General features: G+C 37.7%; 1 protein-coding gene across 1 annotated transcript; it reads right to left on the bottom strand.

Annotated features, from left to right (window-relative positions):
* Window positions 1-32096: 32096 nt before the first annotated feature.
* Window positions 32097-55111, bottom strand: LOC138417487 (flavin-containing monooxygenase 5-like). Its single transcript, XM_069547767.1, has 6 exons — window positions 54387-55111; window positions 48284-48426; window positions 47135-47334; window positions 36089-36438; window positions 34303-34375; window positions 32097-33290 (listed from the first exon to the last, which is right to left on the bottom strand). The coding sequence occupies exons 1-6, from the start codon at window positions 54571-54573 to the stop codon at window positions 32939-32941; spliced, it is 1305 nt and encodes a 434-aa protein (XP_069403868.1). The 5' UTR covers window positions 54574-55111; the 3' UTR covers window positions 32097-32938.
* Window positions 55112-72089: the final 16978 nt, after the last annotated feature.

Below are 72089 nucleotides of genomic sequence, written 5' to 3'. Positions count from 1 at the left end.
TCTCATCACATGGACAGCATTTGTGTTACCTACTTCAGTGATCACTTCTAAGCTGTTTCTTATCTTGTACATAAGACCAGACTGATTTCTTGGAGATCACAGACAATTCAGACTCTGGGGAAAATGAGGTAATTGTCTCTTATGAAGGTTCTTATATCACTTTTTGTTAGAAAATCATAGGCTTTCTTGTCTGTACTTGTCATCAATTAGCTCTCATCACATATTTTACCATCTTCTGTTATATCTTTGAGTGGCGAACATCTATTTTTTTCTTTAAAGCTTTCTAGAAATGGGGATTTTGTCATTTCCCAAATTAGCCCATTAATTTTCAGAAAGAAGTGATTATTAGAACAATATTTACTTTTAACTGAACTCTATTTTTCTATAATGTGCATTTATTAATTATAACTTTGCTTTTTAATGAGATATAGAACCAGTACATTTTTATATTATTATTCTCAAATGTTTGAAAAAAAATCAGTTTTTTCTTAGAAAAATATTTTCTTTTTTTTAATATCTCTCCGTATCTCATGATTATAAACCTCATTACCATTCAAATTATTTTCTTCTTGATCTTTTCCAGTTTGTTAAGACTCTTAATTTGCTCTCAGTGCATGATATTCCATATAACAGATGAAAGTATAGTGCAGAGCAATGGGTGAATTCCTACATTTACAAAAGAAATTTTGTTAAAGTTTGGGGTTCTCTTGAGTGGTCATGTATGGATGTGAGAGTTGGACTATGAAGAAGGGTGAGCACTGAAGAATTGATGCTTTTGAACTGTGGTGTTGGAGAAGACTCTTGAGAGTCCCTTGGACTGCAAGGAGATCCAACCAGTCCATTCTGAAGGAGATCAGCCCTGGGATTTCTTTGGAAGGAAAGATGCTAAAGCTGAAACTCCAGTACTTTGGCCATCTCATGTGAAGAGTTGACTCATTGGAAAAGACTCTGATGCTGGGAGGGATTGGGGGCAGGAGGAGAAGGGGACAACAGAGGATGAGATGGCTGGATGGCATCACTGATTCGATGGACATGAGTCTGAGTGAACTCCAGGAGTTGGTGATGGACAGGGAGGCCTGACATGCTGCGATTAATGGGGTCGCAAAGAGTCGGACACAACTGAGTGACTGAACTGAACTGAACTGAGACTTATTAATACACAGTACCTTGAGTTGGTCTGGATTTGTTTCAGATTTTTAAGACTAATTTAGTAATCTTCAAAGTGATCATATATGACATGATAACTAAAGACATTTTCTTAAGCTATGTTGTTGTGTGCTTAGTCGGTCAGTCATGTCTGACTCTTTGGAACCTCATGGACTGTAGCCCACCAGGCTCCTCTGTCCATGGGGATTCTCCAGGCAAGAATACTGTAGAGGATTGCCATGCCCTTCTTCAGGGGATCTTCCCAACCCAGGGATGAACCCAGGTCTTCTGCATTGTGGGCAGATTCTTTACCATTTGAGCCAGCACGGAAGCTCAAAAGTATTGGAATGGGTAGCCTATCCCTTCTCCAGGGGATCTTCCTAACCCAGGAATCCAACCAGGATCTCCTGCATTGCAGGAGGATTCTTCACCAGCTGAGCTACCGTTATAACTTTCAGGAAAGCAATTTGGGTAATTGATGTTCAGTTCAGTCGCTCAGTCATGTCTGACTCTTTGTGATCCCATGCATGCCAGACCTTCCTGTCCATCACCAGCGCCTGGAGCTTGCTCAAACTCATGTCCATCAAGGCGGTTATGCAATGCAACCATCTCATCCTCTGTCCTTCCCTTCTCCTTCTGCCTTCAATCTTTCCCAGCATCAGGGTCTTTTCTAATGAGTCAGTTCTTTACATCAGGTGGCCAAAGTATTGGAGCTTCAGCTTCAGCATTTGCCCTTCCAATGAATATTTGGGACTGATGAAACTGATATAATAAAACATGAAATAGAATAGACTTCTTTCTTACATTAATTATCCATGCTTTGCATTTCAGTATGTAGTATCAGTGCCTCACACCCTATTTTGTGTTAAGTATTTGTGCAAATAGGTTCTTAAAAGCAAGAGGTCCAGCAGGAGTTTAGTTCACAGTGAGCTTTTCTGAGTCTCAAAAGAAAAACACTTCTACAATGGCCAGTTTTATCTGCTGACATACAGCTAACCAAATCAATAAAGACTAGCTTATACTTTTGCCTTTCCTAAAAGAACACTCCTATGGATCAAAAATATTAATGCCTTTAGTTTCAAGCAAATGTTTAGTTAAAAATGCAAAACACATTTAATAATAAAAATCTAATTTATGTTATAAAGATTATATGCAAAGGGGAGGGCATGGAAGTTAGTGGTTCTAGACTGCCAAGATTTAAATTCTATTGGGTGTGATAAAATAGTTCTTGATGGAAAAGCATCCATTTGGAACAGTACTGAGGTACAGAGAAAAGACACAATCCCCTGGTATTGTGTTGAGGCAAGATGTAGACTCCATTGGGTGGAATAAAATTTAGAGAAACTTCTATCTCTACAAAGAACTGAGCAGAAAGTCAAGGCATCCTCAGTAGTTCAGTAGTCAGTTTTGATGCCTTCACTGACTGGGTTATGGAGGTGTTTCATTAGCCTTGGGGTAGAAGCATGAATGGGCTTCCCCGATGGTACAGTGGTAAAGAACCTACCTGCCAATGCAGGAGATGCACGAGTTGTGGGTTCCCTGGGTTGGGAAGAACCCGTGGAGTAGGAAATGTCAACCCACTCCAGTATTCTTGCCTGTAAAATTTCATGGACAGAAGAGCCTGGCAGGCTACAGTCCATGGGGTCGCAAAGACAGGGCAAGACTGAGCATGGGCACACACTACTCACTACTCCTCCCCCTCACTAGAATCATGAATAAGATAGCACTCTTTGTTTTCAATGATGTTGCTCTAGTGGCAAATATAAAAGTATAAGAAGGTGCCCTTCAGAGAGGGAAGGATGATGGAGAATGGTAGCTTTGGGGGAAAAAAGTGATGCACTCAGTTTTAAGACATGGTGAGTTTGGAATTTGTATCCAGTGAGCAGTGAGATATATTGATATAAATTTATACTATGAAATGATTGGAGATAGCAGATACTTCAGGAAAGCAGAATGCAAGGATATGAACGCATTCATGACATGCCTTTTCTTAGGCAGGTTATGGGACTGGGATACATGCAAATGATGAGTTTAACTCAGTCCAAGAAGTACAAACAACACTGTCCAGACAATGCTCATTAAAGGCAGTGGGCCTTAATGCACTTCATCCCATCAAGTTTGACTGAGGATCTTGGAAGGGCTACACCTTGAGATGAAAGCCTTTAATGACTACCATTGAGAGGAAAGAGAGACAAGAGACAAGAAAAGTCCATGGTTAAGTAATTAGGGTAGTTTGAGATGGAGAATTGTCTCCAGCATTTGGTAGAGTGTGGTTTTACATATATTCTCAATTAGAAAATCATAAGCCAGTTTAGTGTTCTTCAAAGAGGGGTCAGTAAATGAAACCAACCAACAACTGGGGCCTACGAACAAAATATTAGACTACTGCTGTATTTTTTGTTCTAAATATAAGAGCTATATTAAGCCTTACTGAATTCAATATATATGCTGATATTGACATACAACTTTGTCAAAAGGTAGAGGCACATTCCATCTGTGGTGACCCTGAGGGATAAGGAGGAGCTGGCCATGTTGCACTTACCTTGTGGGCTGTGGCAGTTTACCTGGACTCGGATATGTGGGTTTATAGATTATATCATTCCAGTTCAACCAAACTAACCTCCACAAAAGAATATGTGGCTTAAAAAAGATTGCTGCCAACAAATTTGATAAAGATAATAATAATGATATTATTAATGTAATACTAATTTTAATAATCAATTAACAGGAAAATCTGAGCTGACACTTCTCTTATTCCAAGTATGAGCTCTTCATCTGCCCCATTAGAGCTAAAACTTGATCATGATCCTGTCAGATTTATCAACTTCTTTTGTTTGGTTAGTGTAGAAAGGCACACAAATACCATATGCCAGAATCCCCTATGTTTAATAGGTTTCTCCTAAAATCTATCAGTGACTCACATTTTTCATTTCCAATATGATTTGATTTGTGAAGCATGATTTATAACAGAGATTGTCAAACTATAGCTCTTGGTCCAAATCTAACCCATAGTTGGGAAAAAAGAATAATTTATGAGATGTTAAAATTATATGAAATTTAAAGTTCAACACCTATAGATAAAGTTATATTATAACACAGCCATGCTTATTATTATCATTACAATTATTACTTAAAATATAGTCTGTGGTTGATTTCGAACTATAACAGCAGACTTCACATGTAACAGAGACCACATGGCTTTCAAAGCCTAAAATATTTATAGTCTCAGTTCAGTTCAGTTCAGTTGCTCAGTCGTGTCCGACTCCTTGCGACCCCATGAATCACAGCACGCCAGGCTTCCCTATCCATCACCAACTTCCAGAGTTCACTCAGACTCATGTCCATTGAGTCGGTGATGCCATCCATCCTCTGTCATCCCCTTCTCCTCCTTCCCCCAATCCCTCCCAGCATCAGAGTCTTTTCCAATGAGTCAACTCTTTGCATCAGGTGGCCGAAGTACTGGAGTTTCAGCTTTAGCATCATTCCTTCCAAAGAACACCCAGGGCTGATTTCCTTTAAAATGGACTGGTTGGATCTCCTTGCAGTCCAAGGGACTCTCAAGAGTCTTCTCCAACACCACAGTTCAAAAGCATCAATTCTTCAGCACTCAGCCTTCTTCACAGTCCAACTCTCACATCCATACATGACCACAGGAAAAACCATAGCCTTGACTAGACGGGCCTTTGTTGGCAAAGTAATATCTCTGCTTTTGAATATGCTGTCTAGGTTGGTCATAACTTTTCTTTCAAGGAATAAGCGTCTTTTAATTTCATGGCTGCAATCACCATCTGCAGTGATTTTGGAGCCCCAAAAAAATAAAGTCTGACACTGTTTCCACTGTTTCCCCATCTATTTCCCATGAAGTGATGGGACCATCTTCATTTTCGGAATGTTGAGCTTTAAGCCAACTTTCTCACTCTCCTCTTTCACTTTCATCAAGAGGCTTTTTAGTTCCTCTTCACTTTCTGCCATAAGGGTGGTGTCATCTGCATATCTGAGGTTATTGATATTTCTCCCAGCAATCTTGATTCCAGCTTGTGCTTCTTCCAGCCCAGCGTTTCTCATGATGTACTCTGCAAAGAAGTTAAATAAGCAGGGTGACAATATACAGCCTTGACGTACTCCTTTTCCTATTTGGAACCAGTCTGTTGTTCCATGTCCAGTTCTAACTGTTGCTTCCTGACCTGCATACAGGTTTCTCAAGAGGCAGGTCAGGTGGTCTGGTATCCCCATCTCTTTCAGAATTTTCCACACAGTTTATTGTGATCCACACAGTCAAAGGCTTTGGCATAGTCAATAAAGCAGAAATAGATGTTTTTCTGGAACTCTCTTGCTTTTTCCATGATCCAGCGGATGTTGGCAATTTGATCTCAAGTTCCTCTGCCTTTTCTAAAACCAGCTTGAACATCAGGAAGTTCATGGTTCATGTATTGCTGAGGCCTGGCTCGGAGAATTTTGAGCATTACTTTACTAGCATATGAGATGAGTGCAATTGTGCAGTAGTTTGAGCATTCTTTTGCATTGCCTTTCTTTGGGATTGAAATGAAAACTGACCTTTTCCAGTCCTATGGCCACTGCTGAGTCTTCCAAATTTCCTGGTATATTGAGTGCAGTACTTTCACAGCATCATCTTTCAGGATTTGAAAGAGCTCAACTGGAATTCCATCACCTCCACTGGCTTTGTTCGTAGTGATGCTTTTTAAGGTCCACTTGACTTCACATTCCAGGATGTCTGGCTAGCTCTTTGCAAAAATTTTTTGACAACTTACATGGTATGCAAAGTTAAAATCTTAATATAAAAATTTAGAACTGTCATTGCAGGATTATTACATGAAGCTATCTCATGAATAAGTGGCAGACATTGTTTTAGTTGCCTGGAATACATCAGTGAAGAAAATGAAGGTGGCTGCTCTCATACAACTTACATTCTGGTGGGCAGAGACTGTCAAAAATCAATTATCATGATAAGTAAATTATAGAGCATGTTGGAAGATGATATGTGCTATGGAAAAAGAAAAGGTAGAGCAGATGAAGGATACACCTGGTGGAACAAGGGATAGATATTCTTTATTCTTTGTTTCCCTAACATCAGTAATTTGTTATAATTTTTCCTTCCAAACTTCTTTTGTAAATATAGAGCCAATCATCTACTTGAAGTATTTTCTAAATTAGGATGCTCAATAGATACACAATTAATGAATGAACTATAAGGGTTGTGTTTTCCTCTGTTGCTGGTAGCAAAAGAAGAAATACAGATAAAATGTTCTAATCCCTGGAACACTTACTTCCAGAAACAGAAAATCAATTGTAGAGATGCTTGAGGAGACTCCTTGGCAGATAATGCACATAATCCTGAATGCTGGATCTTGGGCATAGGTCAGTAGTTTTCCCATAAGATTAAATGGATGTAAGTTGTTTTTCACAATATCTTGTTGTAGAATCATATCAATAATAGCAGGTGACTTAAGAGTTAACTGGATCTCACCATTTGCTTTAAATATATATATGACTTTTTGGACATACTTCTTTAGTAGGAGTCATTCAGATCTCATTGGTAATCATAGAAACAGGTAAAGATGACACCACAATAGTCATCTGTGTTCAATTCAGGGCTAAGTTGAAAAGGTTTGCTCCACTCAGCTTTGTCTTCTCTTCAGAAGACCTCTCTTCCCTATCTGCTTGGTACCATCAAAGGTACAATAAGAAATGAAGAAAATAAAAGCAAGCAAGAAGACAAAAGCAGAGTGTATAATCACAGTGTTTGCAGAATTTGCATTGTGGAGGAAATACTCATAAAATTCGAAGCTCCCAGCATTTCTGAGTCTATCAATTTTTCTTTAAATATTTATTTCCTTCATTAAGAAGTAGAAATAAGTGTTGTTTGTCTTGTCAAGGGAAAAATATACTGGGGCTATCCACTACAAAGATCTTTCATTAACATGGTCTTTGAAAACAACTAATGATAGTAGCAGTAATAATTGTAACTTCAGGTTTTTTAGTTTTAACTATTTTTAAAAAAAGTGTGTTATAATTGACACATTACATTAGTTTCATGTGTAAAACATAATTATTCAGTATTTGTATGTATTGTAAATGATCACCCCAGTAAGTTAACATTTGCCATTATACATATATTATAAAAGTACATTTTTGTGATGACAACTTTTAAGATCTACTTTTTTAACATTCAAATATGAAGCACAGTATTATTAACTATAATCACTATAAAGTGAAATGAAAGTCACTCAGTAGTGTCCTACTCCTTGTGACCCCATGGACTATGCAGTACATGGAATTCTCCAGGTCAGAATACTGGAGTGGGTAGCCTTTCCCTTTCCAGGGGATCTTTCCAACCCAAGGATCAAACCCAGATCTCCCACATTGCAGGAGGATTCTTTACCAGCTGAGCCGCAAGGGAAGCCCAAGAATACTAGAGTGAGTAGCCTATCCTTTCTCCAGTGAATCTTCCTGACCCAGGAATCGAACCGGGGTCTCCTGCATTGCAGGCAGATTCTTTACCAGCTGAGCTATGAGGGAAGCCCCATAATCACTATGCTATACACTGCTGCTGCTGCTGCTAAGTCGCTTCAGTCGTGTCCGACTCTGTGTGACCTCATAGACGGCAGCCCACCAGGCTCCCCCGTCCCTGGGTTTCTCCAGGCAAGAACACTGGAGTGGGTTGCCATCTCCCTCTCCAATGCATGAGAGTGAAAAGTGAAAGTGAAGTCACTGAGTCGTGTCCAACTCTCAGCGACCACATGGACTGCAGCCTACCAGGCTCCTCCATCCATGGGAGTTTCCAGGCAAGAGTACTGGAGTGGGGTGCCATTGCCTTCTCCTGCTATACACTATATATACAGAATTTATAAAACAAAGTTTTATAAATGATAGCTGATTTTATAACTGGTAGCTTATACATTTTCATTCCCTTCACCCATATCAGTAACCTCCCATCCCCTACCTCTGATCACCACCAATCTGTTCTCTGTATTAACCTTAAAAAATTGTTATAGATTTCACATGTAAGTGAGATCACACAGTATTTGCCTTTCTTTGTCTATTTCACATAGTATAATATCCTCAAGACCCATTGTACTTAACTCAATAATGTTTTATTTGTCCTTTTAAAAGGACCTCTAAAGATTGAATAATGCATTAGTTAAAAGAGAAGGAAATAGCAACCCACTCCAGTATTCTTGCCTGGGAAATCCCATGGACAGAGGAGTCCGGAGGGCTACTGTCCATAGAGTCATAAAGAGTTGGACAGTACTGAAACAGCTTAGCATGCTAGATTGCATGCACTGTAATCACTTGCAATGTGATATGAGGGTCTTTCCAAGGACACTTAGTCAATTTTTCTCCCTGTTGACTTTCCTTCTGACTGTTCCATTATTTGAACATATTATACAATGCCTAAATTTACAGAGGTGCCAAGTTATTATATTATATTAATTAAATTAAATATTTATTTAATTAAGTTTTAATTAAATAAATTAATTACATTTAACTAATATTTAAATAGTGAAATATCATTATATTAATTAAATATTTTAAGGTAATGGTAATATGAAGAGGAAAAATTTTTTAGAATTCAGTACATGATGCAATTTTATAATTCAAACAGGTGTGGCTAATATTAAAATAAGCACATTGTATGCAGCAGGATCACAAATTTGGTATATTTAAATATTCTAAATATTTCTTCTCTTTTGCTACAAGGCTCAGTATTTTGTTCTTAAAAGATATTTGTTTAGACTAAAAGCTTGGTTTGTCTCTGTGTGTGTTGAATAGGGATGTCAAAGTAAGTCAGAAACAGTCCCTAGGTAACAGAAAACTGAAACAAAAAAGCCATTGGGAAATCAGAACTAATCTACCAAGTTGAGAGACTAGGGGATGGAACTGAGGTGCAGCAGGCAAAGTCATTGAGATATAAAGGTAAGTCAGGAGCTTAACACTGAGGAGGAGAAGAAATATAGGATCACAAGAGGAACAAAAGAGGACAGCAAGCAAATCCTGGATTAGAGAGCCCTGGACTTAAAACTGCTGACTCCAACTGGTGGTATCATCTCCCAGCCATAAAACTTTCAGAGTCTTGACAGGATCAGATTTTTATTACACTTTTTGAAACAAAATTGGACATTGTGGAGTCCCCCTCCACAGTATGTCCTCAGACATGGAAACTTTTGTCTATGGAAGAATTTTAGCCAATGGATAAATTTAATCAGAGAAGTGAGAAAATTCAGAAACAAAAGGAAACAACTGAAGGAGACCAAATAATAGTAATTTAGTCATTAAGCACAGTCAAGTATATTTAGTCACTTTTCAAATGCTATAGATAATATCCTGAGGCATATTCTATGAGTTCTCTGATAAATTTTGAAATCCCTACCAGGTAGAAGAAATTAACTACATGGTTACCAGACTGGAGCTGTGATAAGTTGCCACAATTCTAAGAACTGGCATCAAGGAAATGGGGACAAACTGACCCTGGAACTGAGTTTACTGTACTTAAAACAATCAGGATAACACTATCAGATCACTGATGACCAAGTTTGAAATGACTGCTAGCTGACTGATATTTCTGCATGTTGCCCCCTCCCTCCATCTATAAAAGCTCTTGCCCACTGATTGTCAGTGGGGGTCAGTCAGCCTTTGGACAGGAATCTGCCCTCTAGCCCAGTTGCTGGCATCCAAAATAAAGTAAACTTCCCTTTTCATCAACCTGGCCTCTTTATATTGGCTTTTGAGTTGCAAGTTTTGATCCTCACTTTTGGTTACTTTTTTTTTTTTTTTTTTAGTTTATGTTGGTTACATTTTTTTTTTTTTTGTGCCCCAACTTGGTGCAGCTCCTGCACTTTCATGACACCTCGCTCCCCTGGGTTTTCATGAGCCACAGCCATGACAATACACTGTGATGGTTGTGATGAGCCGGCTGCTTATGGCTAGCTGGCCCGAAGAAGGGCATTTGGGGGGATGTTTCTAGAAAATGCTGAAACCATTTGTTTAGGGGATCCTCCTTGTTTATCCCCTCCTTGACATGAGTGGCAAACTTATGCTTTTCTTTGATGGGGTAAAAACATGCACTTCGACGAACTGGTGAGGTCCAAGAACAAGACCACTGGAGTGCTCCTGGGAAAACTATTCTTTTGGGCACAACATGCTATTTGGGCATTTTGCTGGTTGATTTTGAAGTGTGTCTGAAGTTGAGAACCATTTTATAAGCACTGATTGTTCTTTGAGCATTTTGTCAACTGGTTCTGATTTTTGTCTATGCTTGAGGCCATTTGTCAGCAATGACTGTCACTTGGGCATTGTGCCAACGTGGTTGCCAACACGTGTCTACCATTGAGGGCTATTGATGTTGGAGAAATACTTGCTTGGAACTCCATACTTGTCATCCTCTCAGCTGATTTCGGACAGCTCTGTCTTTTGGTGTGTGAATGTGTGCAATTGTTTCTTGTTGCCTTTTGTAAATTGGGAAGTTCAGGTTCAATTCATTAAGAAAAAAATTTAGCCATGATAGTATGACTAACGGAAAGAAAGAAAGATGGTTTTTTAACTAATGTATGGCAAGAATATTCTTTAGACTACAGAAAAAAAAAAAAGGTTAACTGTTTTTGAAATTCCCTCAACTGGTTCTTTTTGCATATGCAGTGAAGAAAAGCATCCTTGATACAATACTTTTTTCCAAATTGTGATTCTGAGTGAACAAATTTTGCCTATGAGAAAGCTTGAAATTGACTGTTATCATGTCCTTGAAATACAAACACAGCCCCCTTGGTCTAGGACTTCAGACTTGGGTTAATTAGTAAAACTCCAAGCCAAAGAGGGGAGAAAGGAGGGAGGAGAAAGAAGCCTTTTAAAATCAGCTATGTAAATTTGACTATTCTGACTGTTATTCATAAACTAATAAGCTTAATTGCAATGCCTAATATATTAAATGTAAAAAGATGAAACAATGAGATCTCTGTCTGGATGTATTGTATGTCTCAATATGTGTCTTTGGATAATATTGCTGAGGCTAACTTATAAAGGAGTTCTATTTAATTGGCTTTAAAAAAGTAAGCACTTACAAGACAAACAAGTGTAAATTTATCTACTTTTGTCTTACACGACCAAGATGGAAACTAAGATGTCTGAGTTTATTAAACACACATCTTGTACCACATATTGTACTATGGAGAAATATGTTCTTAAATTTGCCAATCAGAAAATACTGATATAGCAAGTAGCTCAATTGTTTCTTGGTTTTGTTAAGGCTTCAAGGGTTAAAAACTGTAACATATAAAAATTATTAAACATTTCAATATGTAAAGTGAGCAGGGTACGTGTTATCAGCCAGAGAAGTTACAAGGAAATGAGATATTTTTGTTGAGGAAAAATGATGATAATAATTTTGTCCTACAGTTGGTTGATTCTAGATGGGAAAATAAGGGACATATTAATATGAAATCGGAAAATGATAAAAAACTTTGTGAAAAAGGAATTTCAAGAAATAATTTTGTACATTGTCAAGATTAAGGTTAGATTAAATTTAATTAGGTAAATGAATTTCATTATTAACAGTATATTATGCAAGACTGATTATTTTTCTCTCTGTTAAGATAAGAAATGTCTCCTGGAATATTGATGTGATTTTGATAAGCCTTTCTCTTCTAAGTTTATGACTAACCTCTTTATTCAAAACTTTATTTACTCTCCCTCCCCAAAACTGAGAATTATCAAAGAAAAGGAGACTTGAAGTTGCTCAGTTGTGTCCGATTCTTTGCAACCCCATGGACTGTAGTCTACAAGGCTCCTTCATCCATGGGATTCTCCAGGCAAGAATACTGGAGTGGGTTGCCATTTCCTTTTCCAGGGGATCTTCCCAACCCAGGGATCGAACATGGGTCTCCCGCATTGCAGGCAGACGCTTTAACCTCTGAGCCACCAGGGAAGCCCGAGTTTGATAACAGCGAATCCTAATGGAAAGTTACTGTTTTGCTCCTAACCAAACTTGTGACCCCAGTGTTCAGGATGGAAACAATTGTTTAATGAAATTGTCAGAGTATAAATACTCATGATGTGTAACACTGCTGCTTTGAATTTATTACTTAAAGTGAAAGTTGCTCAGTTGTGTCCGACACTATACAGTCCATGGAATTCTCCAGGCCAGAATATTGGAGTGGGTAGCATTTCCTTTCTCCAGGAGATCTTCCCAACCCAGATATCCCACATTGCAGGTGGATTCTTTACCATTTGAGACACAAGAGAAGCCCTTACTACTTAAAGCACATGTGCAATTTTTGTGTGACAATTGAATATAAATGGCAAAATGTATGGTCTCTAAAGCATTTCTTCTATTAACATACCTGTGAGCCTGTTCATAATGTCTGATTAGTTTTCCTTCAACATGGAGAACTAGATAAAAAAGAGGTCTAACACCAAGGGCCATGAATGGACCCAGAGCAGGCAAGTGAGTCATTCTGGCAATGCTGAAAAAATATGTTGATTATCAATGCTTTCTGTGGAAAGGTTTGAAATTAAAAGGGGGAAATGATGAAGAAAATTTTCATATATTGTAGTGTGGGGAAATCATTCTGGCTTATAGATGATTTAAATTGAACTTTAGGTAATCAAAACACCCCAATTGTGGCCTATTAAACTTATATTGTGCATCTGCTTTAACCATTAAAAAAAAAGCACATTCAGGGTAGAATAAAGAGATATATTTTGACTATTATCCTCATGATAATATGTCTATTAATTTTGTTTGTCTAGTCCAGGTACTATGACAAAGTAATCAAAAACAGAGGTAATGCTGAAAAATAATACAAAATGTTGATGATAAATTTGGAATTCAAGATTATTTCCAACTCTGTGTCTATTTCACAAATTAGGTAGGACTATGACCCCCTTCATAGGAAGTAGCCAAGAGTGACCATTTCCCCATTCCTTCAAAGAGTTGGCAAAATTGGAACAGAAATGGAACTAAAACCAAGCTTCTCTTCTAAGTTTATGACTAACCTCTCTATTTGAAACTTTATGTACTCTCCCTCCTCATGACTGAGAATTATCAAAGAAAAGGAGGCTTGAAATGAAGCAGGATGTTATGGTCCCTACCTCTTTCCCCTATGTTCTCAGTTGGTCTTTTATCTATGAAAAAATTTTAGCCAATGGATGAATTTAATCAAAGAAATGAGAAAATGCAGAAACAAGGGAAAACAGTCAAAGGAGACCAAATAATATAGTTTCATGATTAAGCATAATCAAGGACCTTTAATTCCTTGTCAAAGACTATAGATAATATCCTGAACCATATCCTGTGAGCTGTCTTATAGATACTGAAACCCTACCAAGTGAAAGAAGTTGCCTATATTATGACCTGAATATAGCTGTGAAATAAAAAGCCACAATTCTAAGAACTGGCCTCAAGGAAATGGGAATAAACTGATCCTGAAACTGAAGGTTAACTATACTTAAGACAATCAAGATAATGCTAATCAGACCACTGATGATCAATTTAAAAATGACTGTCAGCGCCAACTGTGCTGTTTCTGCACACAGTCCCATCCCTCTATCTATAAAAACCCTTGCCCACTGTTTGTCAGTTAGATGGAATCCATCTTTGGACAGGAATCGCCCCTCCCCTCTCTTCTCCCTGCTACTAGGATCCAAAATGAAGCAAACTTTCCTTTCCATCATCCTGGCTTCTTTATTGGCTTCTGATGGTGAGCAGCTAGATCCCAGTTTTGGTTATATTTTCTCTCTAAACTCGCAGGAGCAAGTTCATCTTGATTCTTGAGTAATCACTTCTATCTGCTTCCAGATCATAAATACATTATGATCTATCTGGGAGAGAGTTGAGGAGATTATTTAATTGTGAAGGTCACTTTCAGGCCGCACACAATTAAAATACTTTGTAAAAGTTTTATGAAAGGGAATGGCAATCTTGGAAAATCTCACATCTGATTCCAGTAATGTGAAATGGACAACATACAACTCAGGGCAGTGATTGAAATTTACTGGACCTATTACCATAGGGAATGTTGGCCAAGTTTTGGTGGCTAAATTAAATGATACTTCCATGATGTTGTGTGTTTGGTCTTTTTTTTTTTTTTTTAAATAGAGTACTACAAAAAGGTTGAAGTGGAAAGAAGATGGAGACACAGTAATGAGAAGGAGAAAAAACACGTTAGTCACTTTGCTGAGTTCTTTCCCCATATGCATGTACAGAGTGTAGAAATGCCAACCATCAGTAACTCAAAGGAGCAATGCATGCAATAAAGATGGCCTTAGAAGAATTTTTCAGGGGCCTATGGTGATGGAATTCCTGAAGAAAGTATAATAGATGAGTCTCAGGACAGCATACCTGTTCCACATCAGTGACCATGAGGCTAAGTTTGTGTACTACACTTGCCAAGACTTTATGCTTTCTCTTCATGAAACATCTAGATGTATATTTCTTTCTCTGTTTGAGTTAGTTCAGTTTAACTCTATGATCCTGTGTTTGTGCACTACTGGAAATCATTAGTTTGTTAGACTTATCCACCTCTGTATTTTCAGTGCCTGGCACATAGGAGATGTGATGATTAACTTTATGCATCCATTTGGTCAAGCTGTGCTGTCCATGGCCTACATGTTACTATGAAGGTATTTTAACTGGGATTAGTACTTAAATCAGCAGACTTTGAATCAAGCAGATTACTCTTCATTGTGTGGATGGGCTCATCCAATCAGCAAAAAGCCTTGTGAAAAAAGACTAAGATTCCCTGAAAAGGAAAGAATTCTGCCTCCAAATTCAAGACTGCAACATTAGATCTTACCCAGTTTCCAGTCTTCTGGCTTGTCCTGCACATTTCAGGCTTGTTAGCCTACATAATCACAGAGACAATTCCTTATAATAAATTTCTCTCTGTTTCTTTCCCTTCGTGCTTCTCTCTGTCTCTTTTTCTCTATCTCACTGTCTCTGTGTATAGCTCTCTCTCTCTCTCTTTCACAATGAAAGATGAACCCCCAGGTCAATAGGTGTCCAATATGCTACTGGAGAAGAGCAGAGAAATAGCTTGAGAAGGAATGAAGAGGCTGAGCCAAAGCAAAAACAACACCCACTTGCGGATGTGTCTGGTGGTGAAAATAGAGCACAATGCTGTAAACAATATTGCATAGGAACCTGGAATGGGAGGTCCATGAAGTGGCCAAACAGGAGATGGCAAGAGTGAATATTGACATTTTAGGAATCAATGAACTAAAATGGACAGGAATGGCACATTTAATTCAGATGACAATTATATCTACTATTGTGGGAAAGAATCTCTTAGAAGAAATGGAGTAGCCCTCATAGTCAACTGAAGAGTCCAAAATGCAGTACTTGGGTACAATCGCAAAAACAACATAATAGTTTCTGTTCGTTTCCAAGGCAAACCATTCAATACCACAGTAATCCAAGTCTATGCCCCAACCACTAATGCTGAAGAAGCTGACGTTGAACAGTTCTGTGAACACCTAAAAGACCTTCTAGAACTAATGCACAAAGAGGTGTCCTTTTCATCATAGGGGACTGGAATGCAAAAGTAGGAAGTCAAGAGATACGTGGAATAAAAGGCAAGTTTGACCTTGGAATACAAAATGAGACAAGGCAAAGACTAACAGAGTTTTGCCATGAGAATACGCTGGTCCTCCAACAACACAAGAGAATGGTCAATACAGAAATCAGATTGATTATATTCTTTGCAGCTGAAGATAGAGAAGCTCTATACAGTTAGCAAAAATTGTGGCTTAGATCATGAACTCCTTATGCAAAATTCAGACTTAAATTGAAGAAACTAGGGGGAACCACTAGACCACTAAGGTATGACCTAAGTCAAATCACTTATGATTATATAGTGGAAGTGGCAATAGATTCAAGGGATTAGACCTGATAGAGTAACTGAAGAAATATGGGCAGAAGTTCACAACACTGTACAGGAGGCAGTGCTCAAACCATTTCCAAGAAGAAGAAAGGCAAAATGGTTGTCTGAGCAGGCCTTACAAATAGCTGAAAAAAGAAAAGAAGTAAAAGGCAAAGGAGAACAGGAAAGACATACTCACCTGAATGCAAAGTTCCAGAGAAGAGGAAAGAGAGATAAGAAGCCTCCCTAAGTGAACAAGGCTAAGAATTAGAGAGAAAATATAGAGTGAGAAAGACTAAAGATCTCTTCAAGAAAATTAGAGATACCAAGGGAATTTTTCATGCAAAAATGGGTACAATAAAAGACAGAAACAGTATGGATCTAACAGAGGCAGATGATTTTAAGAAGAGGTGGCAAAAATACACAAGAAAAACTATATATATACATATATATGTGTATGTATCTATATCTATATCTATATCTATATCTATATCTATATCTATATCTTAGTGACCTGGATAGCCACAATGTGTGATCACTCACTTAGAGCCAGGCCTTCTGGAGTGTGAAGTCAAGTGGGCCTTAGGAAGCATCACTAAGAACAAAACTAGGGACGGTTATGGAATTTCAGTTGAGCTATTTAAAATTCACCCGGGTTCGATCCCTGGGTCGGGAAGATCCCCTGGAGAAGGAAATGGCAGTCCACTCCAGGACTATTGCCTGGAAAATCCCATGGACAGAGGAGCCTGGTAGGCTATGGTCCATGGGGTCGCAAAGAGTCGGACACGACTGAGCAACTTCACTTCACTTCACTTCAAAAGATGATGCAATTAAAGTACTGCACTCAATATGTCAGCAAATTTGGAACACCCAGCAGTGGCCACAGGACTGGGAAAGGTCAGTTTTCATTCCAGTCCCAAAGAAGGGTAATTCCAAAGAATGTTCAAACTACTGGGCAGTTGTACTTATTTCACATGTCAGCAAGGTCATGCTCAGAATCCTTCAAGCTAAGCTTCAACAGTACATGAACTAAGAACTTCCAGATATACAAGTTAGATTTAGAAAAGGCAGAGGAACCAGAGATCAAATTGCCAACATCCATTGGACCATGGAAAAGCTGGAGAATTCCAGAAAAACATCAACTTCTGCTTCACTGACTATGCTAAAACCTTTGTCTCTGTGGTTCACAGCAAACTGTGGAAAATTCTTAAAGATACGGGAATGTCAGACCACCTTACTTGCCTCCTGGAAAACCTGTATGTAGGTCAAGAAGCAGCAATTAGAACTGGGCATGGAACAATGGACTGATTCCAACTTGGGAAAGGAGTACGTTAAGGCTGTATATTGTCACCCTGCTTATTTAACTTTTATGCAAAGTACAGCATGCAAAATGCTGGGCTGGATAAAGCACAAGCTGGAATCAACATTTCAGGGAGAAATATCAATAACCCCAAACAAGCAGATGATACTACCCTAATGGGAGAAAGTGAAGAGGAATTAACAAGCCTCTTGATAAATGTGATAAAGGTGAAAGAGGAGAGTGAAAAAACTGGCTGAAAATTCAACATTCAAAAATTGAAGATCACGGCATCTCATCCCATCAATCACGGAAAATAGATGGGGAAACAATGAAAACAGTGACAGACTTTATATTCTTGGGCTCCAAAATCACTGCAGATGCTGACTGTATCCCTGAAATTAAAAGATGCTTACTCTTTGGAAGAAAATCTATGACAAACCTAGACAGAGTTTTAAAAAGCAGAGACATTACATTTCTGACAAAGGTCCATATAGTCAATGACTATGGTTTCTCCAGTAGTCATTTACAGATGCCAGAGTTGGACAATAAGAAAGGCTGTTCAGTTCAGTTCAGTTGCTCAGTCGTGTCCGACTCTTTGCGACCCCATGAATCGCAGCATGCCAGGCCTGTCCATCACCATCTCCTGGAGTTCACTCAGTCCATCGAGTCTGTGACGCCATCCAGCCATCTCATCCTCTGTCGTCCCCTTCTCCTCCTGCCCCCAATCCCTCCCAGCATCAGAGTCTTCCAATGAGTCAACTCTTCACATGAGGTGGCCAAAGTACTGGAGTTTCAGCTTTAGCATCATTCCTTCCAAAGAAATCCCAGGGTTGATCTCCTTCAGAATGGACTGGTTGGATCTCCTTGCAGTCCAATGGACTCTCAAGACTCTTCCCCAACACAGTTCAAAAGCATCAATTCTTTGGCGCTCAGCCTTCTTCACAGTCCAACTCTCACATCCATACATGACCACAGGAAAAACCATAGCCTTGAGTAGACAGACCTTAGTCGGCAAAGTAATGTCTCTGCTTTTGAATATACTATCTAGGTTGGTGAGTGCCAAAGAATTGATGCCTTCTTACTCTAGTGCTGGAGAAGACTCTTGAGAGTCTCTTGAACAGTAAGGAGATCAAACCAGACGATCCTAAAGGAAATCAATCCTGAATATTCATTGGAAGGACTGATGCTGAAGCTAAAGCTTCAATATTTTGGCCACTGATGCAAAGAGCCGACTCATTGAAAAAGACCCTGATGCTGGGAAAGATTGAAGATAAGAGAGGAAGGGGAAAACAGAGGCTGAGATGGTTGGATGGCATCCGCAACTCAATGGACATAAGTTTGAGCATACTCCAGGAGATAGTGAAGAACAGGGAAGGCTAAGGTTCTGCAGTCCATGGGGTTGCAAAAAGTCATACACATCTAAGTGACTGAAGGACAACAACAATAGATATCTACGAATAAGATACATTTATATTCTATTGTTTCCATTTTTGGGAAAACCCTGCTAACATAGATTGGGCTTTCAATAAATATTTTTGAGATGAATGAATAGGAGTGAGAGAGGGGATGTGGGACAGCCCTACTTTTTTCAAGGAGCATATTTTCTGAAGTGTTGGGGCTGGATATTCCACAATAAGACATTATTTCATAATATTAATTACCTGAAGAACTCACAGATGTATACACTGTTCTTTCACAGATATTCGAAAAGTCATCAGTGGATTAAATCCTATGTAATAGACATGTGGGCTCTTTGTTTTGATAACTCAAAAATATTAAAGGAATTGATTTCTTCTAGGGCAGGATTGTCTTGCGTCTTGGCAAGTAAGCCCACTACAGCTCCAGCAGACAATCCTTTTAAGTGGAGCAGAGCCCCCCAAGACATTGAGTATGTGTTGTAAATAGGCGATTCCAGTTTAAAACTTTGTATCCAATATAAGAATAAACTAAAATAGAGAAACACCGCATGTACTTTGTTAAAAAAATATTATCCAAAGCATCTTGGTTTAATGAGTTGTTAAAATTCTATGTATGTTGTAAATGCATGCTATGCAAATTTCCTATAATTTTTCACATGTTTAACCAAAAGTCATTTCTGCATTGTCAAACACAGTGCCCAAAGTCTTGTATTGCTGGGCTCATTAAACCATTCTCAAAAAAGAAGTAAATTAGAGATGAAGAACTGGTTTAGAAAAAAAGACTGCTTTTTAATCTTTGTTGAAAAATAGAATTGTGTGATTTAGGAAATTAAATAAGCCTCTATCTAAAGAAGATTATAGGGTAGTTTAACATGAAATGGAAGTGTTTGTTGTTCTATTTCAAGTGTGTATGTGTTGAATTGTGTGCTGGTCTACTTTGAGTTCTTTTCTTACTCTAACACTCAGGGATTTCCTATACTTTTAATGAAGGTTGATATTTTATACTTTATTAATATTGCAACCATTATTTTATTTCTGTTTGTTTTGCATAGCTTAATCTATCCTTTATTGTCTTAGCTATGAGTCAGTAAACTATTTTCGTAAAGAATCAAACAAATATTTTAGGTTTTGTTGGCCTTATGGTCTCTATGATAACTACTCAGCAAACAACTGCTAGAGATAATGTATAAACAGCTGGGCATGGCTGTGTTTCAGTAAAAGCTTACTTACAAAAATAAGCAGTGAGCTGGGCTGGATTTGGTCTGTGGGCCATTGTTTTCTGCCCTTTCTTCTAAACTTTGATGTCACTTGAATCCTCTAAAGTTAGACTGTATCTTATTCAATGAATCTGAGAGTTTAACTCACTTAAATTTACATATTTTCAAAAGTGATACCCTTGGACTTTATCTCTATCGTTTTGTTTTATACCCCTTTTAAGGTATCCATATATTTTCCTTCCCCCCTTTTAAGGTATCCATATATTTTCCTTAGCTTTATGGACAGTTTTCTTTGCTTGTCTCTTCTCTGGCATTTAGAAAGTTGTGTATATTATTGTTTTTGTTGTTTGATTTTATTGCTTAAAGTTTTCATATGTATTCTCTAACATGTTTCTGTGTCCTAGTCATCAGAGCTGTTCAGAAATGTTCTAGTTCTTGGCTTTCCTGGGAAAAAGTTTTATTTAATTGTGATAGGATTGTATTTCTCTTATTTAAAGTTAGATGTGGCCACATGAAGTACATTGGACAATATGTGAATGGTGGTGATGCATCACTCTCAGAATGTGCTGAAGAGTGAGTGAACAACTTACCATGTTTCCTTTTTCATGTCTCAACAATTTTGAATGTGTGAATAGAGATGCATCTTCTATCTAGGTCCTTGATTGACTATAATATGTGGAGCCCTCCTGCCGACCTGCCACAAGTAGAAAGAAATACTTGTGATTCTGAACAATGAGGCTTAGGGCCACAGCAAAATTGACATTATCCTGAGTGATGGAAAACCTAATACCTTGAAGTGGCATGTTGCTGGTGTTCAGTTGCTAAATTGTGTTTGACTCATTGCAACCCAACAGACCATAGCCCATCAGGGTCCTCTGTCCATAGGTTTTTCCATGCAAGAATACTGGAGTGAGTTGCCATTTCCTTCTACAGAGGATCTTCCCAGACCAAAAATCAAACCCGTGTCTCCTGCACTGGTAGGCAAAGTCTTTGCCACTGAGCCACCAGGGAAATCTATACCAATAATCTAGAAAAGGGAATAAAGAGAATCCAAAATTTGGGGTCTTACAGGGTTGGAAGAGGCAACTGATTCTTAACTCAATAAATAAATAAATATAAAACTGAGAAGATCTTTGATTAAAACTCAGTCTTGGGATAAAAATCAAATTAAGGGTGCAGTCATCCCACCCACTATTATAGCCCTTGAATGGATTAAGGTGTCAAGGTCCAGCCAGAGAACTGGTTTTGAGTAAATCCGTTCAACTGAGCGGGGGGAAAAAAAATCTCAGGGTGTTGCTCTATTGATATGTGCAAGGATAAATTGCAGTTCACTCAACACAGGGGTGGGAAAGAGAGAGAAGAAGAGAAACAGAGGAAATGGGAGTATGTATGAGTGTGGGTGGGGGCAGGGGAGGAAGCATAGCTGGGAGAAGGCAAAAAATACAGCAGCATAGAAAATACATATAGAAAAGGCTGTGGTCATGGCTCCTGATACTTGGAGTTGAACTGGAACTGAATGCATAGGAAGGTAAGTTTTTGAGAGTTGTGCTGTCAGAAGAACCATCTGCCTAGACTAAAATAGACTGTAGCCATTTGAGACTGAAAGTGATCCTTGAGCTCCCAAACATCAATGGATGTAGATAAAAGACAGGAAAAGCTGCTTAGTCAGGAAGGAGGGCAGAGTCCCTGAAGTCCATTTCAGGTGCGGTCATGGAGCATAACTAAACAAACAGAGCTACTAGGACATGCAGCTAGGGGAACAGGACACCAAACTTCAGAGAGTGGAATCAGAATCAAACCAAAAACACTACCCACTCCCAGTGGTATCTAAGCATTACCAAAGTATCATCACAAGAATATGGCATATTTTCAGTACCCCTGAAGAGGCTGGGAGTTTAGCACAAGTTTAATCTCCTTTATCTCTATCCCAATGTGTCTTGACATAATTTTAAATTTGTAGATTCAGGTTTCCATTGTACTTTTTTAAAAATAAAATTTATTTATTTTAATTGGAGGTTAATTACTTTACAATAGTGTATTGGTTTTGCCATACAGCAAATCAGAGTCATTGTGTAACTTTTTTCTCCCAGAAAATAACATTAACATTTGTGTTCAGTATTGAACTCAAAATTGAAATAATTACTAGACATTTCCATGTTTAGTTTGTTTCAGAGAATAAGTCCAGTCTTATGAGATCTCTTTTTATGAGCTCTTAATTTTCTTTAATTCTTCTAGCAATTTCTTCAAGAACAGTGAAGGAACAGGGCAACTGTATTATTTCAGACACAACGTGGAGTTCTTAAGACTCCCTGGATATTTAATCTTCACACAGAGCGGTGATTCAGTGTTAAGACTTAGGCCAGACAGCTTAACATATATTTTTCATTTGGAGGATGAAAGGATATTAAAGCTTTTGACCTCTGATGAATTTTGTTATAAAAAGTATTATCTGATGTAGTAATTATAATATACATGCAAATATTACTTTCTTTTAAAATAGGTATCACCAAAGATCCATGATAAGTTTATAGCAAGAAAATTTCAAAACTACTTTCCACTTGCACCGAATACTATCACCATCTAAATTCAATGAAACTCAGTCATTTAGGTCTAAGTATTTATTGTGAACTTCTACTAATGTGAGCTCCATGGTAGATGTTTGTGTATAGAAGCTGGTAGAGTCGGGTGATTGGTTCCCACTCATGAGTCTAAGCAGTACACAGAGGGAAGTTTGAATGATACATGCCTGCAATGAGGGGGAAAAAACCTCAAATAAACAAGTCTGTATCTCAAGGAACAGACATAGAAGAACAAAGTCCAGTTAGCAAAAGGAAGAAATTAGCAAAGAACAAGACCAAAAACAAGTGAAATAAAGACAATAAAGACAATAGAAAAGATCAACAAAACCAAGTGCTTTGAAAAGATAAAATTGGCAAACTTCTAGACAAAAAAATGAGAATAAATCATAAATGAAAAAGGAGACATTACAACTGATACAAAGGATCACAAAAAACTACTAACAGTTACATGGAAACATTTTAGAAAACCTAGAAGAAATGTGTTTATTTCTAAAATCATGTAACCCTGGGTTTCTCTGATGGCTTAGTTGGTAAAGAATCAGCCTGGATTACAGAAGACCCAGGTTCCATTCCTGGGTCGGGAAGATCCCCTAGAGAAGGGAATAGAAACCCACTGTAGTATTCTTGCCTGAAGAATTCCATGAACAGAGGAGCCTGTCAGGCTACAGTTATGGGGTCACAAAGAGTTGAACATAACTGAGTGACTAACACTTTCATATAATCTACCAAGATTAAATAATGATAAAATAGAAAATATGGACGGACTAATAACAAGAGACAGAATCAATAATAAATATTCTCTCAAGAAAGAAAATCCAGACCAGATAACTTCACTGGTGAATTCTAACAAATATTTTAAAAAGTATTTATAATAACCATCCTCAAATTTTTCCAAAAAATTAAAGAAGATGGGACATTTTCAAACTCATTTTTACAAGACCAGCATTCACCTGATACCAAGCCAGACTATAAAAAGAGAAAATTACAGACCTGTAACCTTGATTAACACAAATGTAAAATTATTAAATAAAAGTCCAAAAAATTGAATTAAACCACACATTAAAAAGATCATACACCATGATAAACTTACATTTACCACTTGGGGGAAAAACAAGTGAAGAACTGATGTCTTTGAACTGTGGTGCTGGAGAAGACTCCTGAGAGTCCCCTGGACAGCAAGGAGATCAAACCAGCCAATCTTAAGGGAAATCAACCCTGAATACTAGTTGGAAGGACTGATGCTGAGGCTGAAACTCCAGTATTTTGGTCATCTATTGCAAACAGCTGACTCATTGGAAAAGTCCCTGATGCTGTGGAAGATTGAGGGCAGAAGGAGAATAGGGCATCAGAGAATGAGATGGTTGAATGGCATCACCAATGCAATGGACATGAACTTGGGCAAACTTCAAGTGACGGTGAGTGACAGGGAGTCCTGGTGTGCTGCAGTCCATAGGGTCACAGAGAGTCAGACATGACTGGGCAACTGAATGACATATGCAAATGAATCAAAGTGATACACTATTTAACAAAAGGCAGCATAAAAATCATATGGTCATCTCATTACAGACAGAAAAAGCATTTGACAAAATCCAATAGCTTTTCATGATAAAAATTCGCAACCAACTGTGTTTAGAGGGAATATATCTCAACATAATTAGGTTCATATATTTTTCAGGAACAATATAAGAATACCTACTCTTACCATTTCTATTCAACATAGTACTATAGACAAGAAAAAAATTGAAGGCATCTAACTAAGAAAGGAAAAAATAAAAGCCTCTGTTTACTGATGGTATAATCATATATATATCACCCTAGAGATTCCACCAAAAACTGTTAAAGTTAATAAAAGAATTCAGTAAAATCATAGATTCAACATCAAAACACAAAATGTTTCATTTCTCCATACCAACAACAAAACATCTGAAAAGAAATTAAGAAAACAAATCTTATTTAATTATTGGAATAATTAATACTATCAATATATCCATGATATGTAAAAGAATCTAAGTATTCAATACATTTATTATCAAAATTCAATGATATTTCTTAGAGAAATAGAAAAATAATCTTAAAATTTTCTTGAAACTACAAAACCTTGATAGCTAAAGCAATTTCACACTAGAAGAGCAAAACTGAAGACATTGTACTTCCTAATTTCAAAATACATTACAAAGCTATCATAATCACAATAGTACGGTACCAACATACAATACACCAATGGATACAGAACATATAGCACAGAAATAAACTCAGGCATATAGAGTCAACCAGTATTTGACAAAGTTACCAAGAATACACAATGGGGAAAGGATAACATTTTCAATAAATGGTACTGGGAAAACTGGACATCCACATTAAAAAGGATGAAATTGGACTATTATCCTAAGCCATATGCAAAAATCAACTCAAGTGTGTTAAAGACTTAAAATGAAACCTGAAACCATTAATGCCTTAGAAAAAAACATAAGGGAAATAATTGACATCAGTATTAGCAATTATATTTTGCATACAACACACACACACACACACAAAACAGAGAATATAAGCAAAAATAAACCAATGGGGCTATATGAGACTAAATTTTTTCTATGTAGCTATTGATACAATCAACCAAATTAAGATGCAACCTATGGAATGTGAGAAAATGTTTGAAAACCAAATAATCAATTAGTAATTAATGTCCAAAATATATCTGGAATTAACACACTTCAACAGGAGACAGTCCCAAGATGGCAGAAGAATAAGATGGGGAGACCACTTTCTCCCCAACAAATTCATCAAAAGATCATTTGAATGTGGAGTAGCTTTCACAAAACAACTTCTTTCTGAAGGTTGGTGGAGGACACCAGACACCCAGAAAGGCAGCCCAATCTCTTCAAAAGGAGATAGTGCAAAATATAAAAGACAAAAATGACAAAAGATTTAGGGATGGAGACACATCCTGGGGAGGGAGTCAGGAAGGAGGAGAAGTTTCCACACAAAAGGAAATCATCTCACAGGCTTCAGTGGGGAGATCTGGAATCTCAGAGAGCAGAATAACCAGGAAAACAAAACGAAACAGAATACTTGCCAAACTGTGACTACCAGTGGAGAAGTGGCTCAGATGCTCATGTCTGCCAGTAGGGAGTGGGGACTGGGCAGAGATGTGTCGGCTCTTAGGGTAAGGATGGGCCTTGAATGCTCTGAGGACAATCTGAGGGAGCTAATGTGATATAGCAACCCAGACCATGGGGTTGCCAGAGAGGTAAACATTATGAAAAACGACCTTTCCCCGGAAAGGCTCCAACACTGCATGGTGATCCCTGGTACACTCACAGAACAAAGGATTGCACCCTGGTGAATATCAAAGGAGAGCAAGCAGACTGCCATTTAGGGCCCTCCCTCCCCAGAGACAGAGAGGCAGGTGTGCAACAGCCAGAGCTTGAAGGCAAGGGACTGCTGCAATCTCAGCCCTACAGACCGCATCTTCCACCAAACTGTGAGCAGGCTGCCAGTAGCTAACCACGTCTTTCTGGGATCCTGGATGGTTCACATAGGCCAGGAGTGTCACAGCCTGAGATCAGCCCCCAGAGGAGACACACAGCATACCTGGAACTGTGCCCTCACGCCTGGGAAACCGAGAGGCCAGGACCAGGGAGGTACATAAAGTGCATGGCCCACCCGGGACAGTGCATAAGCACCTGGTCGCCTGAGTGGCTTGGACCTGGGCCTGGGAAGGGCACAAAACTCACAGCCCATCTGGGTCTGTGCTCTTTCAGAACACCCAAGAACCTGAGCATCTTAGACCTGGGAAGTGCATGGAATACGGGGCTCACTTGAGACAGTGCCCTAGTGGAGCACCCTGGAGCCTGAGCAGTGTGAACCTGGGAAGTACATGCTGCCTTGGGCTGTGGCAAGCCCAGTGTGGTCCACCCACTGTGAGCAATCCCCACATATGCCAATGATATTTGTTTGCAGTGTCCCTCTTGTCTACATTGCAACTGAACAATTGAGCCTGAATAAGTGGTCAACTTAGCCCCCTCATGTCAGGGTGGAAATTAGACACTGAAGAGAATTGAAAACAGAGGATGCCAAAATAAACAAAGGTGGCAGAACTGCCCTGGAAGTGACAGGTGCAACAGATTAAAACCCTGCAGTTGATGCTGAGACTATGCATCTGAGGGAGCAAGCATAGACTTTGAGAACAAGTACATGCTGGAACAAGGGGCTATCTGACACTAAACTAGCCCCACACTGCCCACAACAGCTCCAGAGAAATTCCTAGATATATTTTTACTATTACCACTTAAAAAATTTTTAGTTCTCCTTTAACTTTCATTTTTATGGCCAACTATTGAAAGTGAAAGTGAAGTCGCCCAGTTGTGTCAGACTCTTTGCGACCCCGTGGACTGCAGCCCACCAGGCTCCTCCATCCCTGGGATTCTCCAGGCAAGAACACTGGAGTGGGTTGCCATTTCCTTCTCCAGTGTTTGAAAGTGAACAGTGAAAGTGAAGTCGCTCAGTCGTGTCCAACTCTTCTCGACCCCATGGACTGTAGCCCACCAGGCCTGATGGGATTTCCCAGGCAACAGTACTGGAGTGGGGTGCCATTGCCTTCTCCAAAGGTGCAGCCATCCCATCTATATTATAGCCTTTGTGTGGATAAGGTGTCAAGGCCCAGCCAGGGCACTGGTTCCTAGTAAATCCATTCAGTTGAGCAAAAAACTCAGGGTGTTGCTCTCCTAATGATATCTGTACAGCTAAGGAAACTGCAGTTCACTCAACTCATGGGTTGGGGAGAGAAGGAGAGAAACAGAGGAGGCAGGAGTATGTATGTGTGTAGGCAAAGGAAGAAGCATAGCCAGGAAAAGGTAAAGAAATGCAGTAGTACCGAAATATATAAAGGGAAGGCTGTGATCATGGATGCTGACACTTGGAGATGACTGGAATTAAACATATAAGAAGCTATTTTTGAGAGAGTTGTGCTGTCAGAGGAACCATTTGCCTAGACTAAAATAGACTATAACTATTTGAGACTGAAATTGATCCTTGGACTCCCAAACATCAGTGATTGTAGGCTATCAACAGGAAAAGCTGCTTAGTCAGAAAGGAGGGCAGAGTACCTAAAGCCCATTTCAGGTAGGACCACAGAGCATAGCTGAACAAGCAGAAGCTTCCAGGGCATGAAACTAGGGGCACAGAACACCAAACTTCCAGAAAGTGGAATTAAGACCAAATCAGAAACATTACCCACCCCAGGGGTATTTCAGAATTACCGAAGTGTGGTCAGAAGTAAATGGCATACACTCAGTATCCCTTATGAAGGGTGGGAGTTAAGCACAAGATTAGTCTTCTTTCATCTCCATCCCAACGTGTCTTGACATAATTTGAGATTTTCAGACCCAGGTTTCCATTGTTATTTTCCATTGTTATAAAAACCGGGGTTATTATTTAATTATTTTCCCAAAAGATAACACTGACATTTTTATTCAGTTTTGTACTAAAAATTGAAAATAATTACTAGACACTTCTAAGTTTAGTTGGCTTCAGAGAATAAATTTAGTCTTATGAGTTCTCTATTTTGAAGCTCTTAATTTTCTTCCATTCTTTTAGTAATTTGTTTAAGAAAAGTGAGGGAACTGTGACTAGGCTGCTGTATTTTTGCAGGCACGACATGTAGCTCTTAAGGCTTCCTGAGTATTTTACCTCCACACCCAGTAGTGACTCAGTGTGCAGCCACAGGCAAGTTTAACATATCTGCTTCATTTCTGGATGATGAAAGGATATTAAATATTTCTGATCTCTGATGGAGTTTGTAGTATGCAAAGTTTTATCTGATGTTAAAAATTATCATTTACATAGAACTTTCTTTTTCTGAAATAGACACCATCAAAGATCAAGGATAAGTTTATAAAAAGGAAAAAATTTCAAAACTACTTTCCATTTGCGCTGAATCCTTCCAGCATTTTTGGATTCAATGAACCTTTATCATTCAGGTCTAAATATTTATTGTATTGAGCTTCCACTGATATGAGTTCTGTGGTAGATGTTTTGTGTGTAAAGTTGATAAAGTTGGAGATCTGTTTCCACTCATGGGCGCAAGCAGTACACAGGGAAGTCTGAAGGATAAATGCCTATATTAAGGGGAAAAAAGTATCAAATAACCAACTTTTGTATCTCAAGGAATAGAAGAACAAACAAAGCCCAAAGTTAGCAGAAGGAAGGAATTAACAAACATCAGAGCAAAAATAAGTGAAATAGAAATAATAAAAACAATAGTAAAGATCACCAAAACTGAGTTTTTAAGAAGTTAAAATTGACAAACCTTTCTGTCTGAGAAAAAAAGGAAAATAATCAAAATTTAAATCAGAAAATAAAGAGGAGACTTTGCAACTGATACTACAGCAATGCAAAGGATCATGAGAGACTACTAAGAAGCACATGCCAAGAAACCCATATAACCTACCAAGACTGAATCATGATAACACAAAAAATATGAGCATACTAATAGCAAGTAAACAGACAGAATCAGTAATAAAAATCTCCCAATAAGGCAAATCCAGACCAGATGACCTTACTGCTAGACATGGACACTATAAGAAAAGAAAATTACAGATCAATAACCTGGAAGAACACAGAAATAAAATTCTTCAAACAGAATTAAACAGCACATTAAAAGGATAATATGTGAGGGAGTGAAAGTCGCTCAGTCGTGTGCAACTTCATGGACTATAAGTCCATGGAATTCTCCAGGCCAGAATACTGGAGTGGGTAAACTTTCCCTTCTCCAGAGGATCTTCCCAACCCAGGGATTGAACTCAGGCCTCCTGCATTGCAGGCAGACTTTTTTTTACCAGCTGAGCCATAAGGGAAGCCCAAACGGGAGTGGGTAACCTGTCCCTTTTTCAGCGGATCTTCCCAACCCAGGAATCAAACCAGGGTCTCCTATATTGCAGGCAGATTCTTTACAAACTGAGCTATTGGGGAACATGATAAACTAATATTTACCCCCAATGGCAACCCACTCCAGTACTCTTGCCTGGAAAATCCCACGGATGGAGGAGCCTCCTAAGAGTCAGACATGACTGAGTGACTTCACTCTCACTTTTCACTTTCATGCATTGGAGAAGGAAATGGCACCCCACTCCAGTGTTCTTGACTGGACAATCTCAGGGACGGGGGAGCCTGGTGGGTTGCTGTCTATGGGGTCGCACAGAGTCGGACACGACTGAAGCGACTTAGCAGCAGCAGCAGCAGCAGCATCCCTTGGGTGCAAGAGGATTCAATACACATAAATTAATCAAAGTGATACAATATATTAACAGAATGAGGGATAAAGATCATATGATCATCTCAAAACACACAAAAAAAAGCACTTGAAAAAATTTAATAGCTTTTCATGATAAAATTTGCCAATAACCTGAGTGTGGAGGGAATATATCTCACATAATCAAGTTCATATATATTCAGGAAAACGTAAGGATACCCACTTTTACTTTTATCCTAATTGCCTAGAGAAATTAGGCAAAACAAAAAAGAAAGAAAGAAAAGGCATCCAAGTCAGAAAAGAAAAAGTAAAGGCCTGTTTTCCAGATGATATGATCCTGTATATAGAAAATCCTAAAGACTCCACCAAAAATTGGTAAACTAACAAATGAATTCAGTAAAGTAGACTAAAAATCAATATACAAAATCAGTTTCATCTCTATAAATGAATAAAAAAACTTCTGAGAAGAAATTAGGAAAACAAATCTAATTTACAATAATAATATCAAAAAGAATAAAAGACTGAGGAATAAATTTAGCCATGGGAATGAAATATCTGTATAATAAGCCCACAACTTGATGAAAGAAATTGTAGAAGACACATAAATCGAAAGATGTCCTGTTTTCATGGATTGAAATAAGTAATATTGTCAAAATATCCATGATACCTAAAGCAATCTACAAATTTTATGTAACACTTATTGAAATTCCAATGGCATCTTTTAGGGAAATAGAAAAACAATCCTAAAATTTGTATGAAACCACAGAAGACCTAGAAAAGCTATAGCAATCTCAAGCTAGAAGAACAAAACAGGAGACATCATACTTCCTGATGTCAAAATATATTATAAAACTTTCATAATCAAAATAGTATGGTACTGGCATAAAAGCAAACACATATACCAATGGAACAGAAGATATAGCCCAGAAAAGCATATATGGTTTTTTGACAAAGATACTAATTTTTGACAAACATACCAAGAATACACAATGGGGAAAGAATAATCTTTTCAACAAATGGTACAGGGAAAACTGAATAAGCCTGTGCTGAAATTGGACAGTAATCCTATACCATATGCAAAAATCAACTCAAGTGTGTTAAATACTTAAATGTGAGACCTGAAAGCATTAAAGTCCTAGAAGAAAACACAGGACTAAGTTCCTCAACACTGGTACTGGCAAATATATTTTTTGTATATGATACAAAAAGTGCAGGCAATGAAAGCAAAAATGAACAAAAATATCAAACTAAAATTTCTCTATGCAGCAAATGACACAATCAACAAAATTAAGAGGCAACCTAATGCAATGGGAGAAAATATTTGCAAACCAAATTTTCAATTAGTGATGAATGTCCAAAATATATCTGGAAGTCACATATCTCAATTTAAAAAAATAATTTAAAAATGGGCAAAGGGCTTGATTTTTCCAAAGACGTAAATGGCCAACAGGTACATGAAAAGATGCTCAACCACCCTAATCACTAAGGGAAATGGAAATAAATAATGAGGTATCCCTGCACTCATGTTAAGATGCCAATTATAAAAAAGTCAAAAGATAAGTATTGGTGAAGATGTAGAGAAAATGGAGTCCTGTACACTGTAGGTGGAAATGTAAACTGGTACAGCCACTTAAGAAAACAGAATATTGATTCCTCAAAATAAATTAAAAATAGAACTACTGTATAGTCCAGCAATTACTCTTATGGGTATATATTCAAAGGAAATGAAAACAGGAGCTTGAAGAGATCCTATAGTCCTATGTTCAATACAGTGTTAATCACAAGATATGGAAGTAACATAAGTGTCCATCAGAAGATTAAGGGGTGAAGAAAATGTGATGCACACAACAGAATTTTATTCAGGCTCAAAAGAGAAGGATTTCCTGCCATTTGAGTATAATGGAAGTATCAAGGGAGCCCTAAGTGAAATAAGCCAAATGTAAAAAGACAAATACTGAATGATTTCACTTATATGTAAATTTTGCAAAGTTTAACTCTTAGAAACAGAGTGTACAAGAGTGGTTACTGAGGTCTGGTGGGGAAATGGAAGGACATTGGTCAAAGGGAACAGACATTCAGTTATAAGATTAATAAGTTCTGGAAACCTAATGTACGGTATAGTGATTATATACTGTTTTGTATACTTGATATTGCTAAGAGGACATAGCTTAAGTGTTCTCACTACATATACACACACACACACACAAAGGTAACTTGTGAAATAACTAATGAGGTAATTAATATGCTAATTAACTTGATTGTGGTAATCATTTCACTATGTGTTTGTATATCAACATATCACATTGTACACTTTAAAAATATACAATTTTTTTATTTTCAATCATGCCTCAATAAATCTAGGAGAAAAATTTTTTACAGAATATCAGCACTAACCTCAGATCTAGCCTGTAATGTGAGTGATTAATACAGACACAAATATTTCATCTCTCTGCGTAATTGCAAAAGTTATAAATATTTGCTTATTTTCCACTTCTTCCTTTCATTCTCCTCAGTGTTTTATATAATTTTATAGTTTTACTGCTGAATTATTTCATGTGTTTTGATAGTATGAGTAGACAAAATTACGTATGTTTCCTGACTTACATTATTCCCTCTTTTTCTCTCCCTGGCACCCTCCATAACCTGAAACTATCATCAATAATCCCTCAAACAACTTGATACTTCAATATCCATGATTCTGTAGAATGTGACCTAGTGGAAAGGATTGCTGGTAAAATATTTCTTCGTTGTTAATTTTTCTAAGCCATTGAAAAGAAACTTTTTCCTAGCCTGTGTTTTACATGAAAAACAAAGAATTCACCAATTCATACAAAAGGAGGCTAGGAGAGACTGGTAACTGAGAACATTTCTCATATTATAGAAATTAAATGTGCTTTTCTAGAGCAAGCTTTCATATAAACCATTTCATTTGAAATCTCCAATTTTCGAGTTGGCTTTAGCTAAAGTTGTTACTCTACCCTTTTGGACTTCTGAAGACTCCAATTTTGCCAAATGCTCATACATGAGTAATTTTGTAATTATTAGGCAATTCACTGCATTAATCTAGTCCAGAGTGAGGGATAAATACTCGCACATGCCCAGTCTCTTAATTAGTGTGTGTTACTGTTAACCTACAATATAGCAATGATCACAGGAGGATTATCCTTTAATGATGAAAGTGAGAACAAAGAGGAGAAGGGCTACACAGATACTTTTAAGCCAAAGTGGCACAGACCATGGAGCCTGGTCACATATGAGGGTGCGAGTCCTCAGGGGCTTAATGATCCGTTCTCTCTGAGTCAGAATGGCTTCCCGGGCTCCAGCCCACTTCCCTGGCCCTTGTAGGCAGTACTGGTAGGGTGTGCACGGCCCAAGGAAAATTTCCAGAGCCAGCTTTGGATCCCACAGGAAAAGTGAGAACAGGTTGGGTTTCACTGCTATTTTAGAGGCAATTTCATCCATGTAATTCACATACTGAACTCTGCGTGCATTGCAGGGACTATTCAGGTACCTGAAACCAGAAGAGGAAACTATCAGAAACTCCATCTCTCCAAGCACAATTACATCTAAACATTGGCTGATGATTTCTCCAAAAAATGAGATATAAAATCTTTTCTTCTTTTCATTGACTTTGGCCTCAGTGCTTTTAAACAAAATATTCTTGCAGTGTTTTTTCCCCAACAAATCCTTCCAAGGATCTTGGATGTTAATAAGTGGGTTTCAGAAGATTTTTGTCTTAAATTTTCTTTGTCCATGAATTTAATTCTCAATTAGGATATAGTCTCGTTTGGTTAAGTCAGTGGTGATGACTACACTATGGAATATGCTACAAGAATTGTACATATATGTGTGATATTAATTTCATTTTAAATATTACTGAAATGCAAATCTTCACCCTCCTAAACCAAAGTTATGGATAACAGATTATGATTCTTAAAATAAAACCTTTTATTTCTCATTGAGAACATGCTGTGACCTCCACACTGTAGATTCTCAGTAGATATTTGCTAAATAGAAATAAATTATATCCCCAACACTAGTGGTTGAGAATAATTTTCCTTTAAGAAGGTTTGGTGCAATCCACAAGCTCCTAACCAAACATTAGCATTTTAATTGGATCCTGTAATGGTCTCCTATCTCATTTCTCACATCGGTTTTTCTTTTCAACACGTTAAAAGAGTGAAACAATCCTTCATTTCATCATATATTTTCAGACGCTTTACATCTCTAAGGCTACAGCATGACACAACTTTATAATTATATGTTATATAAAGTGTTCCATAAACTTTAAATAAAATTCTACAGTTTTCAAGTTGGACCATTCTCTACTCATTCCATTCAATAAGTCCTCCATATATGATACTTATGCATAATTAAGAGGAAATTAAAACGTTGATAATTTGAGATCTCCTCCAGGCAAATAGACAGATTCCATCATGAGAAAAATATAAAGAATGCTTGAAATACAAACACCTCCACCTAAACACTTTCTACTGACTTTCATCAAGAAGCAAGTTTCTTACTCTTTTTCAGCTTTGGTTCTCTTCTTTCTTATGTCAGCCATCATGCCACTCACTGAAGGTAATTTGTTCAATCCTAGGAAAGAAATTTCAAATGTGAAAATGATTTTCCTATTGAAAAGGTGTGGTTTGAGGAAGAAATGTGTAATAGGAGGGTCTGTTTGGTGGAGAACATCATGAGATAGCATAAGAGTGGGAGCGATGGATTCAGGAGCTGCTCTGGGTTCCCCTACATTCACTGTTCTATCAGGTGCACATGCCTTACACATGCAAAAACATGGCTTTAATGACTTCACATCTTGACTGCTGCTGCTGCTGCTAAGTTGCTTCAGTTGTGTCTGACTCTGTGCGACCCCATAGACGGCAGCCAACCAGGCTCCCCTGTCCCTGGGATTCTCCAGGCAAGAACACTGGAGTGGGTTGCCATTTCCTTCTCCAATGCATGAAAATGAAAAGTGAAAGTGAAGTCGCTCAGTCTTGTCCCACTCTTAGTGACCCTATGGACTGAAGCCTACCAGGCTCCTCCATCCATGGGAGTTTCCAGGCAAGAGTGCTGGAGTGGGGTGCCAGTGCCTTCTCCACACAATTTGACTGGCAGATCTCACATCTCACAAAGAAGAATGAACTGAAGGAAGGCACAAAGTAGTGTGTGTGTAGTTCCATAACCAGCGTATTTTTTCTGATTCTCTTTTGAATAGTGAGCTATACTTGTTCATTTATGCTATCACTTAGCTTTTCAATAGCTACTAATGGTGAGTCAATGACTCCTGATTGTCTTCATTGGATAGAGATTTCTTCTTGATTTTTCATCTTAAATCATGGAAAACACTTTCCCATAATTATTCCTTCTTTTAATGAAAAAATATCCTACATTTCAAGAAGCAGAATCTAGTAGGAACATATGGGAAACATTTTAAAGAAGGAACAAAGAAATGAGCAGAACTATTGCAATGTGATTGACATCATTTCATTAAGGTTGATTTGACTCTGTCTTCAATCTATTCTAAACCTAAAAGTTATGATATAAGAAAAGAATAATAATTAAAAAATTAGCACCATGGCTTATCTTGATTCATACAATCAACATTCATTGAAGGCTTACAAAAGACAAATGCTTAATTGTTAATTCTCACCGCTCTGCACAATACATCTAATTATTTCATTTTTATAAGTGAGGGAATTGTGGAGGTCAAGCAATATGTCAAGACCATGCAGTCAGCATGTGGAGGAACTGGGTTTTAATCAGAGCCTGCTAGATTACAAAGCTCTTGCTCTTTTAATTTTGCTGGGGCCCTATTCCAGTTACTCTATGACTCTGCCATAATTTTCATAACTCACAGTTCATAATTCTGTGACTCTACTTGTCCTTTTTATATTTTAAACTTGAGAGACAGGCAAAAAAAAAATGCTCCCTGTAGTTGTGGATCACTCCAGAGATATTCTAGAAAGATTGGAAAGTAGGATAATTGTTATTTCCCATGTTGAGGTCTTTTCCCCTGCCCTCATTTCCTATATTGTGTACCTTGCTGATGTGCTTTAAAGAATTATTTGCCAATAAGTTGTCATTTGATATATTTAGGTAGTAGTTTTTTAATCTTCATTTTCATATGGGAATCCTAAAGATTACATAGCCATCAAACATTGAAGCAAAAAATCTCAAGAGGCAGAATTTCAAATACTGTAAAGGTGAGCTTCAGATATGTTTGCAGCAGAAGACTTCTGCAGTGCCTCTGAAATCACATTATCTGGATGGTTATTTTTTGTAAATATGAAAAAGGTCATGACATACCTTTGAATACATGTACAGCCCATCGGCTCTGGAGTTCTGATGTGGGAATAGTGGCTCCTACTGGCTGGAGGATGCCAATGAAAGCTAGCGTTGGTTTTTCTAGCTCAGGAGGGAAAACAAATTTATACATGGAACGCTGGATATCCAGAACTGTTGAATTATTTTCCAAAAATGGGAAAGAATAAGTGTATCCTGTGGCAAAGATGACAACGTCCACATCCTCTTCTGTGCCATCCTCAAAGATGGCTGATGTTTCTGTGAACTTTGTAACATTTGGTTTCATCAGAACTCTTCCAGAAATTATGTAGTTGGGTAGATCATCACCGACAGTAGCTTGATGAGTCAGAAATCTGAAGAATGAAAATTTGTATGCAGGAAAACTAATATAAGTCTTTTTGGAAAGTAGGTAAGCTAAGAAAATACTTAAAATGATTTTTTTAGTCATGCTAAAAAATGAAAGACATACATTTTTATTTTATAAAAGATTTTTGCTCAATATTTCTTCTGAATTATGTTCTGAATAAACCTTCTGTATTCATCAAGGTGCCAATAATGTTTATACAGTGCTTACTACATGCAGAGAGAAACTTTTGAAAGGTGATATAAGTTTATAGCAGTGATATATTGATACTTAATTTCCTTAAAACAATTTTTTGGGGAGGTGAGAGAGTTTTTTTTTTTTATAAAGCAACAGGTGGAGTGTTTAAAATGGAACAGAAAAATCAGATCATAGTCTGATTTCCATTATTTTGAGAACCTACGTGGCATTTTTGTAATATTTACTAACATTATTTAAATTTAACACTGTTAGTAAACTAATAGTTTAATACTGTTTAAAGCAGTTTAACACTCCTTCTACCTTTGACTCCCCACATTTTTTCCTCCAATCAGCAGCCTGAGTGATTCTTTTAAAATGTAAAATTATTCCCAAATATATTGCTATTTCATTAAAAATATACTCTAAAGTTATTTCCATGCCCAAGTCCTAAAATTCTCTATGTGATCAGGTGCCTGCCTACCTCTCTGAACTACTTCCTACCACTTTCGCTCTCCACCTGTGCTCTAGCTACACCAGATTCTTCACTTCTCCTGGAGTAAGTCATGCCACTGATGTCTTTGGACTTGGTATTTCTTCTGCCTGGTATATTATTCTCTCAGATATCTCTCAGGATCTACCCACTCAATTCCTTCAGATTCTGATTCAAATGTTCTTTTATCACATAAGCATTCCATAGCCATTCCCCGGTGGCTCAGACGATAAAGTGTCTGCCCGCAATGTGGGAGACCCGGGTTCGATTCCTGGGTCGGCATTTCATTTTCATTTCAAGCATTCCATAAGCAGCCCATCTAAAAACACTTTATCTCCCAAACCCTGATTGTTTCTTCATAGCATATATTATGCTGTGTCATTGTACAACATTTTGAAAACTCTAGGAAGCCCGGCAAGAGGTAGAATTGTGGCACTGTCATCATTCTTCCCCAGTATCCAAAGTGCTACTTGATTATAATAGGAGCTAAAAAATATGCATTAAATTTATCTAGGCTGTGCATATAGGCAATATTATGTGTTTCTTCATTTAAACTTCACAACAGATAGGCAGATAGGATTGCATCTTGTCAATACATATAAAAAAGAAAGACAAAATGCATAACTGCTCCAGGGTCATATAGCAGGTAAGCATCAGATTTGCTAAAATTTGTTTTACATTTTAAAGCTACATATATATACACACATATATATATACTTTTTTTTGCACATGCATATTATATCTTTTTACTAATAAAAGACAAAATTGATTTGTCATCCATGATTTTAATATATTTTAACTGAAATATATTTATATTCTTAATAATTGGGTGAATATATATTTACCACATTGTTTCTTTTATCTTTCCTATAATTTTCAAGCAAGATTTTATTCTATTAATATCATAGTTGTATTAATCATATAGTATATATATTTGTCCCAAATCTAAATTTTACTCTCTGAAACATCGTGGATAGCTCTTATTAGTTTGTATCTGGTGAAATCCACATTCACCCTTTCTTCATACCAATATAGAGAGATTTCTATCATCTTTATGTGGCAGAACTTCAGTCAACCGTTATCAGTTTCATTCTCCTTCTCAAAAGATTTTTCTGGTTCTATTATGTATTTCTTGAGGTTCAGTGTCCAGAATATTGCACTCTACATTTCAAATGCAGACAAATCATGTTTTCATAGAAAGTTCAATAATCATTCCTTATTTATTTCCATCAAACTTTCTAATGAATCTTAGCTTTCTTGAGTTTCAAGTTATGAGAGCTGATAAGTCCATTCTTTTAACTCACATGCTTGCTACCTATATAATAATGAACACACCTGCCACTCAAACCCTATTATTGTTTCTTAAGGCAGCTTGAGAAGAGGGGTATTTATGGATGCGTGCACACATGTACACGTACATGCAAAGGAGAATAACAGAAGTGTCTATACAAAATTTGCCAGTCTCCTTGTTCCTAATCCTGATAATCACATACTCTACCACTAAGACTGTTATACATCCTAAGGGCCGATGACTGCAAGTCTGCTCTCCACTTTGATTTTCAGAATATTCTATCCTAATGCTTGCCATGTATCTCTGTAGGGATACCTTAAGTATCTCAAATGCTGTTTTCTAAAGCTTAAATCATCACACAGCCTCCTCAGATCTTCCAAATTTCCTATCCTTCTTAATTCCTTACCTTAGTAGGATGATACACCCTCTACCCAATCATTCAAGCTAGAAATGGGATGTTGATGTGTAGTTGGGCTTTTATTTTCTCTTTTATGTTATTCTGACATTGTAAAAACATTGCTGTCCAGGGAGACAAAAATCTTGCTGTCTCGCTTGCCTAACCTGTTTTAAAGATAGCAAATGCCTCTGCTAAGAGCACTTCTTTTTTATGCAAACCATCCAATCCCAAATCTGTAGCTCCAACCAATTCTTAGCGCCGATCAACTACTTATCTAACTCTCACACTCCAGGGCAGTATTTCCCTTGCCCTTAATTACCGCAGGGCTCAGTCAGTTCAGTTCACTCTCTCAGTCGTGTCCGACCCTTTGTGACCCCATGAATCACAGCATGCCAGGCCTCCCTATCCATCACCAACTCCCAGAGTTCACTCAAACTCATGTCAATAGAGTCAGTGATGCTATCCAGCCATCTTATCCTCTGTTGTCGTCTTTTCCTCCTGCCCTCAATCCCTCCCAGCATCAGAGTCTTTTCCAATGAGTCAACTCTTCGCATGAGGTGGCCAAAGTACTGGAGCTACAGCTTTAGCACCATGCCTTCCAGAGAACATCCAGGGCTGATCTCCTTTAGAATGGACTGGTTTGATCTCCTTGCAGTCCAAGGGACTCTCAAGAATCTTCTCCAACACCTCAGTTCAAAACCATCAATTCTTTGGTGCTCAGCTTTCTTCACAGTCCAACTCTCACATCCATACATGACCAATGGAAAAACCATAGCCTTGACTAGATGGACCTTAGTCGGCAAAGTAATGTCTCTGCTTTTCAATATGCTATCTAGGTTGGTCATAACTTCCCTTCCAAGGAGTGAGCATCTTTTAATTTCATGGCTGCAGTCACCATCTGCAGTGATTTTGGAGACCAAAAAAATAAAGTCTGACACTGTTTCCAGTTTCCCATCTATTTCCCATGAAGTGATGGGACCAGATGCCATGATCGTCGTTTTCTGAATGTTGAGCTTTAAGCCAACTTTTTCACTCTCCTTTTTCACTTTCATCAAGAGACTTTTTAGTTCCTCTTCACTTTTTGCCATAGGGGTGGTGTCATCTGCATATCTGAGGTTATTGATATTTCTCCCAGCAATCTCAATTCCAGCTTGTGCTTCTTCCAGCCCAACGTTTCTCATGATGTACTCTGCATAGAAGTTAAATAAGCAGGGTGACAATATACAGCCTTGACACACTCCTTTTCCTATTTGGAACCAGTCTGTTGTTCCATGTCCAGTTCTCACTGTTGCTTCCTGACCTGTCTATAGGTTTCTCAAGAGGCAGGTCAGGTGGTCTGGTATCCCCATCTCTTTCAGAATTTTCCACAGTTTATTGTGATCCACACAGTCAAAGGCTTTGGCATAGTCAATAAAGCAGAAATAAATGTTTTTCTGGAACTCTCTTGCTTTTTCCAATATCCAGTGGATGTTGGCAATTTGATCTCTGGTTCCTCTGCCTTTTCTAAAACCAGCTTGAACATCTGGAAGTTCACTGTTCACGTATTGCTGAAGCCTGGCTTGGAGAATTTTGAGCATTACTTTACTAGCATGTGAGATGAGTGCAATTGTGTGGTAGTCTGAGCATTCTTTGGCATTGCTTTTATTTGGGATTGGAATGAAGACTGACCTTTTCCAGTCCTGTGGCCACTGCTGACTTTTCTAAATTTGCTGGCATATTGAGTGCAGCACTTTCACAGCATCATCTTTCAGGATTTGAAATAGCTCAATTGGAATTCCATCACCTCCACTAGCTTTGTTCATAGCGATGCTTTCTAAGGCCCACTTGACTTCCCATTCCAGGATGTCTGGCTCTAGATGAGTGATCACACCATCGTGATTATCTGGGTCGTGAAGATCTTTTTTGTACAGTTCTTCTGTGTATTCTTGCCACCTCTTCTTAATATCTTCTGCTTCTGTTAGGTCCATACCATTTCTGTCCCTTATCGAGCCCATCTTTGCATGAAATATTCCCTTGATATCTCTAATTTTCTTCAAGAGATCTCTAGTCTTTCCCATTCTGTTGTTTTCCTCTATTTTTTTGCTTTGATCTTTGAGGAAGTCTTTCTTATCTCTTCTTGCTGTTCTTTGGAACTCTGCATTCAGATGCTTATATCTTTGCTTTTCTTCTTTGCTTTTCACCTCTCTTCTTTTCACAGCTATTTGTAAGGCCTCCTCATACAGTCATTTTGCTTTTTTGCATTTCTTTTCCATGGGGATGGTCTTGATCCCTGTCTCCTGTAGAATGTCAGTAACCTCATTTATAGTTCATCAGGCACTCTCTATCAGATCTAGTCCCTTAAATCTATTTCTCACTTCCCCTGTATAATCATAAGAGGTTTGATTTAGGTCATACCTGAATGGTCTAGTGGTTTTCCCTACTTTCTTCAATTTAAGTCTGAATTTGGCAATAAGGAGCTCATGATCTGAGCCACAGTCAGCTCCCAGTCTTGTTTTTGATGACGGTATACAGCTTCTCCATCTTTGGCTGCAAAGAATATAATCAATCTGATTTCGGTGTTGACCATCTGGTGATGTCCATGTGTAGAGTCTTCTCTTGTGTTGTTGGAAGAGGGTGTTTGCTATGATCAGTGTGTTCTTTTGGCAAAACTCTATTAGTCTTTGCCCTGCTTCATTCCATATTCGAAGGCCAAATTTACCTGTTGCCCCAGGTGTTTCTTGACTTCCTACTTTTGCATTCCAGTCCCCTCTAATGAAAAGGACATCTTTTTTGGGTGTTAGTTCTAAAAGGTCTTGTAAGTCTCCATAGAACCATTCAACTTCAGCTTCTTCAGCATTACTGGTTGGGACATAGACTTGGATTACTACGATATTGAATGGTTTGCCTTGGAAACGAACAGAGATCATTCTGTTGTTTTTGAGATTGCATCCAAGTACTGCATTTCAGACTCTTTTGTTGACCATGATGGCTACTCCATTTCTTCTAAAAAATTCTTGCCCACAGGCAGCCAGGAGGAGCTACCCCACATCTAAGGAGCAGTGGCTGCACCGGTGCAGGGGGGCCTAAAGGAGCTACTCCACATTCAAGGTCAGGAGGGGCAGCGGTGAGGAGATACCCCTCATCAAAGGTAAGAAGTAGCAGCTGCACTTTGCTGGAGCAGCAGTGAACAGATATCACATGTCCAAGGTAAGAGAAACCCAAGTAAGAAAGCTAGGTGTTGCAAGAGGGCATCAGAGGGTAGACACACTGAAATCATAATCACAAAACCTAGTCAACCTAATCACACTAGGATACAGCCTTGTCTAACTCAATGAAACTAAACCATGCCCTGTGGGGCCACCCAAGGTGGGCAGGTCATGGTGGAGAGGTCTGACAGAATGTGGTCCACTGGAGAAGGGAATGGAAAACCACTTCAATATTCTTGCATTGAGAACCCCATGAACAGTACAAAAAGGCAAAATGATAGGATACTGAAAGAGGAACTCCCCAGGTCAGTAGGTGCCCAATATGCTATTGGAGATCAGTGGAGAAATAACTCCAGAAAGAATGAAGGGATGGAGCCAAAGTAAAAACAATATCCATTTTGAGTTTTTTCTGTGTATGGTATTAGAAAGTGATCTAGTTTCATTCTTTTAAGTGGGTGACCAGTTTTCCCAGCACCACTTGTTAAAGAGATTGTCTTTAATCCATTGTATATTCTTGCCTCCTTTGTCAAAGATAAGGTGTCCATAGGTATGTGGATTTATCTCTGGGCTTTCTATTTGGTTCCATTGATCTATATGTCTGTCTTTGTGCCAGTACCATACTGTCTTGATGACTGTAGCTTTGTAGTAGAGCCTGAAGTCAGGCAGGTTGATTCCTCCAGTTCCATTCTTCTTTCTCAAGATTGCTTTGGCTATTCAAGGTTTTTTGTATTTCCATACAAATTGTGAAATTATTTGTTCTATTTCTGCGAAATATACTGCTAGTAGCTTAATAGGTATTGCATTGAATCTATAGATTGCTTTGGGTAGTATACTCATTTTCACTATGTTGATTCTTCCAATCCATTAACATGGTATATTTCTCCATCTGTTAGTGTCCTGTTTGATTTCTTTCACCAGTGTTTTATAGTTTTCTATATATAGGTCTTTAGTTTCTTTAGGTAGATATATTCCTAAGTATTTTATTCTTTTCGTTGCAATGGCGAATGGAATTGTTTCTTAATTTCTTTTTCTATTTTCTCATTATTAGTGTATAGGAATGCAAGGGATTTCTGTGTGTTGATTTTATATCCTGCAACTTTACTATACTCACTGATTAGCACTAGTAATTTTCTGGTGGAGTCTTTAGTGCTTTCTATGTAGAGGATCATGTCATCTGCAAACAGTGAGAGTTTTACTTCTTCTTTTCCAATTTGGATTCTTTTTATTTCTTTTTCTGCTCTGATTGCTGTGGCCAAAACTTCCAAAACTATGTTGAATAGTAGTGGTAAAAGTGAGCACCCTTGTCTTCTTCCTGACTTTGGGGGAAATGCTTTCAATTTTTCACCATTGAGGATAATGTTTGCTGTGGGTTTGTCATATATAGCTTTTATTATGTTGAGGTATGTTCCTTCTATTCCTGTTTTCTGGAGAGTTTTTATCATAAATGGATATTGAATTTTGTCAAAGGCTTTCTCTGCATTTATTGAGATAATCATATGGCTTTTATTTTTCAATTTGTTAATGTGGTGTATTACATTGATTGATTTGTGGATATTGAAGAATCTTTGCACCCCTGGGATAAAGCCCACTTGGTCATGGTGTATGATCTTTTTAATGTGTTGTTGGATTCTGATTGCTAGATCACTTTCTAACACCATACACAAAAATAAACTCAAAATGTATTAAAGATATGAACGTAAGACCAAAAACTATAAAACTCCTAGAGGAGAACATAGGCAAAACACCCTCTGACATATATCACAGCAGGATTCTCTACGACTCAACTCCCAGAATACTGGAAATAAAAGCAAGAATAAACAAATGGGACCTAATTAAAATTAAAATCTTCTGCACAACAAAGGAAACTAAAGCAAGATGAATAGACAGCCTTCAGAATGGGAGAAAATAATAGCAAATGAAGCAACTGACAAACAACTAAGCTCAGAAATATACAAGCAACTCCCGCATCCCAATTCCAGAAAAACAAACGACCCAGTCAAAAAATGGGCCAAAGAACTAAATAGACACTTCTCCAAAGAAGACATACAGTTGGCTAACAAACACATGAAAAGATGCTCAATATCGCTCATTATCAGAGAAATACAAATCAAAACCACAATGAAGTACCATTTCACACCAGTCAGAATGGCTGTGATCCAAAAGTCAAAAAGCAATAAATGCTGGAGAAGGTGTGGAAAAAAGGGAACCGTCTTACACTGTTGGTGGGAATGCAAACTAGTACAGCCACTATGGAGAACAGTGTGGAGATTCCTTTAAAAAGTGGAAATAGAACTGCCTTATGACCCAGCAATCCCACTGCTGGGCATACACACCAAGGAAACCAGAACTGAAAGAGACATGTGTAGCCCAATGTTCATCAAAGCACTGTTTATAATAGCCAGGACATGGAAACAACCTAGATGTCCATCAGCAGATGAATGGATAAGAAAGCTGTGGTACATATACTCAATGGAGCATTACTCAGCAATTAAAAAGAATACATTTGAATCAGTTCTACTGAGGTGGAAGAAACTGGAGCCGATTATACAGAGTGAAGTAAGCCAGAAAGAAAAACAGTAACAAAGTATACTAACACATATATATGGAATTTAGAAAGATGGTAATGATAACCCTGTATGTGAGACAGCAAAAGAGACACAGATGTATAGAACAGTCTTTCGGACTCTGGGAGAGGGCGAGGGTGGGGTGATTTGGGAGAATGGCATTGAAACATGTATAATATCATATAAGACATGAATCACCAGTCTAGGTTCAATGCAGCCTGCAGGATGCTTGGGGTTGGTGCACTGGGATGACCTGGAGGGATGGTGTGTGGTGGGGAGGGGGGAGGTGAGAGGGGGGTTCAGGATTGGGAACACGTGTACACCCATGGCAGATTCATGTTGATGTGTGGCAAAACCAATACAATATTGTAAAGTAAAAAAAAAAACAACACACACACACAACAATACCCAGTTGTGGATGTGACTGGTGATAGAAGCAAGGTCTGATGCTGTAAAGAGCAATATTGCATAGGAACCTGGAATGTTAGGTCCATGAATCAAGGCAAATTGGAAGTGGTCAAACAGGAGATGGCAAGAGTGAATGTCAACACTCTAGGAAATCAGTGAACTAAAATGGACTGGAATGGACTAACACATATATATGAATTTAACTCAAATGACCATTATATATCCCAGGGCTAGGAACCAGACAAATCTAGCCTAAAATCTGCTGGAAATATTCAAACCAGCCAATCCTCAACTGTTTACCTTGCCCTGCCCTGCCTGTATATTTTCTGTATATTGTCAAGGCTGCATATTATCACCCCGCTTATTTAACTTATATGCAGAGTACATCATGAGAAACGCTGGGCTGGAAGAAACACAAGCTGCAATCAAGATTGCCAGGAGAAATATCAATAACCTCAGATATGCAGAGCATACTACCCTTATGGCAAAAAGTGAAGAGGAACTAAAAAGCCTCTTGATGAAAGTGAAAGAGGAGAGTGAAAAAGTTGGCTTAAAGCTCAACATTCAGAAAGTGAAGATCATGGCATCTGGTAACATCACTTCATGGGAAATAGATGGGGAAACAGTGGAAACAGTGTCAGACTTTATTTTTTGGGGCTCCAAAATCACTGCAGATGGTAATTGCAGCCATGAAATTAAAAGATGCTTACTTCTTGGAAGGAAAGTTATGACCAACCTAGATAGCATATTCAAAAGCAGAGACATTACTTTGCCAACAAAGGTCCATCTAGTCAAGGCTATGGTTTTTCCATTGGTCATGTATGGATGTGAGAGTTGGACTATAAAGAAAGCTGAGCACCGAAGAATAGATGGTTTTGAACTGTGGTGTTGGAGAAGACTCTTGAGAGTCCCTTGGACTACAAGGAGATCCAACCAGTCCATTCTAAAGGGGATCAGCCCTGGGATTTCTTTGGAAGGAATGATGCTAAAGCTGAAACTCCAGTACTTTGGCCACCTCATGCGAAGAGTTGACTCATTGGAAGACTCTGATGCTGGGAGGGATTGGGGGCAGGAGGAGAAGGGGATGACAGAGGATGAGATGGCTGGATAGCATCATTGACTCCATGGACATGAGTTTGGGTGAACTCTGGGATTTGGTAATGGACAAGGAGACCTGGCGTGCTGCAGTTCATGGGGTTGCAGAGTCAGACACGACTACATGACTGAACTGCACTGAACTGAGCTGCCCTGCTTGTCCCATAGAAACCCCAATCAAGTCTCTAGTATCTGTTTTCCCCTTGTTTCTGTTTCTAGCTGAATAAATTCCCATATGGCCTTGCATGGCTTGGTATGTCTCTTTCTCTAAGAAAATGTAAGTAATACATTCTCCTTACAATGTCATTGACCTCTCCATGTTGCTGCTCACTCACCTCCATAAACTAAAATCCCATGAGTATAGTTTTAATATGTTTAGAAAATTAATTAGACAATAAAACAAGAGAAAATTGATGAACATTTATTATGTGTTTGGGACTAGTGTAAACTGTATATGTATTTTCCTCTTTAATGTTCAAAACAGCCACTGAATTGGTGAATATTTTCACCATTTTATATATAAGGAAGATGAAGCACAAATAGTTAAGTAAATCTGATCAATATCACACACCTATAAAGTGGTGACACTAGGATTCACACCACAGGTGTCTGGATTCAGATTTCTATTCAAGAGAAAGAAAGAATGTATTGAATTTCAAAGGACTCTCTCACAAGTCTTCCATCTTGTTGATGGAATCTTACCAGATTCCTGACTTTTTGAAAATTTGCCTCAGAAAGATGGAGTTTATTTTTATGGCATAGTATATTATTTGCTTCTCTAGAGTCTAAAGTTTCAGAGTCTAAAGGAAAAGTGCACAGTAGCTTGAAAACATCAAGAGTGGGGACAGATGAAGCTGCCACCATGCCTGAAATTCAATTTCCTTCTTCTAAGTTTAATGAATAGAATGGCCCAGAGAAACATGAGAAAAGAAACGATGATTGACATTCTCCTAAGATAGCCAAAGTCTACTTTCAAGGTGGTAAAACATGAACTCTAAATCATCCTTATGTTCCAAGTTTGGCCCACTGATTCCAAAAGGCAACAGCAAAATTACTTTTTTAAAATCCTAGAACATACCTGTGTTGAGGTAGCAAGCCATAAATTTCATGGTTAAAGCGAGCATTTAATTTATTCTCTGCCCATCTGTTGATTAAAAATTCAGGGCAAATTTTGTTGAGAAGAGAATTAAAATGAGTAAAGAGAACAGTGTCCATGGGCATCCCATAATCCCAGACCCTGTTCCAAATCCATGCACCACGTCTTGTGCTGAGAAACACCTAGGAGAGAATGCAAGTAAATGCACAATAGATATGATAGTTCACTTTCATAGGATAATTTCTCAGTTCTTCAGATAGCACTCATTTGGCTCATGGGAAGGAATGGATAAAAACTCTATTGTCCTTTATCTTGAAGAGTTCTGTTCTCAAAAGCAGGAAGGCCAACAAATAGTTACACACACTCCCACATACAGACACATCTGACTTGTTGCTTATAGCACCAAACCTTCTTCTGGATCAACCCACTATTCTTTTTGAACCTTTCCAAAAGCAGTATTTGATGTCTGCAATGTCTTAAATTCCAAAAACACATAAGATTCAAAAAGGCTAGATATCAACAGTTGACACAAAGATCCCATCCAGCTGCTAATGACTGTGTTGTAGTAACTACAACACTTAGTTAATTTGTATCCCTATTGAAGGAATTGGGGTTGGAAGATGGTGTCAAGTGTCATGTCAATGAAAAATAAAGAGATTTAAAAAATGGTTATCTAGTAAGTTTTTTTTTCTTCTTTTTTTGGGAGGGGGGGTTAATTCTTGGCTGAACTGGTAAAATCTTCAGACTCTGGTAAAAATAAACAATTTGAAAGTCTTTGAGGTTTGAAATATTTATTTGTATTTCATTCTCCATTTTTTCTTTTTTGGAGTAGATTATCAAGATGCCTATTAAGGAAACTGGAGAAGGAAATGGCAACCCACTCCAGTAATCTTGCCTGGAGAATTCCAGGGACAGAGGAGCCTGGCAGGCTATAGTCCATGGGATTGCAGAATCAGGCATGACTGAGCAACAATCACTAATTCACTATTGAGGAAACAGATGTGAGGAGGTAATTAACAATCAGTACTGAAACAGCATATGAGTACATACTACACATATTTTGCACAATTTTCATATTTCAGAAGGTAGGGGCCAAGTTGCATCTCAAGAAAGAGAATTTAGGCACCAAACCTGTGCAGCTACATGACTGAGCTCAATCGCCAAATCAGCTCCAGAATTTCCAATGCCAATCACAATGATTTTCTTGCCCTGAAATTTCTCTGGACTCTTGTATTCCCACCTGTGAATATATTGACCTTTGAAATGCATGATTCCTGTGGGCAAGAACACAATCAAGCATTGACCGTTATTTTACCTTTTAAACTGCTGGTATATTCTAAAGCTTATTGCTAAACTCAAAGGCCATCTAATTTAAATCTCTCATTTTCTGGTCTACTACTCTTGGTCTGTGAAATGTGCTTCTCTTACAGTATCAGACAGAATTAATTCTCCTACTGTTCTGTTCTGAAACAAAAATTTTATATTTAAACAAATTCTCAGGTTTCTTAAAAAGTCAGATATTTTACTTCTGCCTCTTTTTTTTAACTTATGTATATCCTACCAAGTCTTCAAAAAGAGCTTGACTCCTATACAAGTAGCACATCTTCTTTATCCATCATCTTCATTATTATAAATACTGCTCTGATCCAGTTTCCTGTCTTGCTTTCTTAACCCAAGCTTCATCCCTGTCTACCTTGTTTTCCATCTCTTCCTAGGCCCAGTACACCCTTTCTACTAATACTAGCACTATTCCCTTTGCTCTCTGCTGCTGCTGCTGCTGCTGCTGCTGCTGCTGCTGCTGCTGCTAAGTCGCTTCAGTCGTGTCCGACTCTGTGCGACCCCATAGACGGCAGCCCACCATGCTCCCCCGTCCCTACTGGGGACAAATGCTCACTGATTCTGAGGCTGAAAGGATGTAAAAACATTATTTTTGTTTAAAAAATATGCTCTGACTTAAACAAAAACCTCATGTGGCCAAACCATAATATCTGGTTGATTTTGTACTATTTCATCTTTCAGACAACATTGAGGCCTGCACTTATAGGTTTCTCTGCTCCTCTTGTGACATTGGACAGCCCTGTTCCGTCCTAATTGTGGATCATTCCTTGCTCTTTTTCCTTTGTCTGGTGAATGTGCTCCAAAATCTCAGCTTTCCCTTGGAAGCAATTCTTTGATCATCACCTAGTGAATTCCTGAGCTCAATCATTGCTAAGTTCACTTTTCCTTTCAATTTCTGACTACAACTATTCCAATTATTCCCCCTCTTCCTGGTCCTACTAAAATGCCTCTCACTACCTGAAGATAACATTTTATTCTCATTTTTTATGAAACAATAAAAACCTGAGATGAGTTCCTCAACATCTAAAAGTTCCTGTGTTTTCATCTATCCTTCCTCTGTCTCTTTTTCCCAAGATAAAATATTTTTATTCTGTTCCAAAATGAACATTTTGCCCTCTGGCTCAATATGGGAGTAGACCTTGAGATCAAACAAACCTGGGCATACTTCGTAACTTTTTCACTACTAGATGCATTTGTAATGTGTAAAATGGAAATGGTTTCATCTAGCTCATAGGAATGATATAAGGATCTTTTTAACACTCCTAAAACATAGCACTTGAAAAATAAGTCTAATGTTCATCTTTGAATTTCTTAAATCTTATCCCATCCTTTTCCATTTTCAATAATCATCTCTAAGACCCTGTCACCTGCTCAAGCTTTGCCCCCTCAAACAGGCAGAATTAGCTTTCCCAAGACATCTTCTCTCTCAGGAAATGGCAACTCCATTGCCTAGGACAATAACATTATCCTTTTTATCCTTCTATAACATATCACTTTAAAAAAAATCACACCTCATAACTGATCCATCAGCAAATTCTTTTTTTCCAACTTCTACTAGGAAGTAAAGAGATACATGGAGTAATAGGCAAATTTGGCCTTGGAGTACAAAATGAAGCAGGGTAAAGGTTAACAGAGGTTTGCCAAGAAATGCACTGGTCATAGCAAACACCTTCTTCCAATAACACTAGAGATGACTCTACACATGGACATCACTAGATGGTCAATACCAAAGTCAGATTGATTTTATTTTTTGCATCCAAAGATGGAGAAAGTCTCTATAGTCAGCAAAAACAAGATGAGAGCTGACTGTGGCTCAGATCATGAACTCCTTATTGCCAAATTCAGATTTAAACTGAAGAAAGTAGGTAAACCACTAGACCATTCAGGTATGACCTAAATAAAATCCCTTACAATATATACAGTGGAAGTGACTAATAGACTCAAGGGATTAAATCTGATAGACAGAGTGCCTGAAGAACTATGGACAGAGGTTTGTGAATTGTACAGGAAACAGTGATCAAGACCATCCCCAAGAAAAAGAAAAGCCAAAAGGCAAAATGGTTGTCCGAGAAGGCCTTACAAATAGCTGAGGAAAGAAGAGAAGTTAAAGGCAAAGGAGAAAATGAAAGATATATCCATATGAATGCAGAGTTCCAAAGAGTAGCAAGGAGAGATAAGAAAGCCTTCTTCAGTGATCAATGCAAAGAAATAGAGGAAAACAATAGAATGAGAAAGACTAGAGATCTCTTCAAGAAAATTAGAGATACCAAGGGAAATTTTCATGCAAAGATGGGCAAAATAAAGAACAGAAATTGCATGGACCAAACAGAAGAAGATATTAAGAAGAAGTGGTAAGAATACAAAAAGAGCAATAAAAAAATGATCTTCACCCAGATAACCACAATGGTGTGATCACTCACCTGGAACCAGACATTCTGTAATATGAAGTCAAGTGGGCCTTAGGAAGCATCACTATGAACAAAGCTAGTGAAGGTGATGGATCCCTGTTGAGCTACTTGAATTCCTGAAAGATGATGCTGTGAAAGTGCTGCACTCAATATGCCAGTAAACTTGGAAAACTCAGCAGTGGCCACAGGACTGGGAAAGGTCAGTTTTCATCGCAATTCCAAAGAAAGGCAATGCCAAAGAATGTTCAACTTCTGCATAATTGCAATCATTTCACATGCTAGCAAAGTAATGCTCAAAATTCTCCAAGTGAGACTTCAAAAGTACATGAACTGAGAACTTGCAGATGTTCAAGCTGGGTTTAGAAAAGGCAGAAGAACCAAAGATCGAATTGCCAACATCCACTGGATCATCAAAAAAGGGAGAGAGTTCCAGAAAAACATCTATTTCTGCTTTATGGACTATGCCAAAGCCTTTGACTATGTGGACCACAGCAAACTGCAGAAAATTCTTAAAGAGATGGAAGTACCAGACCACCTTACCCGGCTTCTGAGAAATATGTATGCAAGTCAAGAAGCATCAGTTAGAACTAGACATGGAACACTGGACTGGTTCCAAATTCAGAAAGGAGTACATCAAGACTGCATGTTGTCACCCTGCTTATTTAACGTCTATGCAGAGTACATCATGCGAAATGCTGAGCTGGATGAAACACAAGCTGGAATCAAGATTTCTGGGAGAAATATCAATAACCTCGGATACACAGATGACATCACCCTTTAGGCAGAAAGCAAAGAACTAAAGAGCCTCTTGATGAAAGTGAACGAGGAGAGTGAAAAAGTTGGCTTAAAACTCAACATTCAAAAAGCTAACATCATGGCATCTGGTCCCATCACTTAACGACAAATAGAGGGGGAAACAGTGGAAACAGTGACAGACTTTATTTTCTTGGGCTGCGACATCACTGCAGATGGTGACTGCATCTATGAAATTAAAAGACCAATGCTCCTCGGAAGAAAAGCTATGACTAATGTAGCATATTAAAAAACAGGATGCTTGGGGCTGGTGCACTGGGATGACCCAGAGGGATGGTACGGGGAGGGAGGGGGGAGGGGGGTCCAGGATGGGGAACACGTGTACACTCATGATGGATTCATGTTGATGTATGGCAAAACCAATACAATATTGTAAAGCAAAATAAATAAATAAAACAAAACTATAGTATAAATAAATAAATAAAAATAAAAAACAGAGACATTATTTTGCCAACAAAAGTCCATCTAGTCAAAGCTATGGTTTTTCCAGTAGTCATGTATGGATGTTAGAGTTGGACTATAAAGAAAGCTGAGCACCGAAGAATTGATGCTTTTGAACTGTGGTGTTGGAGAAGATTCTTGAGAGTCCCTTGGACTGAAAGGAGATCAAACCAGTCAGTCCTAAAGGAAATCAGTCCTGAATATTCATTAGAGGGACTGATGCTGAAGCTAAGATTCCAATACGCTGGCAACCTGTTGCGAAGAACTGAACCATTGGAGAAGACCCTGATGCTGGGAAAGATTGAGGGCAGGAGGAGAAGGGGACAACAGAGGATGGGATGGTTGGATGGTATCACCAACTCGATAGACATGAGTTTGAACAAGCTCTGGGAGTTGGTGATGAACAGGGAAGCCTGGCATGTTGCAGTCCATGGGGTCGCAAAGAGTTGGACATGACTGAGCAATTGAACTGAGCTGAACTTCAAACTATATTTAAGATCCAAGCACCACATTATGTCTCCACTGCCACTATCCTGGTCAAAATCACCATCATTTTCCACGTGAATTAGCAAGAACCTCCTCCCTGGCCTGCCTGTTTTTGCTTTCCCAGCTCCTTCCCCAGCTGTTCTCAACACAATAGCCAACGTGATTGGAGCATGCCACTGCTCTGCTGAAAACTTCCCAGTGGCTCCCACCTCAGTTAAAGTCAGAGCTATGGTCCAGACAATGGCCTTTTAAATTCTTATTGATCTGGTGCAGCATTCACTCTCTGTCATCATCTCCCTGTACTCTTGTACTCTCAACACATGGACCTGTCTGGTACACACCTACCTCAAGTTCTTTGCACTGTTTTCTTCCTTTTATACAATCTGCATTCCTCAGTTATTTGCATCACTTCCTCAATGCCTTGGGGTATCTATTCCAGTGCTATTTTCTTGCTGAAGCCTTACATGACCACTTCAACTAGCCTTGCATGACAAGCCTGTCTCCCCAACCACCAACCCTTTGCTCTTCCTGGTAGCTGTTTCTCTTCATAGTTATTACCTTTCACATATTTATCCTTTTTTGTGTCTCTCTTCATCTACTACCTTGTATACTCCAAGGGACAAAAATTTTGATCTGTTTAATTCTCTGCTGAGCCTCTGCCACAAAAGTGATGCTCAGTAGATATTTCTTGAATGAATACTGATTGAATGAATACAGGAATATCTAAACCTCTAATATGCTAATAACTAACAGACCGCTTTTGACCAATTTTATCTTTCTCTTTCTTCTTGTGCATTTGGAAACAGACAAAAGAATGGAAAGTGGGGGAATCCAGCATCTCCTGAGAAGCCCAAAGGAGTCTCAGGTTCAGCCCTCTTAGAGTAAACAGGATACATATTCTTCTTCTAGAGCTAAGAAGGAGCTCTTGTGCAGGTAAATCATTGCTGCATGATTCCTTATATTCAGAGTGCTTAAGCTTCCAAATAGTAAGTAGCACTGCAGTATCTTGTGAGATATGTAGTGACACTAGCACTCAGCTATTTGTAGTCATCCTGTTATGCTATGTTTATCTATACATATATGTATATACATGGGGCTTCCCTGGTGGCTCAGTGGTAGAGAATCTGCCTGCAATGCAGGAGATACAGGAGAAGCAGGTTCGATCCCTGGGTTGGGAAGATCCTTGGAGGAGTGCATGGCAACCCACTCCAGTTTCTTGCCTGGAGAATAGCATGGACAGAGGAACTTGGCAGGCTATATTCATAGGGTCACAAAGAATCAGACATGACTGAAGCAACTTAGCACTCACTCATCCTTTTTTGTGTCTCTCTCCATCTACTACCATGTATACTCCAAGGGGACAAAAATTTTGATCCGTTTAATTCTCTGCTGAGCCTCTGTGTGTATATATATATATACACACACACATTCAGAAATAAAGCAAAATCTTAATATATTTCTGTATCTTTGCTCTTACTAATTACTTCACACTATTAAAATGTAGCACCTTCCTCTTAAATAGCCCAGAACTGGTGGTGATAGGATATTTTAGTATTTTTTATTTTCAATTTTATAAATGTATTATTTGAACTAACTTGAAAAAACTTGCATTACTTTATAATCAGAAAATATAATATTTATTATGAAACTAAGGTGACTTTCAGAATTATAAACTCTCTCCAAAAATAATAATAGCTACAGTGATAGTATCTCACAACACCAGTGCCCTAGAATTCAATAACACATACCTGGAAATTTCTGAAGTGGCATGAAGGGATTGGTAAAAAGTCCACTACACACCATAATCCCATCAAAGACATAGGATTCCTGTTTTCCTTCAGCCTGCACCACAACATCCCACTGTCCCGTGAAAGAGAAATCAGAGTGCTTCTTCACACTGCACACCTTCGACTGGGAATGAGAAAAAAGACTCATGACCACTCTTCCCTGATGCCCTCAAGAACTCTTGACCTCAATGAATAAGGTTGACTGCAGGTACTCTCATCTGGGCTTTCATTAAAGTGCTCAAGTATAACTGGTCTCCTGAACAAGGCATTTTTAAGGTGAGATTAGCTCAATTTTTTCAGACTACAGTCCTCAGGGTAGCTAGGAGTGATCCCACACCAGGTGTACAGTTTGGCATTTCAGTCAATCTCCCATATTTTCTCCTGAAGGAGACTTCCATGGAGATGTATGATTTCCATGGAGATGTATGTAAAGCTCACAGCTTTGGCCTGGCTTTGGGCTCTAACAAGAGACTTCCTTGTATGCTGGGTGTTCTCTGTCCCACTTACCAGAAACCGGATGTGCTTCAAAAGGTGAAAGTGTTTGACATACATACGGAGATACTCCATGATTTTGGAATTGTGTAAGTAGTTGGGAAAGTGGTCAGGGAAAGGGTAATCACTGTAGGCCATCATCTCCTTTGAAGTGTTGCTGATGACAGACTTGGCCTGCCTCCTTCCGTCTTCTCCTACCAAGAAAACAAAGGACACCTGCTAAAGTATATCGACTTTAACAACAGATCAAACTATGAGTCTTCTTCAAAATGAAAAGCATTGTTATATTAAGGAATTCCACAATGTTAAAACATTCATATACAAAATTATCCCTTTTGATAAGGACAATCTCTGTAAATATGACCAGGCTGGTGAAATGAAAGCTTTATATGGGCATCACCTAGTGAAATCAGATGACATATTGTGGTATTTGGGGGCATTCTGTCATAGTCCTTGAGATGTATCATTGCATGGCTCCAGCAAGGAAATTGACATCAAGTCGTTTCTCTGAATCTATTTCTTCACTTCTGAGTAGGTACTTGTCTATGTCACAGAGTTGTTGTGGAGACCAAAGAATACACATAAAATGCTAGGAAAACCTTGCAGGGGAAAGCAATTATCAATGCATGCTTTGTTATAGGACTTATAGAAATTGCATGTATAGGGTGAAAAGGACATCAGACTGGGAGACTGGGGATTTTCTTGAGATGTATCTGTATTAGACATGGTCCATCCAGGAATATGGGAGCTCCTCTCTCGATACTTGAAACAGGGAATGTAATGCAGAGAATTGGTAACATAGGTAATGAGAAACCTGAAAAGCCAACGAGGTATTGGTGAAACATTCCAGAGGTTAGCAAAGGCAGTCAGTACCACATCTAGGCTAGACCTAGCCAACTAACAGTTGGTATCTTTTGACCTACCTCCTTTTCCCTCCATGGTAACATTGAAGACCATGTGGTCCAGGAGTATAACTATAAGCTGAAGAAGAGCACTTTAATATGCCTATCTAGTGGCTAGTTTGAGTCACTCAGTCGTGTTCAACTCTTTGCAATCCCGTGAACTGTAGCCCACCAGACTCCTCTGTTAATGGGATTTTCCAGGCAAGAATACAGGAGTGGGTTGCAATTTCCTTCTCCAGGGGATCTCCCCAATCCAGATATTGAATCCATGCTTCCCTCATTGCAGACAGATTCTTTACCACCTGAACCACCAGGGAATATACCTATGATGCAGGCCAAATACTATCACTGTGCTCAGCTCTTGAGATTTCAGCTTTGTCCTGAAATTTTATTTTATTTTATTTTTCAGTGGAAGTTTCTTTTTTTAAAGATAATCATTTTATTTATTTTTAAGTATGTTATTCAGTGACAATAAATATAATCACATGTTGTACAATCATCATTGATTAACTTAAAAAGAACAGTAGCAATAGTAATACCATTCCACTTTTAAGACCTACTCTCTAAACAACATTCAAACATGCCATGCAGTATTATTTTTTTGGTTTTTTATTTTTTAAATTTTAAAATCTTTAATTCTTACATGCGTTCCCAAACATGAACCCCCCTCCCACCTCCCTCCCCATAACATCTCTCTGGGTCATCCCCATGCACCAGCCCCAAGCATGCTGCATCCTGCTTCAGACATAGACTGGCAATTCAATTCTTACATGATAGTATACATGTTAGAATGTCATTCTCCCAAATCATCCCACCCTCTCCCTCTCCCTCTGAGTCCAAAAGCCGTTATACACATCTGTGTCTCTTTTCCTGTCTTGCATACAGGGTCGTCATTGCCATCTTCCTAAATTCCATATATATGTGTTAGTATACTGTATTGGTGTTTTTCTTTCTGGCTTACTTCACTCTGTATAATCAGCTCCAGTTTCATCCATCTCATCAGAACTGATTCAAACGAATTCTTTTTAACGGCTGAGTAATACTCCATTGTGTATATGTACCACAGCTTTCTTATCCATTCATCTGCTGATGGACATCTAGGTTGTTTCCATGTCCTGGCTATTATAAACAGTGCTGCGATGAACATTGGGGTACATGTGTCTCTTTCAATTCTGGTTTCCTCGGTGTGTATGCCCAGAAGTGGGATTGCTGGGTCATAAGGGAGTTCTATTTGCAATTTTTTAAGGAATCTCCACACTGTTCTCCATAGTGGCTGTACTAGTTTGCATTCCCACCAACAGTGTAGGAGGGTTCCCTTTTCTCCACACCCTCTCCAGCATTTATTGCTTGCAGATTTTTGGATCACAGACATTCCGACTGTTGTGAAGTGGTACCTCATTGTGGTTTTGATTTGCATTTCTCTAATAATGAGTGATGTTGAGCATCTTTTCATGTGTTTGTCAGCCATCCGTATGTCTTCTTTGGAGAAATGTCTATTTAGTTCTTTGGCCCATTTTTTGATTGGGTCGTTTATTTTTCTGGAATTGAGCTGCATAAGTTGCTTGTATATTTTTGACATTAGTTGTTTGTCAGTTGCTTCATTTGCTATTATTTTCTCCCATTCAGAAGGCTGTCTTTTCACCTTGCTTATAGTTTCCTTTGTTGTGCAGAAGCTTTTAATTTTAATTAGATCCCATTTGTTTATTTTTGCTTTTATTTCCAGAATTCTGGGAGGTGGATCATAGAGGATCCTGCTGTGATTTATGTCTGAGAGTGTTTTGCCTATGTTCTCCTCTAGGAGTTTTATAGTTTCTGATCTTACATTTAGATCTTTAATCCATTTTGAGTTTATTTTTGTGTGCGGTGTTAGGAAGTGATCTAGTTTCATTCTTTTACAAGTGGTTGACCAGTTTTCCCAGCACCACTTGTTAAAGAGATTGTCTTTACTCCATTGTATATTCTTGCCTCCTTTGTCAAAGATAAGGTGTCCATATGTGTGTGGATTTATCTCTGGGCTTTCTATTTTGTTCCATTGATCTATATGTCTGTCTTTGTGCCAATACCATACTGTCTTGATGACTGTGGCTTTGTAGTAGAGCCTGAAGTCAGGCAAGTTGATTCCTCCAGTTCCATCCTTCTTTCTCAAGATTGCTTTGGCTACTCGAGGTTTTTTGTATTTCCATACAAATCTTGAAATTATTTGTTCTAGTTCTGTGAAAAATGTGGCTGATAGCTTGATAGGGATTGCATTGAATTTGTAAATTGTTTTGGGTAGTATACTCATTTTCACTATATTGATTCTTCCGATCCATGAACATGGTATATTTCTCCATCTATTAGTGTCCTCTTTGATTTCTTTCATCAGTGTTTTATAGTTTTCTATATATAGGTCTTTAGTTTCTTTAGGTAGATATATTCCTCAGTATTTTATTCTTTTCGTTGCAATGGTGAATGGAATTGTTTCCTTAATTTCTTTTTCTACTTTCTCGTTATTCGTGTATAGGAATGCAAGGGATTTCTGTGTGTTGATTTTATATCCTGCAACTTTACTATATTCATTGATTAGCTCTAGTAATTTTCTGGTGGAGTCTTTAGGGTTTTCCATGTAGAGGATCATGTCATCTGCAAACAGTGAGAGTTTTACTTCTTCTTTTCCAATTTGGATTCCTTTTATTTCTTTTTCTGCTCTGATTGCTGTGGCCAAAACTTCCAGAACTATGTTGAATAGTTGCAGTGAAAGTGGACACCCTTGTCTTGTTCCTGACTTTAGGGGAAATGCTTTCAGTTTTTCACCATTGAGGATAATGTTTGCTGTGGGTTTGTCATAGATAGCTTTTATTATGTTGAGGTATGTTCCTTCTATTCCTGCTTTCAGGAGGGTGTTTTTTTAATCATAAATGGATGTTGAATTTTGTCAAAGGCTTTCTCTGCATCTATTGAGATAATCATATGGCTTTTATTTTTCAATTTGTTAATGTGGTGAATTACATTGATTGATTTGTGGATATTGAAGAATCCTTGCATCCCTGGGATAAAGCCCACTTGGTCATGGTGTATGATCTTTTTAATGTGTTGTTGGATTCTGATTGCTAGAATTTTGTTGAGGATTTTTCAATCTATGTTCATCAGTTATATTGGCCTGTAGTTTTCTTTTTTTGTGACATCTTTGTCAGGTTTTGGTATTAGGGTGATGGTGGCCTCATAGAATGAGTTTGGAAGTTTACCTTCCTCTGCAATTTTCTGGAAGAGTTTGAGGAGGATAGGTGTTAGCTCTTCTCGAAATTTTTGGTAGAATTCAGCTGTGAAGCCATCTGGACCTGGGCTTTTGTTTGCTGGAAGATTTCTGATTACAGTTTCAATTTCCATGCTTGTGATGGGTCTGTTAAGATTTTCTATTTCTTCCTGGGTCAGTTTTGGAAAATTGTACTTTTCTAAGAATTTGTCCATTTCTTCCACGTTGTCCATTTTATTGGCATACAACTGCTGATAGTAGTCTCTTATGATCCTTTGTATTTCTGTGTTATCTGTTGTGATCTCTCCATTTTCATTTCTAATTTTATTGATTTGATTTTTCTCTCTTTGCTTCTTGATGAGTCTGGCTAATGGTTTGTCAATTTTATTTATCCTTTCAAAGAACCAGCTTTTGGCTTTGTTGATTTTTGCTATGGTCTCTTTTGTTTCTTTTGCATTTATTTCTGCCCTAATTTTTAAGATTTCTTTCCTTCTACTAACTCTGGGGTTCTCCAACTCTTCCTTTTCTAGTTGCTTTAGGTGTAGAGTTAGGTTATTTATTTGACTTTTTTCTTGTTTCTTGAGGTATGCCTGTATTGCTATGAACTTTCCTCTTAGCACTGCTTTTATAGTGTCCCACAGGTTTTGGATTGTTGTGTTTTCATTTTCATTAGTTTCTATGCATATTTTAATTTCTTTTTTGATTTCTTCTGTGATTTGTTGGTTATTCAGAAGTGTGTTGTTCATCCTCCATATGTTGGAATTTTTAATAGTTTTTCTCCTGTAATTGAGATCTAATCTTAATGCATTATGGTCAGAAAAGATGCTTGGAATGACTTCGATTTTTTTGAATTTATCAAGTTTAGATTTATGGCCCAGGATGTGATCTATCCTGGAGAAGGTTCCATGAGCACTTGAAAAAAAAGGTGAAATTCATTGTTTTGGGGTGAAATGTCCTATAGATATCAATTAGGTCTAACTGATCTAATGTATCATTTAAAGTTTGTGTTTCTTTGTTAATTTTCTGTTTAGTTGATCTGTCCATAGGTGTGAGTGGGGTATTAAAGTCTCCCACTATTATTGTGTCATTGTTGATTTCCCCTTTCATACTTGTTAGCATTTGTCTTACATATTGTGGTGCTCCTATATTGGGTGCATATATATTTATAATTGTTATATCTTCTTCTTGGATTGTTCCTTTGATCATTATGTAGTGGCCTTCTTTGTCTCTTTTCACAGCCTTTGTTTTAAAGTCTATTTTATCGGATATGAGTATTGCCACTCCTGCTTTATTTTGGTCTCTATTTGCGTGGTATATCTTTTTCCAGCCCTTCACTTTCAGTCTGTATGTGTCCCTTGTTTTGAGGTGGGTCTCTTGTAAGCAGCATATAGAGGGGTCTTGTTTTTGTATCCATTCGGCCAGTCTTTGTCTTTTGGTTGGGGCATTCAGCCCATTTACATTTAAGGTAATTATTGATAAGTATGATCCCGTTACCATTTACTTTATTGTTTTGGGTTCGAGTTTATACACCCTTTTTGTGTTTCCTGTCTAGAGAAGATCCTTTATCATTTGTTGGAGAGCTGGTTTGGTGGTGCTGAATTCTCTCAGCTTTTGCTTGTCTGTAAAGCTTTTGATTTCTCCTTCATATTTGATTGAGATCCTTGCTGGGTACAGTAATCTGGGCTGTAGGTTATTGTTTTTCATCACTTTAAGTATGTCTTGCCATTCCCTCCTGGCCTGAAGAGTTTCTATTGAAAGATCAGCTGTTATCCTTATGGGAATCCCCTTGTGTGTTATTTGTTGTTTTTCCCTTGCTGCTTTTAATATTTGTTCTTTGTGTTTGATCTTTGTTAATTTGATTAATATGTGTCTTGGGGTGTTTCGCCTTGGGTTTATCCTATCTGGAACTCTCTGTGTTTCTTGGACTTGGGTGATTATTTCCTTCCCCATTTTAGGGAAGTTTTCAACTATTATCTCCTCAAGGATTTTCTCATGATCTTTCTTTCTGTCTTCTTCTTCTGGGACTCCTATAATTCGAATGTTGGAGCGTTTCATATTGTCCTAGAGGTCTCTGAGATTGTCCTCGTTTCTTTTAATTCGTTTTTCTTGTTTCCTCTCTGATTCATTTATTTCTACCATTCTATCTTCTATTTCACTAATCCTATCCTCTGCCTCTGTTATTCTACTATTTGTTGCCTCCAGAGTGTTTCTGATCTCATTTATTGCATTATTCATTATATTTTGACTCTTTTTTATTTCTTCTAGGTCCTTGTTAAACCTTTCTTGCATCTTCTCAATCCTTGTCTCTAGGCTATTTATCTGTGTTTCCATTTTGATTTCAAGATTTTGGATCATTTTCACTATCAATATTCGGAATTCCTTCTCCGGTAGATTCCCTACTTCTTCCTCTTTTGTTTGGTTTGGTGGGCAACTCTCCTGTTCCTTTACCTGCTGAGTATTCCTCTGTCTCTTCATCTTGGTTATATTGCTGCGTTTGGGGTGGCCTTTTTATATTCTGGTAATTTGTGGAGTTCTCTTTATTATGGAGCTTCCTCACTTTGGGTGGGGTTCTATCAGTGGCTTGTCAAGGTTTCCTGGTTAGGGAGGCTTGTGTTGGAGTTTTGGTGGGTGGAGCTGGGTTTCTTCTCTCTGGAGTGCAGTGGAGTGACCTGTTTTTGAAGACAATGGTTTGCTTTTCTGGTTGCCTGATGTCCTCTGCCAGCCTACAGAAGTTGTTTTGTGGAGTTTGCTCGGCGTTGAAATGTTCTTTTGAGGAATTTGTGAGGGAGAAAGTGATCTTCCCGTCCTATTCCTCTGCCATCTTTCCCTCCCCCCTCCTGAAATTTTAGAGTTGGTATTAGTTGCCCTGGCTGTACATACATACTCTTGGGCTCAAGATAAAAATCTAAAGTTCATTTATTAGCATATATGTGATAACTGAAGCCACAGAGGGCTAGGAAGGTATCCTAAAGAACACATAAAAAGTTAAAAAAAAAAAAACACAGAAAAGTAAGAAGAGAGCTATAATTAGCAACATGAAAAATACTGAGAAGGAAAATCAGAAAGACAACAGAGTGAAATCACAGAAACTAGAGACAAGTGTTTTAAAAAGGAGCTGATTTTTAACATCATTGGATCCCCTTGACAAAGCGATACAATTCTGGACAGAAAGTCCATTCAGTTTGTCCATTTTATTGGTGACAGTGGTGAGAGCAGTTTTGGGGAATTGCCAGGATGTCTATCATGTGGTGATGGTGGAGATGAAGGAAGAGCAAGCACACAAGTCTCCTTCAAGGAGCTAGAGTCTGAAAGCAAATGAGATCGATTGAACCTCATCCTTGTGCAGAAGAAAGGAATCAAATCACAGGTATTTTGTTGTTCAATCACTCAGTCATGTCTGACTCTTTGTGATGCCATAAACTGCAGCACACTAGGCCTCCCTATCCTTCACTATCTCCTGGAGCTTGCTCAAACTCATGTCCATTGAGTCGGTGATGCCATCCAACCATCTCGTCATCTGTCACTCTTTTCTCCTCCTGCCTTCAACCTTTCCCAGCATCAGCGTCTTTTCTAAAGAGTCAGCTCTTTGCATCAGGTGGCCAACATAGTGGAGTTTCAGCTTCAGCATCAGTCCTTCCAATGAATATTCAGGACTGATTTCCTTTAGGACTGACTGGATTGATCCTCTTGCTGTCCAAAGGACTCTCAAGAGCCTTCTCCAACACCACAGTTCAAAACATCAATTCTTTGGTGGCCAGCCTTCCTTATGGTACAATTCTCACATCTGTACATGACTACTGGAAAAATCATAGCTTTGACTATAAGGATCTTTGCTGGCAAAGTAATGCCTCTGCTTTTTAATATTCTGTCTACATTGGTCATAGCTTTTCTTCAGAAGAGCAGTAGTTGAAGGCTAAATTAGTGCTGTAGTCCTTGCATTCTTATTTCCCAGATATGAAAAAAGGTCATTAGAAGTATATAGTATATAGAAGTATAAGCATATTCAAACTTACCTCATATCTCCACAGCCCTCCAATGTCATTGCTTTCTTCAAAACAGATGGGTTCCAGTCCCTCCTCCAGACAGATCTTAATGGCACCTAATCCACTGACTCCAGCACCAATCACCATAATTCTTTTTCCTTGCATCATGTCTTGCATCAGGAAACAGCATAAAATCAGACTTTTATTTCCATTTTTTTTCTATCACATAAAGTTAGTTTTTCTCTAAAATTGCTAGTAAATGCATTGAAGGTATATCTTGTTCAAAGCAGATATGCCTTTCAAAGGAGCATCCAGTGCCAGAAAATCTTAGTTCTCTCAAGCTTTCTTGTTTTCAGGTACAAAGGGGGAAAAAATATTTTTTAAACGGTTTGATTCCTAAAATTTTTCTGATCATATGAGCTCACATTTTTACGTTTCTTTTTTTGATAGTTTCCTTATACCTAATACATTTGCACTTACACACTCTCAAAAACCTCTTCATTCATAAATTTTGCTCATACTTTTCTTCCTTCTCATTATGGTTTATTACATAATTAAAATACTTCCCACTGCTATATAATAAGATCATGTTGTTTATGTACTCTATGTATAATAGTTTGCACCTGTTAGTTCCAAACTCCCAACCCAATTCGTTCCTGCCTGGCCCTCCCTTTGGTGACCACAAATCTTTTCTCCATGTCTGTGGGTCTGTTTCTGTTTCACAGATAAGATCACTTGTGTCATATTTGTGTCGCATATAAGTTATACTTTGGTATTTTTGTTTCTTTTTCTGAATTACTTCAGTTAGTATGATAATCTCTATATCCACTCATTTAGCTTCAGATGGCATGTGCCATTCTATTTTATGGCCAAGTAATATTCCCCTATATAAATATACTACATCTTTATCCATTTATCTGTTGATGGACATTTAGGTTGCTTCCATATCCTGGCTACTGCAAATATTGCTTCTATAAACATAAGGGTGTATGTATCTTTTTGAATTATATTAAAACAGGTTTTAATTCCTTCCGCTACTACTATCTGCTTATAGGAACACTTATGTAGGGTACTTTGGCACATTTTACCTTTATTTAAGCTAGAGAATCCCTATTTTTGCCCCATGATACAGTTTGAAGTGGGGAAAAAAATAAAACCCCAACAGATTTCATCATAAAAGTATCATTCATAACACTCTTCTTGAGGTAGAGTGTGAACTATGTAAAAGTTAGGCATCTTCAGAAAAGTAGTCTGATTGCCTTTACACCAGAGATTAATATTGTGCCATTCATTCATTCAATAGATATCAATTGGCTGCCTAGTATATACCAGACACTACTTTACTGGGGCAGATATAGCATTGAACAGATCAGACACAGTTCTTTAAAAGCATTCTAATGAGGTAGAGACCAAACAATTAAGCAAATAAGTAGTAAGATGACACATTTATGTAGAAAAATTAAGGAGCATACAGTCTATAGGAAATAGAGGAGCCAGGGTATTATTTCATACAGGATGGTCAGAGAAGGACTCAAGAATGACATTTAAGCAGGTAGTAAAGAACCAAGACAAAAGTAAAGAAGCTGGGAATCAACCTTCTTGACTTCAGACTATACTTTAAAACTACAGTCACCAAGGCAGTATGGTACCAGTGCAAAGATAGAAATAGAAATCAATGGAACAAAATAGAAATCCAGAAATAAATCCATGCACCTATGGACACCTTATCTTTGACAAAGGAGGCAAAAATATACAACGGAGAAAAGACAGTCTCTCCAACAAGTGGTGCTGAGGAAACTGTTCAACTACCTGTAAAAGAGTGAATCTAGAACATTTTTAAACATCATATATAAAAATAAACTTAAAATGAATTAAAGATCTAAATGTAAGACTAGACACTATAAAACTCTTAGAGGAAAACATAGGCAAAACACTCTCTGATATAAATCACAGCAAGATCCTCTATGACCCACCTCCCAAAGTAATGGAAATAAAAACAGAGATAAACAAATGGGACCTAATTAAATTTAAAAGCTTTTGCACAACAAGGAAACTATAAGCAAGGTGAAAAGGCAGCCCTCAGAATGGGAGAAAACAACAGCAAATAAAACAACAGACAATAATTAATTTCCAAAATATATAAGCAACCCATGCAGCTCAATACCAGAAAAAAGAAAGAGCTCAATCAAAAAGTGGGTAAAAGACTTAAACAAACATTTCTCCAAAGAAGACATTTGGATGGATAATAAACACATGAAAAGATGCTCAGCACCATTCACTATTAGAGAAAAGCAAATCAAAACCACAATGAGGCATCATCCTACATCAGTCAGAGGGCCATCATCAAAAAGTCTACAAACAATAAATGCTGGAGTGAGCATGGAGGAAATGGAACCCTCATACACTGTTGGTGGGAATGAAAACTGGACAGCCATTATGGAGAACAGTGCAGAGATTCCTTAAAAAACATATGACCCAGTAACCCCACTCCTGGGCATATACTCCAAAGGAAACCAGAACTAAAAGAGACACCTGTACTCCAATGTTCACTGCAGCACAGTTTACAATAGCTAGGACATGGAAGCAACCTAGATGTCCATTGGCAGATGAATGGATAAGGAAGTTGTTGTACATATACACAATGGAATGTTACTCAGCTATAAAAAGGAACACATTTGAGGCAGTTCTAATGAGGTCGATGAACCTACAGCCTATTATACAGAATGAAGTAAGTCAGAAAGAGAAAGACAAATACTGTATATTAATGAATATATGTAGAATCTAGAAGGATGATACTGATGATGGTACCTACAGGGCAGCAAAGGAGACACAGAGGTAAAGGACAGACTTTCGGACTCAGTGGGAGAAGATGAGGGCAGGATAATTTGAGAAAATAGCACTGAAACTATATATTACCATATGTAAAGTAGATGAACAGTGCAAATTCAATGCATGAAACAGGGCACCCAAAGCTGGTGCTTTGTGACAACCTAGAGGGAAAGGATGAGACAGGAGGGGAGGAAGGGGTAGGATGTGGGACGAGGATTTCAGGATGGGGGTTACACATGTATACATATGGCCAATTCATGCTGATATATGCCCCAAACCATCACAATATTATAATGTAATTATCCTCCAATGAAATTAAATTCTTTTTTAAAAAGAACCAAGACATGTGATATCTGAGAGAGAATTCCAAGCAGAGAGTCAGGCACTTGGACTTTTTGAAGAAGGAAGGAAAGCCTTATGACTAATACCAAAAGGATATAAGGGGTATAATGAGGTTGGACAGGGAGTATTAATTACAAGCATCAGAGGCAGTACCAATATCAGAGGTCAGATTGGACAGGGTACTTTTTCAAAGGATGGAGCAAAGAATATATTTGGTATTCAGAAATGCAACTTACCTATAAGTACCTCTGATGACACTGCTTCTCTTTCCACTCTCTATTCAACAACATAATGGTTTATCCTCTACCACTTAACAGAACCACAAAGGTTCTGTTTTCTCAAAGGATGTCTCCTTACCTTATGATGTGGTGATTTCTTCCCCGTATCTCTGCTCTCTACTCTGAATTGAAGGAGAAACTGAGTGGTGTTCTGTAATTTATAAGTTTCAATTATAGTGAATTAGAGTAGCTATTAAAATATGATTATTTTTCTATTTAGAGTTCCTTGGTAAGTTCTTTTAATTTAAGCAAACATGTATGCAGGTCAGGAAGCAACAGTTAAAACTGGACATGGAACAACAGACTGGTTCCAAATAGGAAAAGGAGTACATCAAGGCTGTGTATTGTCACCCTGCTTATATGCAGAGTACATCATGAGAAATGCCAGGCTGGAGGAACCACAAGCTGGAATCAAGATTGCTGGGAGAAATATTAATAACCTCATATGCAGATGACACCACCCTTATGGCAGAAAGTGAAGAGGAACTAAAAAGCCTCTTGATGAAAGTGAAAGAGGAGAGCGAAAAAGTTGGCTTAAAGCTCAACATTCAGAAAACTAAGATCATGGCATCCAGTCCCATCACTTCATGGCAAACAGATGGGGAAACAGTGGAAACACTGACTGACTTTGTTTTTGGGGGGTTCTAAAATCACTGCAGATTGTGATTGTAGCCATGAAATTAAAATACACTTACTCCTTGGAAGGAAAGTTATGACCAAGCTAGACAGCATATTAAAAAGCAGAGGCATTACTTTGTCAACAAATGTCTGTCTAGTCAAGGCTATGGTTTTTCCAGTAGTCATGTATGGATGTGAGAGTTGGGCTATAAAGAAAGCTGAGCACCAAAGAATTGATGCTTTTGAACTGTGGTGTTGGAGAAGACTCTTGAGAGTCCCTTGGACTGCAAGGAGATCCAACCAGTCCATTCTGAAGGAGATCAGTCCTGGGTGTTCATTGGAAGGACTGATGTTGAAGCTGAAACTCCAATACTTTGGTCACCTGATGTGAAGAGCTGACTCATTTGAAAAGACCCTGATGCTAGGAAAGGTTGAGGGCAGGAGGAGAAGGGGACAACAGAGGATGAGATGGTTAGATGGCATCACCAACTCAATGGACATGGGTTTGGGTAGACTCCGGCAGTTGGTGATGAACAGGAAGGTCTGGTGTGCTGGAGTTCATGGGGTCGCAAAGAGTCAGACACAACTGAGCGACTGAACTGAACTGAATTGAATCCTGTACCACTGATGTTTTGTTACTCCTTGCAATTGTATCTAGAGGCAATGAGTTTACCCAATGACAACAGCAATGACTAAATAATCCCTCTGAGTACTACAGTTAATGCATAGCATAGATATTCCAAGTACTTAGCAGAATTATAGAGTCAGCCAACACCCTGGACCACACAAAAGCAGAACAAACCTACATTAGCAAGAAAAATGAATCACAGAAATACATGGAGAAAGAGCATTGCACTTATTAACTTGAAAATTAGACCCAAATATTCACTGTCCATTTTTAAATGCCAAAGCTACTATGCTTCCACTAAGATATATACATTTTTTGGAAAAATTACCTTTCAAATGTCAAAAATGTCTACTTAGATACTTTTCTTGAGGGTATTTAGATTTTTTGGCTGTTGAATGAAGAACTATTAGCACATAGAATTTATGTTTAGTATGTAATAGGTGTGTCTTTGATCATTTATATCCCCTCAATCCTCCAGGAGCTCCCTTTAAATTCTAGTTTCTAATTGTGTCTGTCCATTTATCCTCTCATCTGAAATAAATCCAGATAAAAATCTCAGTGAGCCAAATCCCTCTCCAAATCTCTCTCCATATATGCAGCTCACCCACTTCTGTCCCACTGGAAATGGTAATAACTTGCTCTTTTGATAAATTCTTGATCTATTTTCCTCTTCTCTTGTGAACATTCTATACTAATTAGTTAGCCCTTTTCTTTCTATTGCATATATAAACACAAGCATATTCCTCTAATCATTCAACAATATGGCCTAAAATAAAAATTTTGAAATACCTGTTAAGTTCCAAGGTCTTTGAGGAAATCCAGGTCATAAAACTAACCTGCAGCAAGAGGAAAAATAAAAGCAGATTTGCTCTTGAAGTCTCCAAGTGCTGAGGTAAGAAATGGGATCCAGAATGCTTCTCTCCTAAGGAGAGCACTGGCTTCTTCTTTGCTCTTTTCTATGCCGGGGTAGCCCACCAAGCTGTTTTTATAAGACGGCTAATTTGCAAAACCCCTCCCTGTGTCTCTCTCATTTTAACCTGGCTTTTAAAATCAGGGCTCTTGTAAAGAAACTGACACGTCATCAAATTTTTCTAAACAGTAATTATGTTAGCCTCGCAAAGTCTAATTAAATCAAAGGGATGATGAAGCTTGGATGAGCAGCTTGGAAATTGATCTATAGTGAAACTTGAAAAATATGGGGTAACATTTTGTCTCCTGGATGATAAAAATGAATGCATATGCACTGCAGCTGATAGAGCCCTATCACCAAAGCTAGAATAGGGAATAGGAGCTATTAACCAAATCGATCCTCTGACATAGTTAACATTTTGCATTTTTATGACTATTTCTTTATGGTGATTTCCTACTGCAATGGCTGTGTCAAAAGGCATTTGAGGAATAATTTTTCAGATTTTCAACAGATTATCTCTTAGAAAGATTAAACAGTTTCATTATGATTAAAAATGTTTGAAGATATCTTTACCTTCCCCTTGCTAATTACAAAATATTCCATTTTCTTAATGGAATCTGCAATTCTCTGAAAATCAACAAGTCTATGCTCTATACATATATTTTTGGTTCCTCTGTGTTTCTTCTTTGGTAAATCTGAGAATATCATTTCTACATTACCATTTTTTTTCTCCCAAACATTTTCAAATATTTTCTCTCATTTTATCATTAGTTTTTTAAAATTACATAGATTTTTTTCTTCCATTTTGATCAAGTGATACATATTTTTTCTCTAATTGTTGATGGCTATTTGTCATAGTCAGTTTTCTGTATCTCAAGATTTGTGAAATTATTCATATATATTGACTTTTTTCTTATGGTTTTATACTTTTACTTAAGTCTTTGGTATTTCCAGAGTTCAATTTTGACATAGTATAAGTCAATGCTTCAACTTGATCCTTTTCTTCAACAGTTCACTGGGTGACTTTGACCATTTTATTGAACAAATCCTTTCTCTATCATACTGGAAATGCTACCTTTATAAAATATGCAATACCTATACTTTTGGGTTTATTTCCTTCTCAAAGAATGCTTCTTTACATTCAGATATCAAAATCACACTGTTTAGTTATTGTTGCTTTAAAGGATATTGTATTTTGCAGCCTCCAACTGTTACTCTTCTGTTTTGATAATTTCTTCACTTTCTATCATTTATATTTCTCAATGAAACAAATCAGCTTTTCATAGTTACAACAGAGTAAGTTTATTAAACTCATCAGCTAATTATGGGATAATTGGCATATTTATATTATGGAAATTTATTCACATTTTTTTCCCTATTGTAAGCTTTCCTTCATAAAATGAGTCACAAATTTTATTGTTGATTTCTAGTTGTGTGTCTGATTTTTATCAGCAATGTTAATTTTTCCATTGTAATTTTAAACTTACTTCTGGCATATTAGTTAATAGCTGTGTACATTATCAGTTACTTATATATTATATGGAAAACTATATATATGTTATTTTTAATAGTTCACACATGCACATATGTTTCAATCATTTTGACCAGCCCATTTTAAGTATTTCATAGATTCTCATGTCAGTCCACATTAAACAATCAAAGAATCAAAACAATAATACCATTTGGTTTCTCCCTTTCTGTTAAGTATCCCTCTTATTTACTGAGTTGTCTACAATTTTCAGAGCAGTAATGCTTGCTCTTGGTCTGAGGAACATACATTATAACTTATAAGGAAATAATTTTTCTCTTCATAAATTGTTCTGTGTGGGTATATGAGTGTATCCCTTGTGTCTGTGTGTTTAATCAGGAAACAATATTGATTTTATTGGATGTATTCCTGAATCTATTAAAATAATCATATACTTTTAAAATTTTTATCTATTGCTGTAATGGACTATATTAATAGATTTCACCATTTGAATAATGTTTGCATCCAACACTAAATCTTACTTAGTCTTGATATATGAATATTCAATAATGTTGTATTCTATTTCTTAGAATTTTAAAACAGTTTTTGCATTTAAACTTTTATTTAAGATTGTTCTACTGCTACTTTCTGCTGTCTTTGTCAAGGCTATGCTACCTTTGTTATCAGGGATATGAAAATTTTCATATTTACTTTATACTTTGGACAGTTAACATGGTATTATAATTATCTATTACATTGAAGGCCAATATCCTTCAATATAAGATATTATTAGCATAACTGTCTGATATGCTGTCAAAATAGGCTAATAATTGTCTGAGCCCAGTTATTTTCTTTTACTGTTTTAAACTCTTCATTTTTTTTAAGCTTATGCTTTTTCACATATCAATTCAGTTAATTATTCTTTTCATTGAAGGTTCAATCTTCAAAATATTCATCAGCTATTCATTATAATCTATGACTTTCAGATATCTGCTGATTTTAACTGTCCCTATGTTTCTTCTTAATCTTGTATTTTGTCCATTCACTTAATTTTACTTTGGATTAGTAGTAAAGCTTCTCCAATCAGATCGCAATGAGATAAGGAGATTATACCAGGATGTAAATCAATGCATAACTTCAACAGAAGCTTGCAACAACACCAAAAATTTAATGGACATCAGCTGTGTCTTTACATAATTTAGTTAACTTACATTTTTGCACAAACTCCTTGTATCCGAGTGGATAAATTACAGTTGATTGAGAATACAATCACACTGAATTAGAGCTAGAGCCTTGTTTATTTTACTTTGCACTCCAAAAAATCAGTTTTTCAGTTTACTATCAAGTCTACAATTTTTGCTTTATTAATTCATGAATTTCTGCTTTTATTTTTGTTTCTTTTATTATGCTTTCCTTAAATTTGATTTATTGTTTCTTAACTTTTTAGTTATCTTATTTATTTATGTATTTTTATCATCGTTTATTCTTTATGGTTAAAATCTCTCTTTAATCACTATTTTGGCATGTTCCCTATTACACTTTTAAGATATAATATTCCTATGCTCATTATTTTCTGAAATGCCCTGTAATCATGTCAGATTTCTCTCCTTTAACTTGAGCTGTTTGCCAGATCTTTTTTGAAATTTCATTTTGTTTTATTTTATTGTACTCTTAATTTCTACTTGTATTTATGCGATTGTCAAAAAATACCCTGATTGCAATTGACAAATATTTATTGATACTTTCTTTGATATATAATACATGATGCATTTTACTTGCATATATTATAGACACTGGAAAAAAAAGCATTTTCTAGCTATTAAATTCAGTATAAATTTATTATTTTAATGTCCTTTTAAAATTTATCCCTATTATCTGTTAAGAAATAAAATCTTTTTTGGAGTGCTATCAGTATATTTTTAGTCAGAGATTTTGCCTCACATATTTTGATTCTGTTCTTTATAATACAATTCTAATATACC

The sequence above is a fragment of the Ovis canadensis genome, chromosome 1, assembly GCF_042477335.2.
Source record: "Ovis canadensis isolate MfBH-ARS-UI-01 breed Bighorn chromosome 1, ARS-UI_OviCan_v2, whole genome shotgun sequence".
In the NCBI taxonomy this organism is placed as follows: Eukaryota; Metazoa; Chordata; class Mammalia; order Artiodactyla; family Bovidae; genus Ovis; species Ovis canadensis.
Note: the sequence above shows the minus strand (reverse complement) of the source record. Positions and strands in the feature narration are given on the sequence as shown.

Coding starts and splice junctions, on each gene's coding strand:
- LOC138417487 (XM_069547767.1), bottom strand. CDS start 54,573: ATGAGTCTTTTTTCTCATTCCCAGTCGAAGGTGTGCAGTGTGAAGAAG. Junction 48,427..54,386: donor GCCACTTCAGAAATTTCCAG/GTATGTGTTATT, acceptor TCTTGCCCACAG/GAATCATGCATTTCAAAGGT. Junction 47,335..48,283: donor TCAGTCATGTAGCTGCACAG/GTTTGGTGCCTA, acceptor ATTCTCTCCTAG/GTGTTTCTCAGCACAAGACG.